General features: G+C 46.2%; 4 protein-coding genes across 5 annotated transcripts in view; 2 read left to right on the top strand and 2 right to left on the bottom strand.

The window, feature by feature from the left end:
• The window catches only part of LOC135906251 (sodium-dependent nutrient amino acid transporter 1-like), a 32287-nt gene extending 14811 nt beyond the window's left edge, over positions 1 to 17476 (bottom strand). Inside the window, exons 1-5 of the mRNA XM_065437553.2 lie at positions 16603 to 17476; positions 7145 to 7210; positions 6013 to 6160; positions 3758 to 3889; positions 1875 to 2038 (exon numbers count right to left, since the gene is read on the bottom strand). Of these exons, the coding sequence (XP_065293625.1) occupies positions 1875 to 2038; positions 3758 to 3889; positions 6013 to 6160; positions 7145 to 7210; positions 16603 to 16626 (534 nt within the window). The 5' untranslated portion in view covers positions 16627 to 17476. The remainder of the gene's footprint in view (positions 1 to 1874; positions 2039 to 3757; positions 3890 to 6012; positions 6161 to 7144; positions 7211 to 16602) is intronic.
• An 8545-nt stretch (positions 17477 to 26021) lies between these two features.
• On the top strand, positions 26022 to 28064 carry LOC135906331 (uncharacterized). Its single transcript, XM_065437673.2, has 2 exons — positions 26022 to 26262; positions 27378 to 28064. Exons 1-2 carry the CDS (start codon positions 26136 to 26138, stop codon positions 27806 to 27808), a joined length of 558 nt encoding a protein of 185 aa, XP_065293745.1. The 5' UTR covers positions 26022 to 26135; the 3' UTR covers positions 27809 to 28064.
• A 4086-nt stretch (positions 28065 to 32150) lies between these two features.
• Positions 32151 to 69564, bottom strand: LOC135906252 (sodium-dependent nutrient amino acid transporter 1-like). 2 transcript variants are annotated; one of them, XM_065437554.2, is made up of 15 exons: positions 69329 to 69564; positions 54082 to 54223; positions 53157 to 53288; positions 52075 to 52238; positions 51067 to 51125; positions 48781 to 48913; positions 47630 to 47764; positions 44748 to 44851; positions 43790 to 43923; positions 41863 to 41978; positions 40984 to 41112; positions 35006 to 35105; positions 34437 to 34537; positions 33820 to 33978; positions 32151 to 32856 (listed from the first exon to the last, which is right to left on the bottom strand). In XM_065437554.2, exons 1-15 carry the CDS (start codon positions 69377 to 69379, stop codon positions 32695 to 32697), a joined length of 1821 nt encoding a protein of 606 aa, XP_065293626.1. In that variant the 5' UTR covers positions 69380 to 69564; the 3' UTR covers positions 32151 to 32694. The 2 variants fall into 2 exon arrangements, with proteins under 2 accessions (XP_065293626.1, XP_070395247.1); XM_070539146.1 differs by lacking the exon at positions 69329 to 69564 and adding an exon at positions 67344 to 67476.
• On the top strand, positions 56798 to 59485 carry LOC135906332 (uncharacterized). The gene is made up of 2 exons (XM_065437675.2): positions 56798 to 57021; positions 58510 to 59485. Exons 1-2 carry the CDS (start codon positions 56895 to 56897, stop codon positions 59040 to 59042), a joined length of 660 nt encoding a protein of 219 aa, XP_065293747.1. The 5' UTR covers positions 56798 to 56894; the 3' UTR covers positions 59043 to 59485.
• Positions 69565 to 71399: the final 1835 nt, after the last annotated feature.

Below are 71399 nucleotides of genomic sequence, written 5' to 3'. Positions count from 1 at the left end.
TGCATTTGCACAGAAAGTTTCACAGCGCATATCTCGAAATCCGTGTGATCCTTAGAATTCCTTCTAAGTGGATATGCCTTCCCGACTGACCCGCTACGTTTCCTAACTGGTGATATGTGCCGTCAAGTAGTTAACTCAAAAATTAATTAGTCGATTTAAAAAAAACTTTCTCGGTTAAGTATCTCGATTTCTCTTGCAAGTAGCGTCTGCCACGTCGAGTAATCCAGCTCAAGGAACACAATTACGCGATCTGCCACAAGCGGTGCTTAAATATTCTTAATTATCCAAAAAAAGTCACCCAGTATAATGAGGACGCAAGTACTACGGGATGAACTCAATGTGACCATTTCCTAGCAGAACTTCAAGAAAGTTGTAGACACGGCGGGGTCATGAGTAGCGTAGAATGAACTACTGGTGGTCTTCTAGACGCAGCAAAGCAGCGCCAGTTACTGAAAAACGTGATCAGGGGTACGAATCGAGTCAGGTTTCAGTTAATGAGTTATATGTGACGTTATAGGAGACGTCGCTGACACCATATTGAATAAACATTTACTTTAGGAGGAAGTTTTGGTGCGGGTGCTCCTATCTAAATAGACGTAAAAAAAGAATTCGTTTTTCTCGGCAACCACTGCACCAGATGTGGCGACGTTTGTTGCATTTAAAAGAACTTAAAACCTAGTGACTGTTGGTTTCGAATTTTTTATCTGATTTTTATTGTATCTGAAGATCGGCAAAAATGGAAAATTTTCAGAAAACGGAATTACCAACTTTACACCTCTGTAACTCAGGAATGAAAAACGATACCACAATTCTGTGAATTGCATTTAATAGTACATCTAAAGCGGACAAAGTTGATATGCTACATATTAATCTCAAAAATTTAGTAATGTTGAAATACAGCTTTTGCAGAACCCTTCTACCCAACGTAACAAATTCACGTAAGATATAAAATGACCTATGGAATTTGTCCTCTTTCAGTGATTCAATGAATGCCGTTTACAGAACCAGAATATCTGTTCTTGATGCGGAGCTATTATTCTTTTTTATCTTCATGTTTCTATTTATTTTTTTCAAACTTTTGCGAAAATTCTTGTAAATGAATTCAGTCCCTAAATCGAAATTCCGCTTACAACAGTCACTAGAATTTAACTTTCTCTCTCAAATTCAACAAATGTAAATAAAATCCGTCCAAATCGATATCTCAGAGAAAGGTTTTTGCGTTTTACATATATTTGTATAGGCCGCGTCGGAGTTGGGCCCGAGCCACGGAGGCCCGAGCCAGAGCTTCCTCTTAAACCTCAACCTCAACTTATTTCCTTAAAAAATACTTAACTGGGCAAACGAGAAATGCTTAAGAATTCGTTTTCTACATAATCTAACCCACGCTCACTCCAAGATTGCAACAGCTATAAAACGCTTAACTTACTGAGGGAAACACAGTGCTTTCGTTTAGTTACGCAACCAGTCATGCACCGCTCGAAGCACCTCCTCGTCTGATCGGAACTTCATTGAACAGAGCGATGAATTTAGTTAGTGCAAGTTATCCATATCGCAAGCACTGTTGTCGCATATCTAGGTCACTTTCTCCCTATCTTATTAGGACACTGTCCCTTCCTGCAGAATAAGTAACTAAAAAGAAAAGTTATAAATGCATTAGGAACGACACAAGCACTGCAGTGAACTTAGCTGCCAGATCCTCATAACAATGACATTTCAATCAAGAGTACAACGTTTCCTTTCTTTCTTTCTTTCTTTCTTTCTTTCTTTCTTTCTTTTCTTTCTTTCTTTCTTTCTTTCTTTCTTTCTTTCTTTCTTTCTTTCTTTCTTTCTTTCTTTCTTTCTTTCTTTCTTTCTTTCTCTTTTTGCACACTCACCTTGAATGAGTCCACGCACGTGGCGTCGCTCCAGTCGCCATCGCAGCGAGACCAAGGCAAGTAACTTTGGAACGACGCGAACAGATAGAAGAGGCACAGGGCCATGATGTAGTTGTACGACACGGTGACGTAGAACGTGGAGAACAGCTGCGCAACACCGATGCCTGTGCGGGGGAGAGAGAGAGAGAAGCGAGAATGAGGCGGCACTCAGTTCCTTCGCCACCGAGTGCGGTTGATAAAATGCGTGCGCAGGCCACCGGCAACAGGAATGGTGTCGTGCTCTACACAGAGGATGGCGTTCTTGCACTACGGAGGCCCCTGGCAGGTGTCAAGGGCTACACAACCTTTGATCCTCAGAGCGATGGTCTTTATATTATGCAACGCATATGCACAGCAGCCGTCTGATGTAACCTGAACAATAGAGACACACACCTAGCAGCCTGATTCTGAGAAACATAGGTTTCAAGGGGACAAACAGCGAAAGCCTTTCAGTGAAGGCAGATTGAGTTAGCAGTTTCTGAACATGCCAACCGGAAATCTCAAGCAACATCCGCAGAGAAGTAATAAACAACTTAAAAGGTGCTTAAGGTGTGTCCTATTTACGACATCCTACCTTATATGACGTTTTCTCTCGTATCCAAACTATCGGTTTGGGAGGAAAAGCGCCGTAATTAAACTTTCCGAACCAGTACGTAATGCGACAACTACACACTCGCGAACAAGGACCGTTGGCGGAAACCGCGATTTAATGTGCTCACTCGTTCCACACACAGTGCAAACAAAAAGAAAAAAAAACGAGAGTGCGTTTTCCCATTTGTGCAGTCGTTCAAGAGCCATACAAAACGCAAGCGGATGGACATGCTTAGTACTTATATCGGTATTCTTTATTAAATATATATAGCTGTGTATGTTTTCTGAAGGAATACTTCCACCAAGCAATGCATTTTATTTTTTTTTCACATGCATATCTTTGGCTAAAGTTTCTCATCAATGTAGGTAACCGAACTCGGTACCAAAGTTGTGGACTCAGGAGTGTATGCTTTCTCACACATGTTTAAAATGAAAATGATTTTATCAAATTGAGTTTGGTTGCTCTTCCAGTTATATACATCTGCGAAAAACAAGTGAAACAATTCTAGAGCAGAAACATTTGTATACGCGGGGACAACTTTCTGTGGCAATGAAGAGAAAGCTACAGAGGCGAAGTGCACATGTTGACAGCGCTCGTGATAGTAATACCTAAGTCTCGTTCGTGTTTGTTTAGGCTGAGGAACAAAAACAGCAATGTCTTATTTACTACAGCACTTGTAATAATACAAGGCATAAAATATATCTCTCATTGTTAAATTTGACATTTTTTCCCTCTGCGCTGTTCCACGTTTTGGCAAATGCGAAACCGTAGAAAATACCAAACAATCGAAGTTTAGGTCGCCCACAGGCACAGAAAAGGGAGTCCGGTCAATCCCTTCCGGCTATATAGTTGGCGTGCTAATCGATAAAAGCATGAACCAACTAGCACAGCAACAAATAGTAATACCAAACAAGCTACGCTGATTAAACATCTGCTATCAGAAACAGAAACAAAAAGCGCTGTGAAATTTTGCCGGTTTGCCTGGCGCAGTAACAAAAGTGCAGAAGCTCCGCCCCTGTAATTTTTTCTCTTCACTGCCACAGAACGTTCTCGCCAAGCATAGAGATGTCAGCACGTCTCAAAACCAGCGTCCTTGCATCGCCCACTTCATATGATGCTTCGAACGATGCTTTTTACAGTTCGTTTACTCGTCACTAAATTACATGTATCATGTGTCATCCTTAATGAGGAGTGAGACGGTGTGTATATGCTACCTTTGTCACAGAGACAAGAAACGTCAAGCTTCACTAACCTTTAAGCCCCGGTACGCATTTCCAGACTTTGACGTGACTTTTCCCCACGAATTGGCCGATGGCGAGCTCCATGAAGTAAACGGGCTTGCCGATTAGGAACAAGACGATGAAGTAAGGTATCAGGAAGGCGCCTGAAATACAAGCAACACTCAGTGAAACAATGAATTCTACAAGTCGCTCTTGCAGTAGATTAATCTGAATGAAACGTGCCTCCATGCTTACATTTAAGTACGATATTATGCTGCGTGGCAACACCCAGGCGAATAATTAAAAAAGAAGAAAGTTCATTGGAAACAGTCAGCAAAAGTTTTCCTACTTTCAACTCGTGTGTATATTTTTCCTTCTATCCTAGACCGAGTTCATCATATCTATCGCACAGTTCTTGCACTAGGTTAGTAAAAGTCCAGTTTGAGAGTTCGTGGTAAATCGTAATAATATAGCCAGAGTAACAGCGGTTGCTTTTCGGCCGTGGTGAGATCTGCATGAGCACGACTTAGCTTACAAATCAACAGTTGAAAAACTGGGGTCTCAGAAGAACGCAAGCATAAGGAGGTCTCGGGGGATTCGCGTGCTCTCTTTAACTACAAATCACTGAAAAAAAATGACTGATGTCGACAAGAAGACATAATAAATGAAACTGGTGCGGGACAAATATATTAAGGCGCCTTCCAAGGAAGCGCGCTCCCTCCGCTTCCGTAGAAACTAACGGTTAAACTTTAGTTGTAAGTGAGCGCTTCTTCCGTCCACATCGTTTTCTTCCGCTCATATTCCACTCAACGACACAACGTGATGCACTAACTGGCTCAAAAGTCTACGATTCTGAAATATATTAGCCTACAGTATCATTCCTTGTAAATTTATACTGCGTGGGCGCTTACAAAAATACACTTGCTAAAATCGTAGCACCCTTCGCGTTCAACACGTGTCTGGCCCATGGATGTTCCGCTTCAGTTCACGTGCATTACGCGCGCATGCGCATATGGAAAGGAAACGCGAACAACGTACAAAGCGTGAAGCAGAACGCGCACCCTTTCGGTACTTATGTGCTTACCAATGCATGCAAACGGCGCCATCCGTGTTCAGGCGTGAATGGCAATGCCTGATGCATACGCTTTCAGCAACTGCATTGATATCAGGTCGTGCAATGGACTAACAACACTGCAGTAAATGCTATATTTCTCTTCATATGCCTTCCTTTCCGACCCAGTAGCACATTTCGGGTGTAGTCTTGTGCTGATGGCGCCATCTTGCGGCTCTGATTTCACTGCGCGTTGCGTGCATGATGGTGATATTGCTCCCGTTTTTAACGAACGGGACTTCAACCGGAAGCTTTTCTCTCGAATCTTTTTTCTCTCATGTGCAGCGCATCTTGGCTAAAGGGGCGCTGCTTCATATACGGTAACCGTGGCCTCCGAGATTACGCGGCAGGGCCGATGTGCGCCGCTCCATCTCGAGGGACATGCAGTAATGCTCCTCAGCGATTACCACACGCAGGAGTTAGTTGAAACGCACTCCTCCAGGCCACTGCATTTGAACAGACGCGAAGTGTGCGTGCGTGCCTGCGAAGTGTCTGCCTGGCGAGTCGTATATCGTCGAGGAACGTTATCGAAGCACCGCAGTGACTGCAGTGATAAGCATTTCCCAATTCCCTCCTCCTCATCGTCGTCCATCACTTCTCTTGTTCCCCTTCCCTGGTGCAGAGAACGCATGTTCTCGGGTAAATAAAGACACGTTCTCCGGTAAATAAGGTATCTCTCATTTGTATTGGTCCAGCAACTTCTGCAACCTGCGCAACTACGTTCGTAGAAATGTTTTGATACAATGATAATAAATATATTGATTGATTGATTGATTGATTGATTGATTGATTGATTGATTGATTGATTGATTGATTGATTGATTGATTGATTGATTGAAATGTGTGAGATCGCTGGCAGTAAGAATAAAGCAATAATAATAATAATAATCATGTGGTTTTACGTGCCAAAACCACTTTCTGATTATGAGGCACGCCGTAGTGGAGGACTCCGGAAATTTGGACCACCTGGGGTTCTTTAACGTGCACCCAAATCTAAGTACACGGGTGTTTTCGCATTTCGCCCCCATCGAAATGCGGCCGCCGTGGCCGGGATTCGATCCCGCGACCTCGTGCTTAGCAGCCCAACACCATAGCCACTAAGCAACCACGGCGGGTAAGAATAAAGCAAAAGGGGATGAAACAAACACACAAGAGAGATAAAAGCGCGACCTTTACCTCCTCCGTTCTGATAGGCCAGCGTCGGGAACCTCCAGACGTTGCCCAAGCCGATGGAAATGGACAGGCAGGACAGGAAAAACTGCATGCCTTTGTTCCATTGTTTGCGGCCGGGCACGGCGTCCGGCGTGGCCTCCACATCTGCGGCCTGTCGAGGTGAACGTACTCTTTCAAAAACACGGAAAGCGAGAAAGCACTCGGTAGCAAGTGGAAGGGGGGAAAAGGCAAGCGTGTTCTAAGTGCTGTTGATTCTACCAACTGGAGTAACTCCGTGCAGCCAGTTGAAGTTATCACCCAGCAAAGATAGTAGCCTAGAGGGAGGATGTTTCAAATGTGTCGGGAGCTTTCCACAAATATCTAAGCCGTCATATCTCCTTCCTTGTCAGGTCTGGTCATCCACAACTACACCGTATCCACTCCTGTTGCGCGCCAGTTGTAACAACTGCGAGTCCATTTCCCGACATGCAAAAGCGAAGTGTCCAAGCAGGTTAAAGTAATTTTAGTCTAGTGGCGTCCACTCCATTACCATCGCCCGCAGACTTTCCAAAACTGAAAGAGGAGAGAGGGTGAAACTGGTTGATCGGCAATTTGCGAAACCTCAGCGTGAAAATATTTAATTGGGCGTTTGTGCTTATCTCTGTTTTGCGGTACGATAAGCGTTTATTCCCGCGTTTAAATACATGATTTTTGCACTAACAACATTGACACCTAAAAAGGCCGCATTGAAGCCGGAACTATCTGAGGACTATAACAGTTGGGCGACGGAAAAGCTTTCGGAGACACTGCTTCAAGATGCGGAGCTGCACGCTTTTTATAACTTATTCGATTTTACTCTCTCATTACGTCTTGCGGCAAAGCATACAAATTAAATAAAGAAAAGCATTGCACTTCCATGCTGATTATGCAATTTTTACCACCTCTGAGAGATTTCGCAGACGTTTACGAAAAGCCTTCTCGCGGCTCGCTGAAGAGAAGGTGCAACTATTTCCCTTTGTTCAGCGGAATATGATATGTATGACACGAAAATTTTAGCTTATTATTTCTGTTAGTTCTACTTACATGGCCCGCGGGGAATTTTGGTGGCGTCCTGTTGCACCTTCATATCTCGAGACAAAGAGGAGAGTTCGCTTACCGTTGAATGCAACCCGAGAACGAGTCCATTTTCGCTTGTCTTTTCCTTGTAGGGAGGTGGAAGCTCCTGCGTTCAAAGATTGTCCCAGCAGTGAGCGTCAGTTTACCTGGCCGCCAAAAAGGTTCTTATTTCTCACGCTAAGGCACCTTCGCCCCAAAAGATAAAAGAAAACTTGCAACGAATTGGAAAGAAAGTATCGGCTGCCCGTTTATATTAAGCCTCCGAAAGACCGAACAGCATTGCGCAAGTTGCGGTTGCCTTATGTCAACCGGGAACCGAATACGAAAAACGTTCGTACGTACGAACGTTTTATAATCCGATTATTTTTTTTCGGCGGAAGAAAAACGTTTTGGTTTCACTTACACATACTTTCATGTGAGGGTAAAACATCCAAAATTAAAATTTGCGGTACCGTTACGAAAACAATGAAATGGGGATCGAAGACATAAGAAAGCCGTTATAACCACACGTTTGCATGACATCGTGGGTTCGTCTCCTACCTCCTGCGGCCGCATTCCAGTGCAACACGCCGCGGTCGATCCCTAAAGCTGTTGAAATAAACGAGCGATTATACAAAATAAATGTCGCACATTTCACATTTGATTCCTGCTGGGTTTCAGTAGTCACTCTCGTATGTTCCTACAGTCCCCGGGTACAAAAAAACGACGCGGTAACTTCATTAGACGAGTACCTTCATTTATGAAGCACACAGCCAACTTGCAAAATCTCTTAATGGGTCAAGTTCTTTTCTCTTCTTTCCTTCTTTTTTTCTTTTTTATTTATTTATTAGGCCACACGTAAGCAGTTTCACACGAGGTTGTATCGTTAATAAAAAATGTTCGGGGACATGCTTCTTCTGACTCATTAAACAGGGTCTTCAAGGCATGTGGCCTTCAACGCCTTGCCATCCCTCTCCAGAGGACCTCTGTGAGTAACAAGATCTCGCAAAAGGACAATTCCGAGTGCCTGAATTGACAACGACATTGCCACAGCAGCACTACACCACGAATAGATAAAAATACACACTAATTGTTTCCGGAATACCTGGATGTGCCTTAAGTGTTATGCAATATTCGTTGATTCTTGTAAAACCAAGCAGCCTCGTGTAGACGGGCTTGCTGCTCGACAATCCATAGAGAGATTGCTGCCCTTCCAGGAGGCCAACGCTCGGCATTTCCATAGAATGTGCTACGAATGTGGTGCCGTTTTTAACAGATGTACACATGGGGCACTTCGGCCGTTCTATCACTGGTGGCGGCGTCGGCGGCGTGTCAGGATCAGCCGTGGTGGCGCTTTGCACTTGTCGCCATCGATAATTGACCGCTGGGGTTGTTGCTGCCCCAGTTATTATCCTTGTGAGCCCGCAGAACTCCCGTTCTGTAAGGCCTGGAGCTAGACAGGATGTTACACGCCGTTTCTTTGTCTGCCTGCACTTCTTTCTTCGCTTCCTTAGTTAGAGCCGGTATTCCGTTGTTGTTCTCATACAATCTGGCTCACACCAACTGCAGGCGATTGGCCACGATTCTGGTGGATAATGCCTAATTAATACACAAGTTAAATTTCACTTGCAATTTTACGAGAACTGGAAAAATTAATGTGATAGATGCAACACGATAAATGACGTAGACTGGATTTAAATGCACTAAAACTAATAATAAGGAAGGAAGGAGATTTAACTTGACTCATCGCTCGGAATCAATAATATATTCCTGGACGGCGGCGCAAACATCCGCGTGAAGTGTATACCATACCGTTCAGTTGGTAGCGAGATCCTAAGCTTCTTCCGCTCCTTCGATTACTAATGCGTGCCGCAGCATAAAGCAAAAACTAAACGAAAGAGAAAATTGCCATTCACCTGAGAGTACCACGAAACCACAAAGGAAACCGAAGGTGTAACCTTGCGTTTTTCAAGGTGCCTCCCTGTAGCTGGCAGATTTCCGCCGGAGCGCTTTACCATATTCAGTGCCCTATACGCTCCTAGTTGCCGATTACTTATAAGCGTAGCTCTACTATCAGCTAGACTGGTTAGCTCAGGTTGTACACGGTAACCGCCCCGGAAAGGCGTTGTTCCCGGGTTCGATCGCCGAACCGGAACGAATGTTATTTTTTTGTTTTTTTTTTAAACCGCGTGGCGTTCTGTCTGAGAAACTCGTTTGGGCTGCTTTCATAGCTACGTGGTGCCTCTCAGGCAGATTACAATTTTTACATGTCATGAAACCTCCTTCGCCACTAGCGCATTTCCGTAGAACCACTTCGCCAGGGCACAAAAAAAAAAGATTAAACACCGACACGGTGAGGTACGCTAAAGGACTGTGTCACTGTCTTACTTAGGCTGCCTTACTTATAAAAACAGGCCTTTCAATATTTGTTGACTAGTGACTAGTATTGGCTAGTGATTAGTGTTGACTCGTTCCGGCGTTGTGCGTCAGTGCGAATTAAAACCAACTAGCCCCGATCTGTGATCATCTATTAGACGAGCTGGCTTGCCATATAGCCTTGCTTCTAACCTTGTAATGCCCTAACACAGTTTTACATCAGGGAAAATTAGAAGAACTTGTTGAGGTTCCTTTCTCGCCATAGAGTCTAGCACATTTGTTGGAAAAAAAATTAAATGTCTGCACAGCGCAAATGTCTGCACAGCGCAAAAGACGAAGGCAGAAGAAAGGCCACAACAGTGGCGCCGTTATTTGTTATTATTAAATGTTATCTGATCGTTGAAATTAATCCATTAGTAATTTGGTTTACTGAACTTCGCACAAGTAGAATTTATCTGCTGTCTATCAGAAGCGCTACTATATAGGCCATGCGATCCGTTTCCTGTGCTTAAAACACGTTCTTGGGGTATTAAACTCAACGGTAGCATATACCAGATGTTCTATTTTTGTATTTTGGTTAAACCAAGATTTTAAAGATTGCCTGCGGCAAATAGCACAATTCTAAGATTTGAGCTGAATTACTCAATTAGGCGGTCATCACTTCTACGAGAAATCAAAATGCTTAATTGAATAACTGCCTTGGACGCACTAATTAACTTTTTACTTAATTACATTACGGCACATATTTCAATCTGCGAATTATAGCCGCTGAGTTCGCAAGGCATATCCGCTTGGAACGAATTACGAAGACTACACCAGTTTGAAGATATTAATTTTCAAAGTGTCCGACGGAAGGCAATGGCGTTCCGCTCACTTTTGTGCTTCAATGCATAAAACAGCATTTTCATTAAGTAAGTGGAACAACAGTGCATTTTTACGGCAAGTTTGACGGCGCATTGTCGAAACCGGTGGCATCCTCCGAATTCGTTCCAAGTCGACATGACTTGCAAACTCACTAGCTACAATGACTACATTGGGATATGCACCGTAACGTGATGGTTAAAGATGACTTGGTGTAATTATGTTAATTAGTCCATTAAGTATTTGATATCCCGTAAATTTAACGGCCACCTCGTCAGAATTGTGCTATTTGCCAAAGCCAATTTATAAAAATTTGGTGCAGCAAAAAACAAACACCTTATACTATACGTTGGATTGCTTATGATGCGTTACAGGTTTGCTAGAGCCCTCTGCTTGGCCTTTCAGCCGGAAAATAAATAACGTTATAAATCAACCAGTTGATGTGAGAGCGCGCAGGAACGCGCGAACCTCAGCACTCGGCTTGCGTTGAAAACAGTCTGACAACTTGATACGTACGCACTAAGGAAGCGAACAAACAAAGCCATCGGGTCTCGCTACAGCAGGGCTTGGCGCGAACAAAGTCCACTGTTTTCGCGGCTCTTCTCGTGGGCAGCGAGGCGGCGAGCGCCGGACGTGTGTTCATTGCCGACGCGGAATTTTCACTTCTCCCCGGCGTTTATTTCCTTCCCGCTTCCCGCGCCTGAGTTGGCGCGTCATAAAGGCAAACGGGTTTTCCGGATGTTGCTGACCGGGCGACGCAGACACTCCTCCCGGTATCGTACGGGCACGAGCGACCTTGACTTGCGCACGGCGAGCGCAAGGAGTTACTGCTCGGGCTCCTCCCTCAATAGCGCGCAGCGCTGAGTAGGGCACATGGCGTACATTTCGCGCTAGCACGAAGGCAAAGACTCAAGCCGGGGCTTTTGAAAAAAAAAAAGCTGCCTTACTTATATAAAACGGGCCTTTCAATGTTTGTTGGCTAGCGACTAGTGTTGACTAATCACTTTTTAAATAGTTGGTCGAACAACTTTTCTTGCAGATGCGATAGGTGACAACCTCAGTCAACGATGTTTGCTACATAGTTATACGGAAAAAACTTGCTCGTGGAACCCTCGTTTGCTGCGCCTCGATGAATCACTCGATAAGCGGGACTGCGGCTAATCGCGAATCACGAGGTCGCAAGTTCGACTCCTGGCCGCGGCAGCCACATTCCGAAGAGGGTGGAATGCAAAAAAAAAAAGAAAGAACTCGTGTATTGCGCTCTAGTTGCACGTTAAAGGGATACTAACGAGGAAAACTAAATCAGTTTAGGCTGGTAAAGTGTCATTTCAGAACTCTCTTACCGTTTTTCTGGCGTATTACGCCTCCTGTGACGGCCGGAGTTCTTTTTTTGGGGGGCATTGCAGAAACGCAATTTACTTCTCTATAATGTCCTTCTAGCAAAAAACCTCAGTTGTAGAAATTATTGCGAGATTAGCTGCACCGTGTCTCTTGCGGTCCGTGTCTTCCTCTGGTATGTGAAACCGTAAATCATTCTTTTTATTTAACTTTATTTTAAATGGTTAAAGGAACAAGGGCAATTACTCTAACCTCTCGGCTGTTCCCTTTCGTGTACAGCCGACCACAAACGTTTAAGGAAGACGGGTCGTATGACGAAGATGAACTTTATGCTCTGGTAAGGCATAGTGCTTCTAATTTAATGGATAACTGAGTAGGCCTCTATGTGCACTAGATATTGGAACTTTGAATTATGAGCAATGTGTGCAGGCTTCGCGTTAATTCAGATTTTTCGCCTATCCAATGTTCTATGAACATTTGTGACCGACTGTATTTGATGGAGATAAGAGTGTGGGATGAGTAAAACACGGTAGACAGAAAAAGAAAAGAAGTAAAGAAGGCATATTCGACATGTTTATCGGTTCGATTCAAGGGAAGAGAAAAAAAGAACTTCCGCTGTTACCAAGAAAGAAAAGTAACGAGAGGAAAGGCATGGAGGTCCACGAGATAACCCTCTGGTTTATTACCCTACAATGGCGGTGAATGAAAGGAGAACAGAACGACACTCTTCCCAACTTGCTCAAATATCCATTGAAGAAGTACGCAGTGGGTTACCAGTGTTTACAAGCCTGCTCTGTGCCTCCGCTGAATGCCACCCGCTGCAGCATCCCGTAACACTGCATAGTACTAGCGACGATGGTATAACGTACACGCATCACCGCGCGCGGGTAAAACCCGCCTCACGGCCCACTCCGCCGTCTCGGCAAACGCCCGTCCGCCGGTGCCCTGCAATTACGCAAGCTAACGCTCCCACTGATGAATGGCGCATCTTATTACCGGTACGTCCGCTTCTGAATGGGGGCGCTGTGTACGAAAATAGACAAGGAGGGAACACGGCGGCACGAAGATAGCCGACTGACAGGGACAGCGTGGCACCGGGCTCTCGGGGCCATTTCGAGAGACCGCCGAATGTATGCATTACAGTATTGGATACCGAGACTTAGAATACATTCGCGTTGCGAATGATGCCTAAGCACTGATAACTTCGAAGAAATATGCGTCGATAGGATACGGAGGGCTATCATTACACTGGCGCAGTCGAGGTATGCGCCGTTCCCACTCGCCTGGTAGGGTAGAAGGAACATTCGCTTAGCAAACCCCGTGAGACACAGTGAAGGCGAAACAGACTTCCAGCTTGAGTCGCTGGGAACTCCAATAGAGTTTTTACTGTCTTTCAACGGGTTAACGCCTAAGTGTGAATGCACTCCCTGGGAGAAAAAAGTTCTTTATTTAAGCAAAACGACAGACGCTAGCAACAGTAACAACGTCAACGATTTGGTCGACATGTGCGTGAAATGACAGCTGACCTCTCCGTTTCTTTTTTTTTTTTTTGCTGCCTTTTATTTCAGAGGTGGTTATATTGCTGCACACTAAGAGCATCAAATATTATGTTTGTTCTTTATTGGATGAATCATCGGTGGATTTGTAAAGCATCCGGAAAGTGCACCAGTCTACGAACCACACTAATGAAATTTAGTAACAGCGTTTCTTTGAATGTTATCATAATATTAAGGGCCGCCGGCGAGAGAAAGAGAGACTGCGCTGTGCACAACAGAGAGTCTCAGGACTATTTCTTGTCGGGCCAGTTTGGTGAATCTATTAGAAGAGTGCCACACATTGACTCGCACTCGTAGAGAGGGACGGGCACTACGAGCGTTCGTCTTGTCTGTCCTTCTCTTTGTGCACATGTGTCAATTTGCGTCCCTGTTCTAACAGAATGTAGAGAGTGGGTTGATTATCATACATTCCGCAAATAAGCCACTCGAGACTCAATAGTTGTGCAGAGTACGGGGAGAATCATGAGTCAGTAGTGCGTGCGAAGATATAAAGCTCGAAAACCAAACGTTAACTCTACGCACAGTACTTATAGCTCCTTCCCGCAGGCTGCGCGAATGTTGAGTCACGGGTTCATGCTATTTAGGAGAGCACGTCAGGGCAGTCGGAAGGACAGCAGACGGCAGGACAGGGACGAAGATTAAGTGTGTTAGTTCTTCGTACATTCTTATTATTTATGTAATTTAGCGCAGACGGCAACCTGCCAGAAGATCTATGATGCCACTTTTGGAATACCTAAAACCAATACACATACCCTTCTTATTCGGTCTCTCAGTGGTGGATCAGTCACTATATTCCGTTGCACACATAGCAGTCAACGCTGTGTAGGCTTGAGCGACTTCTTGCAATGGCTTCGTTCGCACTTGAATGTAGTTCGACGCTTTCTGACCGCAACTGTGGCCGACTGTTGTTCATATATAGGCTCGGTATTGAATGAAACAAGTTTTAATCCTTAAAACACACTGTGGTATACGGCTGCTAATGCGTTGTTTTAGTTCATTTTGCATTTTATCTCGTTCTTTTCGTGTTTCTTTATTTGCGACCCGTCGCCGGGAGCGTCACGTGCATGCTCGCGCGAGCGAACGCTGTTGGCTCGCAGCGAAGCGTAGACGGAACGCGCGGAGTGACAACTTTTCTTGACCGAACTACTTGCGTAGCTTCCACAGCGTTGACTGCTATGTATGGAACGGAGGATAGTTGAGCGATTGGGGCCGGTAGCGTTTCAACGAACCCACGAGATAATGGCGACGATGCTCAATGCAAAAATACGCTTGACGTGAAGTGTCTCCGAAACTCGGTTGCCGGATCCCCTTAGTTTGCGCCGATCGCTACAGCGCCTAAAGTCAGACTTGATCCACACTCATCGCATAGACAGCAACGACTTTACTGCCTAACGAGTGGATGGTGGGATTCGACGACCCAAAGCGATACGGGGGCTATGAAACGCGCCTCAGTAGAAGTAGGTAAAGGCAAGGCGCAGAAGACCAGGGCTTAGGAAGAAGAACACAAACGACAAGACGGGCGTTTGTGTTCTTCTTCCTAAGTCCTGGTCTTCTGCGCCTTGCCTCTACCTACTTTAAACATGAACCAACTAGCCCAAGCAAGAGTTTTACTTCAGTAGAAGGGCCCCCGAATTAATACTGAGCGCGTGAGTTTCATTAAAGAAACAATAAAAGGGAATATTAGGCTACACAGTATTAGTAAATTATGCTTCTGCGATAGAAAAGCGGCCACTGTTACCGCGAAAGTAAGCCTGTTAAGCCAGGATAGACGCATAGCCTCAAAAACTAAACACTTGGCGCCGCGGCCGCTATGTTTTTTTGCACCAGCTCGTCGTGCCCGTTCTTCGAGTCAAAGATACTCGGACCGTGGCCACGCCCGTCACTGACATGAAAATCGATTCGTGCACTAGTACAGTACTTGAAGTGCACCGGCTTGAGAGACCGTTTATAGTGTCCCTGTGCATCCTCCCACACGCACTCAGTGCTCACTATCTCCCTTTCTTCCTGTCTATTCCCCTTTCCCCCAGTGAAGGGTAGCAAACAGGGTGCTCGTCTGGTTGACCTCCCTGCCTTTCCTGTCCTTGCTCTCTCTCTCTCTCTCTCGTCATGACGTCATGGATTTTCGCAACGTGTGCTGAGGTCTAATTGTTCAGCTGTAAAGAAGGACAGCATCACATGGGAAAAAGAAAAAAAGAAGAATCAGCCTAGCAAACTTACACAGCTCTTCCTGTGCCAAAACGGATCAAGTCCGAGAAAATACCTTAAGATCCATGACGCTACACTGACATGCCGGTGGTGAAGTTCAGGCCAGTCTGACTTCGTTTTCTCCACGAGTAGCCAACGGTATTTGGCCAAACTACTCAAAATGGAATTTTGAAAGAACACTTTAACAGTGCGAGCGGATTTGGTGTAGCTACGCTGCAGTGTCTCTTGCGTGCAAGGAATAAAAGTTAATTCTGAGGTTTACGTTCCAGCTCCGTTGTATGATTATGAGGCATGCTCTAGTGGGTACCCTCCGGATAAATTTCGACCCCCCTTAGATTCTGTAACGTGTACCTAAATCTAAGTCTATACGCTATACGCGGCCGCCGCGGCTCCCGTACTCCGCCATCGTCGGCACAGTACGATACGGCCACCGCCGTCGGGATTCGAACCCGATACATCATGCCCAGCAGCAGAATGCGATAGCGATGATGTATCGACAACGAAATAAGAGGACTTGTGCAGCCAGTTGGTGCCTTTCTGCAACGCAGCAATGTATGATATTAAAAAAAAGAATGGAAACGCATTATTGCCTATAAGTAACACTAATCATTTCAAAATGCAATTTCGTTTTACACACAACCGTAATTGCCACGAGTTCCACATGTGTGTCATTGGCGAAGAACCACGTGCTTTTTCGAAAAGGCAAGCAGTGCATCAGAGGTCCGCTCATTTATAATAAGGTATACCTCTACATCCTAATTGTTTGTTACTCTGTTTATGTTGACTCGGGAAGTGAACCGTTTGACGCCTAAACTGAATCACGCCTAATAAAAACACTTCGATTTGTCAAGCTTGTGATTTGGGCACGTGAATACATGAAGCCACGCGTAGATATTTTTTTTAATGTGGAGTTCAGCAGGATTAAAACATGCTCGTGTAGAACCTGCTTCTTCGAATGTGGTGCGGTGAAACACTAATACGCTGCTGTCGGAGAAGTAACGACGCGTGATATCTTAATTTAAGTGTTGCTCATTACGTTATCTCGTCCCCAGGAAAAAAAGGTTCAAAAGCGGCACGTGTCAGAACTCCCCCCATCAAGATAGACAACTCAAAATAGACGAAAGATCAGAACTTCTGGCGTATGTTTCAGAAGGAGATCTGAGAAAGATCCAATTTCACTCACCTGAAGTTCCCACTTGTTCCGCATGCTGACGCCGCGTGTACTTGAGTTGTCTTCAATCACCGATTGCCTGGGACGTGCCGTACGCACTGCCGTTGCCCAGATCTCTCCGAAGCACCCTCCGTAATATATGCTCAGCGCCGGCTGCTATTTAGCTTTCCATCTTCTGGTGTATTACCACACCGATATGGAATCCATTGTCCGGTTGGCGTCCGCACCGGCCTTGCGGCGATAACGGCTATCTCGGCTCAGTGTTCCTGTTCTTCTCGTCACCCGCAGCGACGATCCCGGTTGAATTGCGCCGCCACACTTTCACCAAGACAACAAGGGCGCGAGTAAAGCTGCTGACATATGAAGCCGCCCGCGGAGAACGCGTCCGAGAACTATCGAAAGAGAAACTGCGAGAAGCCGAGCCGACGAATTCCAATAACGTATGCAGGCAGAGAGCGCCGCGTCGCACGGCGGGACGCTTTGGCTGCTTTTTTCCCAAAGGCCTCGCGTGCCGCTGCTCGTTGGCTTTCGGACAGGTTTCTGGGCCTTCTTTCTTTCAGCTCGCGACGCGCGCGCGCTCGGATCAACGAAGAAGGCGAGAGCGCCAGTAGCGAGGGTCTGCCGCGACGGGGCACGTGATCGTTACGAGCGTGAAAGTAAAGTGACACGAGCCTATTAGCGGGCTTACGCTCGCCGATCGGCCAGTATGCCCCGTCCGCCAACTCGCGTATTTGCGCTCTCGTCCCCGAGATGGCTGATCGGCTGTTTGTTCGCAAACAACGGGACTCTGTTCCCTCCCCCGTTTCGCTCGTTCGTCTCTTCACTTCGTGGCAGACTCTGCCTACAACCGCCGGCCTTCCCTCTCTCTCTCTCGTGTGCAGGTTAATGTAGGTCGCCGCGCTGTGTCAGCTTTCCGTGAGAGCGTCGACGCAGCCGGCGTGCAATGCATCTTTTCTAGCGCCCGCGCGCTCGCAAGGAGTGACGTTTTCACCCGCGCCTTTTCTGGCTTTCAGCGCGCGCTTCTCTTTCTCATCACACTCTCTGTCTCCTACGTTTTCCCCCTCGCCACACACATGCGCACGCCGCACCCGAAAGTAGATTACGGGATTCGGCCTCGTTTCCTTTTCTGCGTGCTCTTTCCGCCCTTGCGGTTCTTTCGTGACGCCCGAAGCCGCAGTTACCGCTTGTACTCGAGACTTGCTTTGGCTTCGCAGTTTGTGGAAGTGCTGCAGGAAATGCCTGAGAACGTGCGTGATACCCTATAGGAAAAAGGGGTGACAGAACGTGTGTTTGCCGCGTGGACGCCAGACGATTACGGTTCTCGCAAAGCTACGCGGGACGCGGTTTCTATTTGCGTGACCGTTGAAAGTTCGAACCGGCATGGGTTCCTTCCTCCTTTGTTTATCGAGGCGGGGGGGGGGGGGGGGCTGGGTCATTTGCTTTCCGTTCTCGTGGTGCAGCGACAAATAGAAATGCGTATCTCGCTCCTCGCGTGCGTTAATTCTAGATAAAGTGCGTGTATTGATTGGGTTTGGTGTGGTGAGCTTCTCGAAGAAAACACGATGGAGTTATGCTCAAGCCCCTTGTGGTGTATATTGTGAACCGACTACCGGTGAAGCCGTGATTACGTGCAGTTGTACTTCGAGACTGTGTGCGGAGTGCATATTTAGCCGCTGGATGAACTGGGCCTGGAAGCTATGGGTACACGGTACATATGCTGAACTTCCTAGCAGAAAGCGTCTATGAAATCTCTCCTAGAAAGGTAGCACACACACACACAAAACAAATGTAAGAGAATACCTACTTTACCTCGCATAAAGAGGCCTCTAGGCCTCGTCCATATAACAGCAATGGAAGTAAAACAAATATAGGCCCAATGTGGGATTATATTGGCCTTACGCATGCGTCAATTAGATTTCTATTGGCTTAGATTCTAGTGCTACTCATCTATCGCTTTTTGTTAGACCAGGAGTTAAGTTGATCACGGTGACCACGCATGTAGGATATACGTGCTTCCATTCGTGGTGCTACAATGTTAAAACACCGTAGGTGCAAACTGAACGTCCTGCACCTTTAATGCAGACCCAAAATTGGCAAGACAACGAGCGAAGTAACAAATGACGGTATTGTTGAAGCCGGCTGCTTCGCAATGCATCATATGTAGCAAGCATATGAAGTTACCCCTTAGACTGCCGGGTTGAGTTCATTTCAATACACCTAAATACTAAGAAATCTTACGGCCCAAGGTTGATTCTAGTGGCGACCGTGATAAAGCCAATAGAGTCTGGTGACATCTTAGGTTGCAGCTCCACTGAGTCGGCGTCCGCGTTTAAGAAATCTTGTAACTGCCTTAAGAGCTGCTTCTTTAGCTCGGGACCAAATCCGACGCGGCCTATTCAAGTACATGTAAAACGCAAAGCTTCCCTAAAAAACATGAAAAGATTCCTCTAAAGAGGAAACTTCAGCTCGGACCCAACTCCGACGCGGCCTATTCAAATACATGTAAAACGCGAAAACGTTTTTCTGAGATATACCCTGGACCGATTTTGATTACATTTATTGCATTTTAGAAAGAAAGCTAAATTCTAGTGACTGTTGGAAGCGTAATTTCGATTTAGGGCCTAAATTTTGTTAAAAGGTCTCGAAAATTCGCAAGTTCGAAAAATATATGACCACGAAGTTTACAAATTAATCGCTCTGCATCAAGAACGGATATCGCAGTTCTGTAAACGGCATCCATTAGACCATTCAAAGCGGAAAATTCAATATGTCAATTTATATCTTACGTGAATTCGTTACGTTGTGTACAAGAGTTCTGCAAAAGCTAAATTTTCATATTACTATTTTTTTAGATTCATGTGTAACAAATCAATTTTGTCCGCTTTAGATGTACTATCAGGTGCAATTAACATAATTGTGATATAATTTTTATTGCTGAGTTACAGAGTTGGAAACTTGATAGTTTCGTTTTCTGAAACTTTGCGATTTTCGCTGATTTTTAAGAAAAAATGTACGCCCTCCAGCTCCCATTTCTTTTTTTTTTTCATTCAAGGAAATCGTTTTATATGCTTTCTTTTTCGGTGTTTGGTGCGTTTGCTCTGTCCACTTCTTGTCGACTAAGGTGGGCTGGGCCTAGAAATAGAGCACCAGTAAACGGTGACGAACCCCGAAATGGCGTGATCTAATTTGGCCGATCCCGGAGGCAATGTATTCAGCGGTTGCACGAATCACATGGGTTCATTGCGTGGCGGGTTCTTCCGCGTCTTTCTGACCAGCCAGGCAGGCACGTAATCGCTGTGCTCCAAAAAGAGTCGCATAAGATGGACGGTTTTGCACCATATTTAGTTAACCGCTTCATGAACTTTGCGCCTCACATATTTCAAAATGTGCGTGAAATGCACTTTTTTTTCTTTACCATGATATTTAGTTATTATTCGTTGCATCTAACTCAGTTTAATTTCAGTATTTTCAGATATTAATATTGCGTCAATTTATTGTCCTCAACTCTTCCTCTCTCTTTTCTTTCTTGAAAGCTCGCGCCGCTCGACTAGGCCATGCAATCCACCAGAGTGGGTAGCATCATTTCGCTAACGAAGAACCAACCAAATTGGACAGGCTAATGACAATCGATAAAGTCCCCTCCCCCGACCCCCCAATGGAGTAGAAGGAAAACCAAACCAAACCAAAGCAAACTATAACCCATTTCTCGAGGGAACAGCAGGTTCCCGCGCAGGTCGTCTATTCCAATCAACAGCGTGATGGATGTGACCATTCCTGTGGGTTGGCGGCTGGGGGACGCTGTTTGCACAACCTACTGCAGTGCGTTACAGCGAAACCAAGCGTAAACGCAGACAGCAGCGGCAGCGCCTTGACACCTTGGCGGTGCTCCCCGGCTACGACACAGATGCGAGGATCGAGGAAGCTGAATGGCGCAAAATCGGAAGAAAGAAACAAAACAAGAGACCGGTGCGCTTGGCTGGTCTCACTGCGGGAAGCTGCCGCGCGTGGTGTCCCATAAATTGTAGCCGAGGACGACGACGTTGCGTCACAGGGTGCATAAAGACGCGCGCGCAATACTGGTGGGGTCCTTGGCAAGAGCACGTATACCTGTTGTGAAGGTGTATGGCCTGTAGGGATCAGCCTCCACATGAACCTAGCTGTCCTCCGGTGACGATCAGTCGCTTAATTTAGTCAATGCAGAGTCTTCACTTAATGATCCATCATCCGCTTCACCGAAAAATGCATCATTTACGCAAATGATACGAACATGTTTATAACTGCTAGACCCGAAAATGATTTGTACGACAAAGCTGCAACAGCATTTAAAGAAAGTTAACGCTCTGGTTACACGCAAATAAACCTTTTGCTAACGCAGCTAAAAGTAACTAGGTTATCTTTTCTCCCTAAGAACACTCATTTAGCGTCTACTAACTCTCTTGTAATGAATAGCATACCATTAGGAGTTCGCCATGCAAGATTTCTCGTATCTGTATCGATGAACTACTTTCGTGGCACGCACCCAATGTGCATATAACATCACTTAAAGTTCACTGTAAAATATGTCTTTTTTTACAGGTCACGTTGCCTTTTAGCGTTAAACGAACTGCTAAAGTTATGCTATAACAGTTTCATACATTCTCACATTACATATATATGCCACAGAAATTTACGGCTTCACCTTCCAAAAAACGTTGAAGCCCCTTACAGTTGCACTGAACACAGTGCCACTGGCTTTTCTCCTTGTACAAAAAACAGGCCCACTCACTTAAGGCTATAAATTACTAAGTAAACAGCCTCTCACAGTTGGTATCAAATATAATGTTTTACTACTTGCTTCCAAACATTTACGTAACGCTATTTAGTGCCCTTCAATCAAACTAGCATATCAAAAGCCCCATTTATTTAGTACAATATATCTCATACGGACCAACTATACGCATCAAACGTAAGACTAACAATTGAATATTTTTTAAATTTTATTACGTTGCAGCAAAACTTTGGGACATTTTATCACGCAAACATCACATCATATACATCACTCCATCTGCATAACCAGCTTGTTCATATTCACCCTTATTAACTTATATATAACTCCTATGTTAGCAAAAAAAAGCTTCTGCACGTTTTTCTTAATCTATTCTGTGCTCAACAGAAATTAATCCTAAAATGTATTGATTTTGTGTACCTTGCAGTTCATTCACAGTCCCATATGTTAACAAATAGACCCCTGCTACAAGTCTTGAAACAGGTTCTGGGGCTCTGCCGAAATAAAGAACGGATAAAAAAAGCGTGCAGGAAATTGTTATTAGTAAATGCGAAGCATTTCTTGGTGAACATTTGATAGTGCCTATCTATCTAGCCGCCTACGTCTTGCTGCTCTCATGATCGTTTCGTTAACTTGGTATGTACCGCAATTGGCATAGTATGACAAGAGTGTATGACGAACATGATTAGATTATAGGGTTTTACGTTCCAAAACCACTTTCTGATTATGAGACATGCCTTAGTGGGGGACTCTGGAAATTTGGACAACCTGGGGTTCTTTAACGTGCACCTAAATACACGGGTGGTTTCGCACCTCGCCCTCATCGAAATGTGGCCGCCGTGGCCGGAATTCGATCCCGCGACCTCGTGCTTAGCAGCTCAACACCATAGCCACTAAGCAACCACGGCGGGTTGTATGACGAACATAAACCATCAATCATGACATGAGCGTCATGTAGGTCATGAAACAGCCGCCTACGTATTGGTGCTCTCATGGTGGTTTCGTTAACGTGGAAGGCTCCCTGCACTATGCTTCGCCAACTTCGCACAGGGCGTGAGATCTTCGCACAAGGCGTGAGATTTTCACACAGGACGTGAGGTCTGCCGGCTTTTTATTATCATTATTTTATATTAATATGATTATGACTGTAATTATAATATTACTAGTAGTAGTAGTAGTAGTAGTAGTAGCGGATTCTGCACCTGTTCTTGAATTGACCTACAAATGAAGCCAGACCGCGGCTCGGCCCGCCATTGCACGATCTTCAGGATTTGTTTCTAAACGCGGGCACGATTGTGCGTAAAGTAGCCCTTAACACATTATCTTTCTAAAAAAAGTATGTAATCAATCTTTAAATTGTTTCTGGTCCCGTTTCTTCTACTGTGGCTACCAATGATGACAATTTTCGCCCGTTCCATCTCTTTTCTCTTCTCCTTACCCTTGCAATCTTCTTGTCACCTAAACCTAATCATGCGCCTGAATCTCAACTTTTATCCGCACTTGTCCATCTCAGCCCAAGGCGGATAAGACCAGCCAAGCACGTGAACAAGCTTGCGAAATGGCGTGTCCATCACTGACAACACGCGCTCCCCGCTCTTTTCCCGTGGCCTGCCTGAAGTGCGACAGCGCATATGCATCCAGGCTCTCCGTGTAGACGCGGTGCACACCATTTGTACCCGGCGCCACTCGCAGCCTCGTCAACCTGACAAACTTGTTCGTCCCTTTCGCCATCACGCAGACACGACTCGGACTACCTAACAGTACACGGGATAGCAGTCCACGCGGCGACCAACTCGTGACCACTAGGTGCGTCAGTTTCCATAACGCAGCGGCCGCCTACCCAGCGCTCTTGGGGAACGCTTCTTCGTCCTGTGGCTTTCTCGCTATATAGGGTCCCTATGGCACGCCGGCAAATATTTGATGCGAAGGCGTCAAATGGTCCATTGGGCGAAAAAGCGCGCCGTCTGTCGTCTGTAGCAGCGAAACGGCACCCAAACTGTCATTGCCATCGGCTGCGACGCCAGGTCACGAGCGCGCCTCGACGGAACAGAGCGGGTGAAAGGTGTCCTTGAAGTGACCTTAAAGAGAATGGAAGAGATAAGTGCAGTGCCGTAACTGTCTCTCACAGGAGGACACCTCAACAGCACTGCACGGGGATAGGGGTGTGGGGAGAAAAAGGTGAAAAGAGGAAAGAAGGTGGGAAAAAAAATGCGAGGCTCAGAGCCGCGCTCTTAGTTGTGTCGCACTGCAAAAGTCAAGTAGTGCCGCAAGCGCACTCTTGACGATAGGCGAGTGGGCTACAATTGAAAAAGCAGCGCGTTGGTGCTGCTGCAATAGCGCGCCAGGTGTTGCGTGTTGCATCGCCACGACGCCGCATCACCCTCGCTCGCGGCGCGAGCGCTCCTCGACGGAGCAGCGTCGACGCCTCCTAGATAGCAGACCAGTGCAATCTGCTTTATGACGTCATTCTACTTGGAGCAACATTTCCATTGGCAAGCCCGGCGTGAAAAAAGCGGTTACGTCGAAATAATCCTATAGATAGCGCACCAGATGTTGCGTGAGGGGAGAGGGCGTCGCCGCGTCGGTGGAATGCGGCGTTGGCACCGCAGGCTGCTGCTGCTGCTTGCTGGTTCGGGCCGCACGCAAAGCTACGGTATATTACTCGCAACGCAAAACTCGAAGGACTGCTCAGCGCTGTTCAATTGGACAATATTGCTTTCTCATTCACAACTCATGCTTAGATGTCCACGGACTTCCTTTTAAACCTCCTTGGCAGGCATCGACATAATGAGCAAGACGAAGTTGCGCCTCCGCATGCTTCCCGCGTTCTAGCCAAGGGCCACGCGAGGAGAACATTCGGGCCAAGGAGATTAGGGCACGAGGGGGGCTAATGTGCAAGTGTCTACATAATGGATGGATGGATGGATGGATGGATGGATGGATGGATGGATGGATGGATGGATGGATGGATGGATGGATGGATGGATGGATGGATGGATGGATGGATGGATGGATGGATGGATGGATGGATGGATGGATGGATGGATGGATGGATGGATGGATGGATGGAATAACTTTACTGGAAGGTCCTGCGAGCTACGGGGTGCAAGGCCACATAGAGCGGGCTACGCCCACGTTGGGACCGGGAGTTTTAACTCCCTGGCCGCATCGTGGGCTCGCTGGACGGCCCAGAGCTGGTCCACCGCTGGTCCGCGCTGCGTAATGCTTCTTGTAGCCTGGCGGAGTCTTGATTCTTGTTTGCGTGGGTCTGACCACACGGCCAGAGCTAGTGATGTACGTCTAATGTGCTAAGCTCCTTATGACGCATGCCCCAGCTCGGCCTATCAGAACTCCAGCAGCAGACGAAATGGACATGTCCACTAGGTGGACACTTGCACAATACCTCCCTCTCCACCTGACCATCAACGCACCAGTTTGTGGTCGCCTACGTTCGAGCGACGACTCAAAGTTGTGGAAAATATATCACCTCACACCTTCCCACAATGATGATGATGATGATATATGGGTTTTATTGCTGCAAAGGTATTGATTATGATGATAACGGCAGAGAAAAAGCTAAAAGGTTATTCAACCTGTTATTGACGTCGATGAAACGTCTTTCCAGTGGAGTTGTCACTATAAATTATGTGGTTCATACACCACGTTCTCCCGCATGTACCCCGATGCATACTCACCCCTCTGCAAAGCGTGCAAAGCCTGCGCCGACCTCAATCATATTATTTGGCAATGCCCCAAAGCCTCACCCACCAACACCTCCCGCACTAACACACGCATCATTAGTACGGCCGAACAGTGGGAGACGTTGCTGCTCAGCTTGGACCCAGAGGAACAGCTCTGGGCCGTCCGGATGGCCGAAGACGCCTCCAGAAAGCAAGAACTGGCCGCCGTCTGAGGAAGGGGGGATTGGGGGTTAGTCTCCCAACCCCCGCCACCCCTGAACCCCATCAAGGACACGATAAAGTTTTATCTCTCTCTCCCGCAGCTCGCAAGTGAGAAGTCACTAATTTAACAGTATTTCCGCATATTCCTGCATTTGCCCAGTAGTGCAGTATTCAAACATTTCCATTCGAGTCATTGTTTGCTTTCTAAGACAGCGTAATTCTCTTTTATTATTATGTGATAAACGGTTTACTATTTGAGAGGAGCCGCTGCTAGAGGCTATACCATCGCATGCGTCAAAGGGAGGTGGTGCGAGTACTTAGCGCAGCTGTCAGGTTTCTTTTTTTCATGTCTTTTTGTCTGTTCTGCTTTGCCAAGCCTCACGGTCAGCCTCAAGACCGCACTATTTGCAGTTTAAGAAGGGTGATGTAGCAGTCTAAACCATGTTACTGCTTCTATTTAGCTTCATTTATTTTACAGATATGTTCATTTAATATTTAATAAGGTCCACCACAATTACCTCTGCCGTCCTGTTCTTGACCGATTTCCCACAATGACTCCACCAATAATCATCATCCGATGAGAACTGAACAAGTACAGGAGTACAAATTCAATTTGCAACTTCGCAGCTACCGTCGTTGTCGTTGCTCTACAGATTTTTTTAATACCGTTTCCGCGTTACACGGGTAGTTGGTTACACGTTCCCTCCTGCCCACCAGTACTCAGCCGTCAGCGTAGCAGGAACGTGTTAATTGTTGAGGATCATCATCCTAAAGGAGGAGAAAGAAGAAGAAGCAGGAAGTGCGCGGCTGGGCCGTTGTTTCAGCCGTGTGCTGAGCAACATCATTGTCCCGGGCGTCCCACCAAACAGGCGCGGTCCATGGCCGAACCGGTTACATCGCGCTATCTGGCAACACGCACACAGTCACGAGGTTCCCGACTATGGCGAAGGGTCCTCGGCACCGTCGTGGGCCTCGTCATCGGCTCCTGCCTGCTGGTGCTCATAGGTGCGTATCCCACACGAATAGTCTATAGCGTGTCGGTTCGACGAGTCTCGCGCGAGTGAATGGCGGCACGACGTAGGAGCACGTTTTCGTACGTCGCTCATGGCGGGATTAAGCCATCATCGTGCTATTGCGGGTTGCTCATTTCAGTTAAACATCGAAACGTGTAATAGGGAGTTGGTATTTTTCCGGCAGCCAGCGAAGCAGGCATGGACAACTGTATCTGAACACATTAAAAGATCGTGACAGTTGCTGTGGCGGCGCGACGCCTTCTCTCTCTTCTTTTTTTTTTTGTCAGGTCGAACCGATTCGCCAGACGTTCGATTATGAGTACTTACCACACAACCGCAAGCACACTATAAACGGTCGCTATCATTAAACGCCATGGGTAGCACATTTTGATGCAGGAACAAATACAGAAGAATGTGCGCGATTACTTGCGTAAAATTGTAGAAGCATGCGCGGCATCGAGCCACTGTACTACCTTCATGATGCAGGCCGATACCACAATGTGCTGCGAATGGGAACGGAAAGCGGAATTTTAATTATGTTGTTGCGTATGAGTGTGCAGGACAAAGTGGCTTGGATAGTGTCGTCGGGACTACCTTGTCAGCTGTCCGGAAAATGTCCTTAAGAATCGTTTAAAATATTAAAACGTCCTTCCATGACGATGGCAACATATTAACGCATCAAATATGAAATACGTGGTGTTCAAGAAAATGATTAAGACGAGTTTCACGGCTGACCATTTCAAATTTGCTTTAAAGTGACCTATCTTGTGCTCGCAGTTCTCGACCTTAGTTATTGCTTCGTGACAATACGTTCTGTTTGTTTATTGCTCTTCTGCTGCTGCATTACGTCCACGGCTTTATTACGGAAGCTGAAAGAAAGCTTGGGAAGTTGAGGACGAGTTGGCGACATTTTGATCCTGTCATGTCTTCACACTACGAGAGTGTGAAGACGCGACCCGCTTACAAATGTCGAAATTTTCCTCATCGCTGTACTCTCCAGAACAGTCATGACCATTGCTTTATTGTGCGATAAGGTATACGTAGAGACCAGAAAGCCACCGTCCGCAATTCGCTTCACTCCATCACCTCTCCGGCTCTCGCCCGCAGGCATGATCGCCAGCATGGATGTCTTCATGCCTAGCAACGGCGTCTACCGCAACGTCAGCCACACCAACATGGGCGTCCTCGAGACCGTGATCACGGTCGCGATGAAGAACATCGCCGATCGCTACTGGCGTTCCGACAAACGCGCCGACGTCCCCGCTACCCACACCACCGACAGCAGGGACTCCTCCCTGTTGCTCATCCAGAACCGGTCGCTGGCGTTCCACGAGGAACTGCGCGGACAGCTGTCCCTGGGCGCGCGCCCTCCCGACGTTGGCGACGGCACAGCTTATGGCTCGACAGAGTTAGCTGTGCGGGCCGCTGAAGTGCCCGGCGTCAGACTGGCAGCGAGTAGGGGCTTCGGGAGACGCGATCCTTCGTTAACAGTGGCGCGAAATTTCCGGAGGAAACGTGGGACCCGATTACATCGGTAGATCGCCGACTTGTGGAGAATGGCGAGGTGCTGCAGATGATAGAGTAAATGCGTCAGAAGAAACTGGAAAAGCGGAGGCTTTTTTTTTCGTTTCTCACGTGAGTGTCAAAACGTCGTGACGCAGAAGATGGTCACACGAGAGCAGTACATTGTGACGCTTCGGCACTCGCTCCAGTCGTCTGCAGTGCTGCTACACCGCGTCCCGCAACGACCAGCGGTATTGTAGACGAGCAAGCGGGACTGCGCAAGTGCCAAAATATCCTGCTCCGACGTGACCATTTTTCTACGTCACGACGTGATGACACTCACCCCCTGCGAAAAGCGAAACCAAAACTGGTTCGTAGGGAAGCTAGTACAGTAAATTAATTGGCGCGCTCTGTGGACCTTTGACGACCACTGAAACCAAGGGCCGCCACGAGGTGCAGTGGCTGAATCGAACAAATTCACGCAAGCCATTCACTATGGAGAACTCAGATTTCAACGGTCACTTGTTCCAACGGTTGATGAAAGCAGGCATGTAGCACACACGTTCTTAGGGGTAAACCCGGAGAGGACAGGATGGGCCGGAACACACATGCCCCGAAACTAACAGATCATGCTGTAAGTCATCATCATTATCAGCCTGGGTACGCCCACTGCATGGCAAATGCCTCTCCCATACTCCTCCAACAACCCCGGTCATGTACTACTTTGTGGCCCTGTCGTCCCTGCAAACTTCTTAATCTCATCCGCACACCTAACTTTCTGCCGCCCCCTGCTACGTTTCCCTTCCCTTGGAATCCAGTCCGTAACCCTTAATGACCATCGGTTATCTTCCCTCCTCATTACATGCCTTGCCCATGTCCATTTCTTTTTCTTGATTTCAACTAAGATGTCATTAACTCGCGTTTGTTCCCTCACCCAATCAGCTCTTTTCTTATCCCTTAAGGTTACCGCATCATTCTTCTTTCCATTGCTCGTTGCGTCGTCCTCAATTTAAGTAGAACCCTTTGCGTAAGCCTCCATGTTTCTACCCCGTAGGTGAGTACTGGTAAGACACAGCTATTATACAGTTTTCTCTTGAGGGATAATGGCAACCTGCTGTTCATGATCTGGGAATGTCTGCCAAAGGCACCCCAGCCCATGCTTATTCTTCTGATTATTTCCGTCTCATGATCCGGATCCGGGGTCACTACCTGCCCTAAGTAGATGTATTCCCTTACCACTTCCAGTGCCTCGCTACCTATTGTAAATTGCTGTTCTCTTCCGAGACTGTTAAACATTACTTTAGTTTTCTGCAGATTAATTTTAGACCCACTCTTCCGCTTTGCCTCTCCAGATCAGTGAGCATGCATTGCAATTGGTCCACCGAGTTACTAAGCAAGCCATTATCATCAGCGAATCACAAGTTACTAAGGTATTCTCCATTAACTTTTATCCCCAATTCTTCCCAATCCAGGTCTCTGAATACCTCCTGTAAACACGCTGTGAATAGCATGGGAGAGATCGTATCTCCCTGCCTGACGCCTTTCTTTATTGGGATTTTGTTGCTTTCTTTTTGGAGGACTGCGGTGGCTGTGGAGCCGCTATAGATATCTTTCAGTATTTTTACATACGGCTCCTCTACACCTTGATTCCGTAATGCCTCCATGACTACTGAGGTTTCGACAGAATCAAACGCTTTCTCGAATCAATGAAAGCTATATATAAGGGTTGGTTATATTCCGCACATTTATCTATCACCTGATTGATAGTGTGAATATGGTCTATTGTTGAGTAGCCTTTACGGAATCCTGCCTGGTCCTTTGGTTGACAGAAGTCTAAGGTGTTCCTGATTCTATTTGCGATTACCTTGGTAAATAGTTTGTAGGCAACTGACAGTAAGCTGATCGGTCTATAATTTTTCAAGTCTTTGGCGTCCCCTTTCTTATGGATTAGGATTATGTTAGCGTTCTTCCAAGATTCCGGTACGCTCGAGGTCATGAGGCATTGCGTATACAGGGTGGCCAGTTTCTCGAGAACAATCTGCCCACCATCCTTCAACAAATCTGCTGTTACCTGATCCTCCCCAGCTGCCTTCCCCCTCTGCATAGCTCCCAAGGCTTTCTTTACTTCTTGCGGCGTTACTTGTGGGATTTCGAATTCCTCTACACTATTCTCTCTTCCATTATCGTCGTGGGTGGTACTGGTACTGTATAAACCTCTATAGAACTCCTCAGCCACTTGAACTATCTCATCCATATTAGTAATGATATTGCCGGCTTTGTCTCTTAACGCATACAGTTGATTGTTGCCAATTCCTAGTTTCTTCTTCACTGATTTTAGGCTTCCTCCGTTCCTGAGAGCATGTTCAATTCTATCCATATTATACTTCCTTTTGTCAGCTGTCTTACGCTTGTTGATTAACTTGGAAAATTCTGCCAGTTCTATTCTAGCTGTAGGGTTAGAGGCTTTCATACATTGGTGTTTACTGATCAGATCTTTCGTCTCCTGCGATAGCTTACTGGTATCCTGTCTAACGGAGTTACCACCGACTTCTATTGCACACTCCTTAATGATGCTCACAGGACTGTCGTTCATTGCTTCAACACTAAGCTCGTCTTCCTGAGTTAAAGCCGAATACTTGTTCTGTAGCTTGATATGGAATTCCTCTATTTTCCCTCTTACCGCTAACTCATTGATCGGCTTCTTATGTACCAGTTTCTTCCGTTCCTTCCTCAGGTCTAGGCTAATTCGTGTAAATGCCGTAAGTAAAAGCTGTATATTCTGAGCATATAACTGAGCATATAACTAGGGAGGTTGGGATAATGTTGCGATGGTGTAAGCTATCATCATCAGCCACGTTTAAGTCCACTGCAGGACGAAGGCCTCTCCCTGCGATCTCCAATTACCCTGTCCGCCGCGAACAGATTCCAACTTGTGCCTGTGAATTTCTTAATTTCATCACCCCAACTAGTCATCTGCCGTCCTCCACTGCGTTTCCCTTCTCTTGGCACCCATACTGTAACCCTAATGATCCATCGGTTATCTAACCTACGCATTACGTGACCTGCCCAGCTTCATTTCTTTCTCTTAATGTCAATTAGCGTATCGGCTATCCCCGTTTGCTCTCTGATTAATACTGCTCTCTTCCCGTCTCTTAACGTTACACCTATCATTCTTTGTTCCAACGCCCTTTGTGCGATTCTTAACTCATTTTCGAGCTTCTTTGTCAGTCTCCAAGTTTCTGTCCCATATGTTAACACCGGTAGAATGCGCTGTTTGTATACCTTTCTTTTTAGTGATAGTGGTAAGCTTCCAGTCAGGATCTGATAATGTCTGCCGTATGCATTCCAACCCATTTTCATTCTTCTGTAAATTTCCTTCTCATGATCAGGGTCCCCGGTGAGTCATTGACCAAGGTAGACGTATTCCTTCGCAGGCTCTAAAGGCTGACTGGCGATCCTAAACTCTTGTTCCCTTGCCAGGCTATCGATCATTATCTTTGTTTTCTGCATATTAATCTTAACCCCACATTTACACTCTCTCTGTTAAGGCCCTCAATCATTTCTTGTAACTCATCCCCAGTGTTGCTGAACGGGACAAAATCATCTGCAAACCGACAGTTGCTGAGATATTCGCCGTCGAACCTTACTCTTAAGTCGTCCCAATTTAATAGCTTGAATACTACTTCCAAGCATGCAGTAAACAACATTGGAGAGATTGTGTCTCCTTGCCTGACCCCTTTTTTTATAGGTATCTTTCTCCTTTTCTTGTGAAGGATTAAGGTAGCTGTGGAGTCTTTGTAGATATTTTCCAAGATATTTACGTAAGCCTCGCATCTACACTAAATTCATTGCAGAGCTGATAAATGATAGCTGACAGCCATACACGATCACACAGTTGAGCACAGAATTAATGTTGACACCAAGGTTACACCCTTGTCTCACCGTCAATGGTGTTTTTCTTCCGCGTTCTTTACAAACGCTTCGGGGATTTCTACATTACTGCGCAGCCCACGAAGATCATCACGAAAACAGAAATGTGTTTGACTCTAAGCCGGGCCTTTTCGGGCTACAAATAATTCTGTCTATTAAAGGTTTACTTTAGCCACGTTTCTTGCACGTTCAGAATCATGAAAAGTGCAGAGCTGCATTACGGATTGGGACTTTTCAATTCTCAGGCGACTTTTGTCAGATTTACAGATTGTATAACGCATGTAATGACTCTCCAGCTGAGCCGTAACTATTTCATGTCTAACATACTTGGAAATATCGATCCAGCGACTTGAATAATACGCCTGATGTAAACATTGTGAAAATCAAAGAATCGATAAAACCCGCTACGTGACGACATACCTACCGACCCAAAGAGTAAGCACTCAGTTTCCTGTCTTGCAACTGGTTTTACTAAAACTATTCACATGTATTTAGAGTTTCAGCAGGTAATAGCAATCAGAATCAGTTCAATATGCGCGCGACACGTTTTAAATGCTATTTCCATCGTTGCTTTTCTTTTCGATGCCCTATATTGACCAGCTAAACAAAACAAAGATTATGGTGAGTAATGATTCGCTTTCATGGAATTAAATAAAACATACTAACAATTATAATAAACTACTCCTCCCTCCCCCATTCTCAGGTAAAAGAGTAGTTCGACTATGTACGTAGGGGGCGGTCTCGTCGGCGATGGTATCCCTTGGAGGACATTTCCGTCGTTGAAACCGTAATCTTGCAAAAGTATACAAAGTCGAACCTATCCCTGTGACAAGGCGGGTGCCATGTGACAGCTGCCTTGTGCGCGAACCGCAGTTGTACGGCGACGATCCCGCGCACACTTTGTTTCTTTATGCACCACCTACACCGTCAGTTCAGCTGTAGGTGCTATCGCAGCGTCGACAGTGGACCGATGCTTTACAATCAGTGCGCCTTAGTCGAGTGTAAATGCAGGGTTGACGTGTTCACTAGCACTTTTAGACGTGGGATCCAGCGAGGAATCTTGCGTGCTCGCCTTCCACGACAACCACTCTCTTTTCACGTCAGGATCCCTGGGTCCAAACTTTTCGGACGCTGTGAACGTGGTCTCGAATTTCTGGAAGGAAGAAAAAAAAAACTCCTGTTGGCATCTACGTAAATCAAATCGACGCCTTCTTGGTGTGGTTGGCTCATGGACCACGTGTGTGTGCGCGCGCGCGCGTGTGTGAGTGTGTTTGCGAGTGCGTGTGCGTGTGCGAGTGCGTGTGCGTGTGCGTGCGTGCGTGTGTGCGTGTGCGTGCGTGTGTGCGTGTGTGTTTGCGTGCGTGCGTGCGCATGTGTGCGCGTGCGCGTGTGTGCGCGTGGTTTTCGAAATATAAATATTAGCATCAAAGAGCAGCAAGTTTGTTTATTATGCTTCATCTGCCTTAATGGGCCTAAATTTCAAAGCCATCTATACGTTACACATAGTCGTTTCGCTACTGAATGCAGCGGTAGCGCCTCTCGGAGTGGCGAAATCGAAACGCGCTGGCTTGCCCACGATACAGGATGTTCAACGCCGCTTGCGATAAGCATGCGTCCGCGGCATAATGGTGTCGCTATCAGGCTTGCGTGCTATAAAGGCCCTGCGCTCAAGTCCTGCCACCGGACAATTTTACTAATGTTTATTTAATTAATCAAACGCCGTACTGCTGAGTTTGCACAGTCGAAAAGCCATTTTTAAGCCAAAAGGACGAAGTTTAGGCAAATCGATACACTAACCATCATTCCCATGGTAGCTGAATCGCCCCGCTTGCAGCTTCCGTAGACGCTGGCGCCACAGCTCGTTCTAGTAATTATCATCTCTTCAAATCTCTCCCTTAGAACAGTCGCGCGACACCTCAAAAATTGCCTGCGGCGAGTCGTGGGACTCTGCCGCCACCTATTGAGCGTGTACGAAAACAAACACTTGCACCGTTTCAGCGCCAGATAGCGACAGTTGTCGTTCGAGTGCAGTGCAAGAGAAAGGCGTAAATTCTGGCCTCAGATGATTGGCTCAATACTCGTTCAAAATTGTGTTCAGGTTAAGTTTGTGCATTACCTTGAACACGTCCGGCCCTGGCGCTCTCACGAAAACCACGGCCATCCACAGCACGATCTGGCCGACCGCCACGGCGGCCAGGATCCAGCCTATGGCCTGACCAATCGGAGGCAGTGCGGAAGAAGACTTCTCTGTCACTGATCCATATATGAAGATGGCCTTGAAAGATGAGAGAGAATCAGTAGCACATTCTTCTTTTGCGCAGATGTTATGACATATAGCAAAAGAGAAAAAGCGTCAAATTATTATTATTATTATTATTATTATTATTATTATTATTATTATTATTATTATTATTATTATTATTATTATTATTATTATTATTATTATTATCGTCTTCTTTACGATTCTTACTGGTTGCTTTGATAAGAGGATGAAGATAATGTACCAGCGGATGAGAAAGAGAAGTGATAAGTGAATCACTAGCACTCAGCATTATCATCGTACAGTCTACTGCGGCTTTCCGTGTCGGAGTTACGTCGTTAGTTATTACGAATTACTTAGCTCCTCTGAAGTGAAACTTGCTATGTATATGTATGTTCGAGTGTCTTTTACGAAACCGGGAGCAACCACTAAGGCCTATAAAACAATAGCAGTAACCAACACAATGCACTCACAATTAATGAGACCGGCGTGAGGATGCCCCACGTTATCTTCCAGTACCAAGATATTGGTTTGCCAAGCATGTAGCCGATGTCGCCGCAGATGTTCTTCCAACCTGAGTGATGGAAGTAGGAAAGGAACGAACGGCTCACAACTAGGCACGTATAAATGAACCGATGCTTCGGTACTCAGGTAAACGAGGTGCCGCCACATGTAAGAAAGCAAAGCATTCACTGCTCTCAGCGATTGATCACCAATTAAGGCAGTGTGAACGCCGCAAGCCCGAGGCATAAAGGGGGAGGGCAACAGCAAACCACCGTTTCGTGCTCACCGAAAAGCATTGCAAGGCCGGTACCATCGGTCTACAAGCTAAGCTAACAGAGCTTAGCATGTGGCAACGCGCGGCTACACAAATCGGCGACTGGTGATATTTGGTGACATAAAGGTTTATGGGACTCCCTGCTGGGATTTCGAAAGGAATTGCGTACCGCCGTTTATTTCCCTCGAGATAACGGCCTCGTGCCGTGCAAAACCACGAAAGTACGTCTTTTTCGCTCGAAGCGCCGCACTATTAAGGACTCACCGTAGACCCAAACCAGGCCAACCACTTCGAAGATGGCGTACAGGAACAGAGCTCTTCCAACGCCGTAATTGTCGAAAAGAAGCCGCATCGTGTTTCCCGTCTGCAAACAATTGTAGAGATTGGCATTAAAAAAAAAGAGAGTGCGTTGCGCAGATTTAATGACCCGCGCAAACACAGAAAACATGTAGAGAGAGAGAGAGAGAGAATTTATTTACAAACGGCTGCTTGTCTAAGTCATCGACGCTGGTACCATGTCTTCATGTCTCCCGGCAGTTACTGAACTAAATGAGAGCGAGAGGGAGAGAGAGACGAAGGAAAGGTGTGGAAGGTAACGAAGGCCATGCTACACTTGGGGAAAGAAAAATTGCGAAAATATAAAAAGAAAAATGAAGTATAAAGAAAGAAAAATTCCAACAGATCCAACGAGTTGGAATCTACATACAGCGAAGCTTAGTGCGAGTGCACGAAGAGTCGCACCACGACTGCACGCAAGCGCACGCACACAAGCACGCACGCAAGCGCGGGCGCACACGAATTGTACCGAGCCCCTCGTTAAGCGGAGTTGCTGACTATTACGACGGACGCCTTGAATGCACCATGGTTTCAGAGGCAGCACGCGCATAGGCGCAGTCGAGTGCGAAAGTTTAAGGACCGTAGTTGTCGCTAAATTTCTTTTTTTTTTTTGTTCTCGGCCTAGGCATAGAGTGAACATTTTGTGTCAAGTGAACATATTTGTCATGTGAACATTTTTTTTTTGTCGTATGGGAGATGCAGTTAGGATTCCTTGCTTTGTTTTTTTCTTTTCTTGGTCAAATGAACATGTTTGTTGGTATTATACATAATTAATTAGATTGATTTGAATGTACAGTGTATGTATAGTGCTGTATGTGAATTGTTATAATCTTCCCGTAAAAAAAAAAAAATTGTACTTCGCAACTTTCCATGTCGAAACTGTGCCTGCGTGAATTCAGAGTGTCTTGGGCCTAGTCAGGTGACCACGTGTGTCACCTTTAGCCCTCTTCACCCGGACAACTGTATATTGTCTAAATTTCAATAAAGTCAAAGGCTGAAATAAAGTGTACTGCCCACATGCGCCTGCTTAACTAGCGCCGTGCTTCTATACCATTTCACGCTTGCATGCACGGCTGTGCTAGAATAAATTTTATTATTATTATTATTATTATTATTATTATTATTATTATTATTATTATTATTATTATTATTATTATTATTATTATTATTATTATTATTATTATTATTATTATTATTATTATTATTCCGAGGTCTCGAGATTTTTGCACTCGAGTGTACGTAGCGCAATTCGAATGCATTCTACCTACAAGCAGCGTTTACTTCTTCCTTATATACTGTGCAAGGGCTTCAAGGAGGCCAGATGAGCCTAAACCGACAGCTGGGTCTGGGTCGATATCATCACATTCTAATAAAACATGTTCCATCAATTCCCTAGCTTCACCGCAGCAGCGTCTCTGGCTTTGCGTTTGACGTTCTTTGTTGCCGTGTTGCTTACTACACCGGTCGCATACCGGTAAGCTATACCGATAAGCTTCCTCATTCTTTTCCTCCAATTTGATTCAATGTTTTTCCTGTACAAATACCTGAACACTCTCGCAGCCCACTTACTTTCATCCATGTTCCTCAGTCCTTATCCAAAATCATTTTACTCTGAGCTTCCCTCACTTCAAAACTTGTCCAGCCCATATCTCCCTACGCAGCTTTATTTGTAGTCTTCTCTTGAGCGCTCAAAGCGAAGCGTCCCATTGACATTTGGTTGCCATCGAGTCCTGGTTGTACCCCTCACTTCAAGCGAACAACCGCATTTCCAAATTTAATCTTTCTGCTTGCTGCGCTATAACGTTATACGAAGGACAAAAAAGACAGACACACATCTGTGCAAACTTTCAGCTGCTTATTGTTCGCTATCGCACGTCAAATATATACACGGAGGGTAAATGTAAAATAAATAGACAACACAAAATGAAAGACGAAAAAGAAGCCAAAGTACGCACATCTGATTTAACAATGACGAGTAAGGCTAGATCAAACATCCGTCTATGAATTTAAAAGCTGATTCTCCCAGTGCCACAGAAGGTGTACTGACGCGGTTTCCCCGAGTCATTTTTGAGCATGAAAAACGCTCCCGAAATTTCACGCACTTTTTTTTTAGATCTTCATCGTGCCAGAGCTTTAGTTTCCTTGAAGATTGGCTTGCCGCTGCATCGTGCGCAATGCGTCACCAAATGTTCAGGTGAATGGAGCATTTTTGTCGCATACCTATGCGCTCTTAACCTGATGTTAATAAATCTGCCTGTCTGGCCTATGTATGCTTTTTTCCGCACGTGAAAGGTATCTTGTACGCAAGGTTGTCCACACATTCCAAATGCTTGTTTTCTTTTGCATACTTTATTTCGCATTTGTTTTTGCCAGATTTCGATTCGTTATTTACTTTTTTGCAAAGCCTTTCATTTTAAGGGAGCTTAAGAAACCACTTTGCGCCGTGCCTTTCGCCAATCTATTTGAGGCCATGCGAAATTTTATGAATATGAGGTTTGACAATTACCTTCGTATCCTCGCCGTCCTTTGTGGCTACTTTCTTTTTGTTATTTAAGCCTCTCAAAACTTTTTCAGCGATGGACGATATAAATATTATGGGATAACCACTGTCCTTGAGTTTCGTGACCTGTCGCTGCATACTATCGTTGATGCTGTGGCCACACGATTTTTTATGGCTACGTCGCTGCATACTATCATTGATGCTGTGGCCACACGATTTTTTTATGGCTACGTTAATGCTCGAATTCACACTTGCTCTCTTTATTAACATAGACTGGCCTGAATGGAACGGGAGCAGACGTTTTTCGCTCCTTATTTTTCACTCCCACCATGTGTGAGTTGCACTGAATGTAAATTTTAAGTCTAAGAACTGAAGGCTATCATTATATAACATTTCTACCATAAACTGCAGGCGTTGGTGTGCCCGTGTGAACATTTGCAAACTTACTGTTTACTTACGTGCTGGTAATATGGAAAATAAAGAAGGAAATTATCAACGTAACGGAAACATCTGACTGCCCCAAGGCTATGTAACTTTTCTTGTAAGTTCTGGAACCATTACACCTTTCCACATACCCCTGAGCACCTCGTGTTTGCCCATAGGAATCTGTGTTTCAATAGGGCCACATTTCTCTGCCCCTTTTCTATTATTGTTTTTTTCCTGTTTCCATATATCTATTGCCTTCGATTATCCATATACGAAGGTATTTGTGTTCTTCTACCCGATGTATTTCCTGACTCTGTATTGACAGTGTCTGTTCACTGTTTTCATTTCATTTCTAACTTCATTTTTAACGATATATTTCAATCCTAAATCCACAGATATTAGCCAGACGATGCATATCACTTGGCTTGTTAGCAAGCAACTCAAAGTCGTTCGCATAAAACAAACCTGCAAGCTGCTGCTCTACTATTGTGCCGGCCTCTTTGTATGAGATATTAAACCAGACATTGATTCCTTCTAGCACCCTTTCCATTCCTACAATGTGCATCATAAATAGCAGCGAGCATAAAGGGCACCCCTGTGAGTCCCTTGGTGACATCAACTTTTCCCTCGCTCCTCATCCCTTCCCACTTAACGCAAACCGTATTTTCTAGGTAAATCTCCCTCAGAAGCTGTACACAGTCGTCGCCTAAGTCTTCCCCTTCCATAATAACACACAAAAATTGCGGTATATGTTGTCATACGCTCCAGTAATTTCTAAAAAACGCCACATATAGCAGGCTCCTGTCTCTCTTGATATTTCAATACACTGAGTAAGAACGAATAAGTTATTATCCAGACACCTACCGGTTCTGTAGCCATTCTGAAGTTCTCCGAATATTTCATTATGTTCTGCCCATGTTTGTAGCTTTAATTTTAATCGTCTTCATTGCCAAAATGTCTATATTACTGATGTAATGATCAACCGTCCATACGAATGAATTCTTTTTCCTCCTTACCTTCATAAATTAAATTAATTCTACTTGGTCGTCAACTGTGTGGTATTCGCCTATCTTGTAAGCTTTCTTTATTCTACTGCTTTCAAGAGAGCTTCCTTTCTTTTTAGTCCCAGCTCATTAATCAGCCTAACGGGAACCTCGTCTAACCCTGTGATGCGCGGAGGCGAGCGCCATCTTGTAGTACCACAAGGAATCCAGTGGCGCGCGTGTTCCGTTATGATAGGTTGGCCAAGGGAACAGCCGGGCTGCGCCTGCCACGGTCACGAAACCAGGCGAGGTTCGGAAAGCTTCGCTTTTTAAAACGCGCTCAGTGCGAATACACATGCCGAGCAGTGTCCACTGGCAGCGACAGTCTGTCGTACAATCCAGTCGGCTTCAAAAAGCGAAACAGGACTTTTGTGGTCTTGTGCACGAAAGAAAGTCTAGAACAAGGTCTTAGGATATTTCCCTCCGAAAGCGATCTGTCACCAGAGCGAGTGAATTTAGGAGCGGAGCACATCGCTGAGTGTCGAAGGATGCACGAGGAGGCATCCAGGGCACACGAAGCTCAGTTTTTTTCGGGTGAGGGTGGTCCAGCGCACCCGGGTATATTTTAGTGAGCGTCGCGATGAAGTGCAGACGAGCAGGATACGAAAGGAAGCTTTGGGCAAGTGACACGGCATGGAATAGTTGTCTTTGTCGTGAATTGTAAAGCACTTATGCCCCACCTACAGTGTACGACGAGCATGCACTTTTAAATGTGTGTGTGTTTGCTGCGGTGTTCTTGCTCACTCTCCCCTGTCATGTGACAGCACTGAGCGAAGGGTGGCCTTCAAGCCGCGTTGTGAAGTTTTTATGCTCCGAGTCCCGCTTCCCTGTTTGTACTGTGACAGCAATAAAGTTCAACGTGAACGGCAACTGCTGCGACAACCCTTTGTACAGGCGTGAAAGGCGTCAGAATTTTTTCTCCTTAATTTCTCTATTCTCAAGGTGTGAACAGTGTCAAACATTAGAAACCAATGTCTAACGCCTCCCTTGCATGTCTTCGAGGTATACATGCGCCAGTGGTCTCAAATGGAGCTGCCGTAAATGCTCGGTATGACTCTGCTCCCGTCCGCTGAAGGCGTAGTTGAGTTGCCTAAGTATTTAATGACTTATTAGACTGGTAATATGCTTTCCGGGCGTTAATTTAGGAGACATCCAATGCCTTTTTATTCTACATTGGGTTTTATTTTATTGATTTGCAATGAAAAAAAAACAGAAAAAAAACATTCGCTGCACTACTGTTTGGCAGAACTCCCATCTATCAAAGTGTGCCTAGCTGTGGTACAAACATATTTAAAGTAACATCCTAATAGAGAAACTTGTATAACGTATCATTCTTTAAAGAACCAACTATAGTATACAACAGCATACAAGTTATAGAGTGATATCGAACCAGAAAACATATTATCAAGACATAATTCAGCACGGAAAATTGCAAGTAATATAGCCAGAAGTGTGAAGTCCAGTTTGCCTACGTGAAAGAATGTTAAGCATAAAAGTTGGCCCACAGACCCAGCGAAGAAGAAAACGTTCTGACGTTTGGAATTCCCCTAAGCAACCCTTGATCAGAGTATTTTGAGCAAGGACTCCGTAGCAAACTTAAAACATGAGGACCTTGATTTTATTATTATTATTATTATTTCGTCAGTCACCCATTTTTTCCTCAGCATTCCAAGCTTTTTCTTGAGGCTGCCAGATCAAGCTGCTTGATGAATAAAGCATTTGACTAAACGTGTTAAGTACCTCTTGCGATAAATATTTTACCGTCTAGAACACACAATTTGTATGTGTTAGGTCAAAACATTTTCTTGATGCTGCCATATTAAAATATTTGATGAATAAAGCATTTAACTGAGCGCTGGGACAAATATTTTAGCGCTTGGAAGATGTAAATATTTCGTGGGTCATGTTATATCAAAATCCAAAAACGGTTCACTCACATCAGTGCACAGGACTAGACCCGTACCAAAGCACACGACGCATATGGCAAGAACTGTGCAGCCCTTGAGGTCCTGCAAACGGGGGTATTGGTCTTCAAGAACAGCCACCATGAGCTGAATGTTTGAAATCTGTAGAATGAAACAGCAGAAATTTTATATGAGTTCATTGGGGAGTGAATACCTTACTAAGCACAACAGTTTTGCTTATAGCGTACTCAATTCCAACAAAACTGCTAAATGGGAACGATTATTTTCAATTTATTCCAAACACTTCCTACAGTCGATAAGTACTACTGACGTGCAGTTACATTATAATTCATGAGGCCTTAGTATGCCTTGTTTGCTTGATTGAACGATGACGACGTGACCATAGGAATAACACCTTTTTTTTATCTGTCGCATGATCTTACAGTGCATGATCTAACGCCCGAAAGCTGCTTTCAGCTTTTCGTCCCATTTACTTGTGCAATGTACACCCCAGCATTATGCAAAGTAGCGTTTAAAATAAGATAAGACAACCCGATATATATTAAAATAACTAAATATACGGAGTCCCTTGAAGGTCACGTTCAATCGCCATTCATCAACAAATTTTAGCACGAATTCGCACGTATCGTTGTGATAATAAAAATGAGAAACTAACCAATCCATAGCAGCTGTCTGTTAATGAAGTCAACCGAGTGCATCAAAGACGAACCGTAATTCACAGACATTCTAATAAGTAAATTATAAGTAAAGCTAAACACAAGCATTGTCGCAGCAAGACATGGGTCGTCTTTTGCTCCAGAGACGGGCGATACCATTGCGAAGTGTTTCACGTAAATAACTAAAATTTTTAAGCCTCAGAATCAAACGAAGTTCCAAGTTTCTTTCACTTACGCAGCTTCCAAGTCCGAGAAGAAACAGCATGAAGAAGAATAACACCGACCACAATTGAGGCAGGAATGATATTCGGCTCAGGGCTTCCGGGTAAGTGACGAAGGCCAATCCCAAATCTGTGAAGAAAAGGCCGAAATGAGCGGCTTCATAAACGCAGTTTGAAAGAACTAGCCCTCCCGCGTTATTCTTTTTCACGGCACAGTAACCTCGGGCTGCAACTACACATGTAAATGATGAATATACAAAAACCTTAAAGTTCCTTCGTTTGCTTTGTACATCATTTATACTGATGCGAGTGCAGCAGCGAGAATTGGGTGCAGCGGTAAATATTGCCCTTCCGAGTGATTCGCGCAGCGCTTCAAAATGCACTTATAGGTATATAGGTATATAGCCATCGTTGCAAATGAACCGAAGAGGTCGCTGCACGGCTTGAAGCACATCGGGGTCTGACTTAGCGCGTCAACAAAGAAACGTGAAAATAACGTGTAGAAACGCTGAGTAAGGCAACTAGAGGGGCTCCCTTTACGCCATCCTGCACGGGGCAAGGGAATGACATGACGTCAAAGTAATCAATTTGATAGATGCAGGAAGAGTGAAGAACGCTTGTACAGGAAGGCTAACGTCTGGCAGAGTCGCACGGTATATTGCGCAAGCCCAAGAACTACAACGCGAAGTGGTAGGTACGCGCTGCTGCCACGCGTCTGATCATCGTCATAAGGCACTCTGCTTTGGTGATGCATGTTTTACAAACCTTTTCTTTTCTTTTTCAATATGCATTTACTAGCCCAAACTTATTTCTTACTCCGCTCTTTCAAACGACGCTGCAACGACACTCGCAATGCTATAACTTGTAGATATAATAAAGCGATTTACTGTCAAGCTGAATCTGCATATGACGCAAGAAAATTTGTGTGCCATCATTCCGTATCTTGCGGATGCATGCATCTTTTGCAGATGATTGGCGATATAAATTTGACGCGTGCTGGTGATCACCATGGCGTTTTGAGCTTGCGTTTTTCACGCTACCAGATATTGCATAATATCATCTCTTCCCTATTTGTCTCTGTACAACGTTTAGATCATTTTTATTATATCTAATGTTTTCCCATATTACTTCTATTTTATACATGGCACTTACACCTGACCTTTTCCATCTTCCACTGTGTAATGCCCTAACGGGCCCTTAGGATACTCAAATAAAGAACTAAATAACTAAATAAATTTGTAATATGATGAGTCTGTAATTGATCATATGTTTTATGTGTTATGATTATTATGAGGAGTGGCAAGTACAAGTAGCACATATCCAGTGAACCAAGTCCGCGTCAAAGGAAAACAGTTAACTACGGTCATAGATAGATATGGGAACTATGCGTAATGTTCCCCAAGAATTAGGGGGCGGGGGGGCTAATTCCATTAAAAATCTTATGCCCCGAACATCGACATCCAGTAATCTGATACTAATGTGTAATAAGATCCTGTATAAAAACCTGCGTGTTTCCGTGTACAATGTAGAACTATGGAATATGGTAGTTCATGAATCGTACGGTTTCAATGCGGTTAGCATTCTCATGATACCTTGCGCGCTTTCCCGTATCTGTCCATCGATGCCTGTACCGAACCGTTTTCTTTTCACGCCAACCTAAGTCGCCCGGTATGTGCCACTGGGTATGTTGCCGCTCCTCATAACAATCATCATTGCGTAGTAAAACACATCATTGCCACTTACACACCCATCATAATATAGATTGCTAATCATATTAAGGTCGCCAAAGAGCTCCAAAGGATGGATGGACCACCAAAATATTTAAAGTACGGTAGTAAAGAAATATGAAGTTTGAAGCGTAGCATCGTTTCTTCATTTTGTGACAGCCACGGAAGCTGCTGCACCTACCATGTATTTGCGAAGTGTGCCACACTTACTTACCCGAAGTTCCTTTCAAGGCCTGGGAGATATCTTGCACTCCGAGTTGATGCGCTAGTGAGCCAAGTGTGGAGAAAACGACCGATCCAGCTAAGAAGCTTGTAGCTGTATCGGCGATTGTAATGATGAAGGCGTCCCTGAAATGCAGCAATTCAGAGACGTCCTGCATTAAAACTTTAAGAATCTCTTAGCTCCACAAATCGTGCATTTTAACGGGCGGTGATTTATTGCCACAAGCTCCATAACCATAAGCAATTAAGGCACGTCACTGCAGCATGAAAGTATTAAAATTTAAGAAAAACATGAGGATACATACTTCCCGTTAGGTTTGCACCCAAGACAAGATTACTGCTGGAAATCTCACTCACTAATAAAATATGCTAATTGAACAACCAGTTCAGCGTTGCAAGATCAGTATATGGCTGCCGCACTATTTACCTTGAACATAATTTTTGGAGAGAACAAAATAACGAAGCGAGTATGTACTAGGTTGCAATTCTTTATTATGTCGGAATCAACAAGCATTTATAAAAAACCTTCCGAAGACGTCACAAAACATACGCGCGCTCATTATGCAAGGCGCAATGAATTTGCACCAAAAAACTACCAAGAACCGCGACTCGAAAGTTAAAACAGTGGAACACGTTTGACCAGGATCTAACTCTCCCAGCTTGTGGATATATTATAATAGAGAGTACGATGTGTGTGTGTTTCTTTCTCTTTCCTTTTTTTTGTTTTGTAAAGTAAACAGCCTAATTGTTCACAGGCTTCCTTTTGCTTGAGCCTTATGAGAACAAACGCTTTTTTACACTGTTCGGCCAAAAGTATGGCATCCATTGGGCTTTCTTCTGCCGTCAAGGTACACTGAATTAGCCCAGAGCATTTCTACAAAAATTATTTCTTATCCTTACTGCACAAGTCAAATGTTACTCTTTTAAAGAGGATCTAAATGTCACAGTACCTTGAAATTCTATGCTTGAAGTCACTGTAACTGGAGTACATCGTCAATACTCCCATGCCGATGCCAAGAGAAAAGAAGGACTGCTCGCACGCGTTGAACCATACCTGAGGAGAGGACAGCAATTATGAAGCAATGCTGCCAAGTCAGCGTTTTCATTCTCACTAGTGATGGCTCCGAGCCTGTTGGGTGCAGCATTCGTCGTATAATTTGCCTCGAATCTGCATTAGAAAACTTAGCTGTTCCACTGAGATGGCGTCCGTGCAAATTGTTCCTTTCGCGTGCATGACCAAGCTCGTCTTTTTTTTTTACTTAATTAAATATTCACTGGTTTAAGAGCTCCGCGATGGATATGCGCGGAATCTCTAGCTAAATTTATTTCCAGAGCTCGTCAACTGCTCGGGAACGTTAGACCTTATAACGTATTTATCATCATTATTATTAGCCTGAGTTTCAACGAGACATAATGTGGGAATGAAATTACATGGAGGCCCGTTTCATAGAGATACTGCAACAGCGACTTATTAGATGTGCTGTCCGCGAGCCGTCGCTCTTAGACTTCAGTTCGGTCAGCGCCTAACTCCATATACTTAAAGGGACACTAAAGGTTACCAGAAAGTCAAGTTAAAGTGGTAGAGCAATGTTCTAGAACGTCTAAGGCGTCAATATAATCGCGAACAGAGCTTTAGTAACCGAGAAATTGAGGTAAATGCATGACACGATTTGAGACCCCCCAGCGACATTCCGGTACTAAACCGATGATGAAAGGTCTCCCCGTAATTTATGTTACTAATACTCAACTACTCGTATTAAAAATATCATTTCATTCGATTATAAGACGGAAGAAAATGCTACTTGTCTAAGTCTACTCGATTCTAACAAAAAATAAGATTTTGACGTTACCCTTCAGTAGTATGGGTGGTCGAAAGGTTTCGTTTTCGCTCGACTCTGCGCGCACGACTCTGCGCCGCGCACGCTTTGGAGTTTCAGTACTTTCGTTATCGCGTCGTGCTGTGAGGGTTCTGCTGACTCGCGAAACTTTCATTTGGAACAAGCAGCGAGAATGCCACGTCCATGTGATGTCGTGGGAAGCCCTCGTTGCTTTCCCGCTCCGGAAAGCCGGTGTCGAGGCCGCCGTCGTAGTACGCAACGACGCCGGCAGTGCGAGCCCTCAGCAGCAGGTCGCGCTCGTCGGTGCTCAAATCGCTGAAGTTGAGCCCACCATCGCGAGCCAATCTGTCGGTGTCAGGATCCATTGCGACGAGCGTCGAAGTTTGCGTCATAGAATGAAGTACCAGCTTATGGGCGTCTTGCGCTGGAGCTTGAGGTATAGTAGCGGCGCCTGGTGGCGGTGCGGGAAACGACTTCTGGGTCGGCTGTGGCGAAGCACGTTTCCAGGCCGAGTTTTGCGTCGATTCGCACTTTTTTATGCCCTGTTGCGAGTGCGGAAAGGCTCGTCACTTCTCACAGACCACGCCGACCACGCTGCGAGCTCGCCGCAGCCTATAGTTTAACGAAAACGGACTTTCCGTGTGCCGTGGGACGTAATGTGGGACGTAATTAGTTTCTCCTTCCGCTAGCCACCATACTCCCGCTTTCGCTCTGCTGTCGGCTCTGTCTTGGCTCTGTTTCTGGCCGTAGCCGTAGCGCCGTCTGCGGACGCCGTTCTACTCACCGATGGCGCAACGTCACTATGAGACCATGATGTCAGTTCTCCTCGATCGGAGGGCGGGCGATTTGAACTGCGCTAGAGGTACGCGGACGCTTCAGAACGCATTTTCTCTTAAAATAAGTCTCTCCTTGCCACGAAACAAGCGTTTCGAGGTTTCTGTGATGGTATTTCAACAGTCCACGTTGACTTAATAGTAACCTTTAGTGTCCCTTTAAATACGTTTTTCTGGAGTGTCTAAAGCGCGTCCAGAATATACGGACATCCGCTGCAGACGCAGCAACAGATCACTTTGGATAATGGACACTGTCTCTATAAGGTTGGCCCTATAGGCGCAAGTGATGGCTTGTGTATAAAGTTAAGGTTCCTGCGGTCTACGGGGCTTCACGATAGACATTAACAAAGCCGGCCCCTACTGCTCTATAGTGTACGCGGTGTGTTCGTGCTCATCTTTCTTTTTCTCTTTCTCCCCCTTCCACTCTCTTTCTCTTTTTATCCCCCTTAACCTTTCCTCCGTGCAGGATAGCCAACCGGATAACCTCTGGTTAGCCTGCCTGCCTTTCTATGCATCCTTTTCTCTCTATTTTGTATAAAGAGCTCCCCGGCCCGAAATCTCCGGAGTGAGATTTCCTCCACACTGCAAAATAATGTAACCCTTGAAAGTGAATAAGGGCGTAAATCTGTCTGTAACTCACAACCTTACACCCAAAAGGGTGTAAGAGAGGGATCTAATACACGCTTACGCCCTTATTCACTTTTAAAGTTGTACATTATTTTACAGTGCATCCGAGAAAGAATATGGAGAAGAGAGCAGACACGCATGTCTCACCGAAGGATAGATTTTCGGGCAATGAAAAGGGGGGGGGGGGGTGAGGGGGAAAGGAAGTCTAAGGAGATTCGGGTGGTGCGAAAGAGTGAGCGCGTTACTGTTAGCGAGGTCGTTCTTGTGTTAACTTGCTTGATGTCAACGAAGCCCGCAACCATACTGACAGCCTCAACGCATTTAGGAAGCTCAAAAAACGTGGCGAGAACACTGCGTATTTGTGAACAGACTGATCGACTTCGCAAGCCTTAACGTGTAAACATCTCCGACCACTGGGTGCAGACACGTGGTCATGGCCACCGGAACAGTAATGTCAATTTGCGCATCGATGCCCTTGAAGCGTTCCTTGTGGCATGTTTCTCCTACAGTGTTATTTCACCATGGCTTGCTTACCTGTATTTCGAGTATCTTGCTCCACTGGGGGAAAAAAAAGGCGGTCAGGCCTTTTCCAGCTCCTTCCTGGAGCAGCGTGACAACGAGAAGCGAGAAGAGCACCACGTACGGGAACGTTGATGTCAGGTACGCCACCTGCGAGGTGACACAGCGTTGCTCTTTACGGTGAAGATACAGCGTGAAGTTATGCAGATAATGGAGCCGAATTTCGTTGTATACACGGACAACCAAAGATTACGATCCGGCTGAACGGAAGGATACAAGCGCGCGCGCACATGCATTGTCCGCGAGGAACTAAATAAAACGTGTCAATAAACTTCGAACATCTGCGAAAAGATCCTTTAACGTGCTCAAACCAAACGAAGGCCGTATATTCCCAACATGTGCCACAGTGCAACGCGCATGACTGGCTGCACTAGTCGCGTACTTCTCGCTTCCCTTATTCGACTGCTTGACTCTTACGAATGGAACTCATTTCGTACATGTATACGCGTGCTTTAAAATTTGCAACCGGGATTCAACAGCCGCACAGCTTCAATAAAAGCTACCACGCTTTCTATTTCAGCGACAAGTACGTAGAGCGAAATGTGGTCGAAAGTGGCACGCAGTAACACCGGATATTCTTATGTAACGTACAAAACATTAAAATGAAAACAAAGAACAAGCACTGTCGCGTAAAACTACTACAACCAACCGAAATTCCGTGGCGGCGTATACGACGAAAACGAAGCATGCTATACGGCGTAGACGCAGACGCTCCGGCAAGTGGTCCAACTTTACACGTCACTCAGGCTGTGGTGGCAGGGGCCACATTTGATAACGCATTCGGTGTCGCACACCTCACTCCGTGGTCACTCGTCCACATGTTTACGCAGAAGAGCACATCCATGCAGGCGTTTGTTCTAAGACACGAAATATTGAAATTTACATGCCTATAGCTCACTAAATTCAGTATTTGCAGTGTAACAACCACCAGATCGTTCAATTGCGTCGCAGCGTCTATTCTATTCTACTTTATCTTATTTTACTTTTTATTTCAATGTCCTGCACGCGGATAATTCGATCAAAAAACCACCAGCATATGCGCCTTGCCAGTGCAAGGCAAAACAAGCCAATGTTTCGTAGCGTTGTTCCGCAAGGTGTGCACGTACCTTGCCAATTGAGTGAACACCCTTGATAGTGGACACTGCTTGGACAACCCACGAGAGCAACAGACACAGTGCCATTCTCCAGTCGAAGGCCGAGGGAAGCTTGAATTCTCCGGAGTCTTTTAACGCGTAATTCCTTTGTGAACAAGAAAGGGTGGAATAAAACATTATCAGTAAAATTGAAACTGGCATGGCTTTTTTGCTTTCTTTAATTTTTTCGAGGACGATTGCTTTGACCATACGCTGGCTCTCTCGTCTCAAACTTCAATATTCAAGACGAAGCTTATGCTCGTGGCCAACTGCGACTTATTCTCGGCGCCCTATTCAAATACATGCAAAACATAGAAATGTTATTGCGAGACAACTGCTCGACGGATTTGAATAAAATTTGTTGCATTTGAGAAAGTTATATTCCAGAAACTATAGAAAGCATAATGTTGGTCTAAACCTCACCGCTGAAAGCGAAAAGGTGCTCAAGCTTCGGCAGCGTTGACTGCTATGTATGAAAGTGAGTATGTAGGCTTTATAACGCGTTAACTTTAACACCTGAACTTTTCGCCCTCACTTCCGCAGCACAACACGGCGCATACACGGTTTGCGCATGCGCCGTCAATACAGAGACAGAACGGCAGCGACGCGGATGGCATAAAATTCGCCTCGAGTGTCCGTACCAAATTGGGCAGACTTTGTTGCTTCATCGCGTGATTGCACAGAGCACCGAGTTGCTAACCAGCACATTTGTAGCGGCGGCATCAACATCAGCCGCCGAGGCTCTGCTCCGTTCATTCGGCAGGGACAGAAACCCGCGCTTTGTCGACGCAGCCGAATATGCGAACGGCCAAATATACGCCGCCGTAGTCATAGACGCAGAATCAAAAATCGGAACCACATGCAGTGTATACACCAAACACTCGGAAATAGCGGAGGAAGTAGCGATTGCGCTGGCCCTCACAGAACAGGAATGCGAAGTCGTACTAAGTGACTCGCAAACGGCAGTAACGAATTATGCCAAAGGTCGAATTTCCAAGGAAGCCATGTCCATTCTGGCCAAAGCGGGCAGATCCAAAACCGCGAGCTCGAGGATCATATGATTCCCCGCGCACGTCACCACGGAAGGCGACGCGCTCCCGAACCTAAACGAGACGGCGCACCGGACGGCGCGAGACATGACCCGCCGCGCCGAACAGGGCAACGCCTCTCGCACGATAGCGAACGTTTCTCGAGCAGAACGGGACAGGCTCACAAGATACAACGACATCACCAGTGCATATTTGAACGCCAGAAGGATATACCCACCGCCGAGTCCCAAATTGAACAGGAGGCAGGCCGTCGCCTGGCGATAACTCCAGACAAACACGTTCCCTAATCAATTCCGTCTCAAACGTATCTTCCCAGATAAGCATCAGGACGACACGTGTAAATTGTGCCAGGAAGGACCAGCAACACTCAAACACATGCTGTGGGAGTGCAATGTAGTTATAGGAGGGATGGCAGTTACTCCGGAGACCCTGTCGTCGAGGTGGGCCGCCACTCTGCGCAGCTCAGACCTCGGAATCCAGACGTGGGCAGTCCAGCAAGCCCGTGAGGCGGCGTTCAGGCAGGGCCTTGACGTTCCTCCGTGGGAGACCTGAGCCCGGGTCGCGTTAAACCTTGCCGGACGTACAAGAAAGTTGTATCCATCCATCCATCCATTCGTCTTATGTGCGCTGCCTCCAGCAACGCGACAGCCGGCGTGGAAGGCGACAGCGGTCCTCCTCTTCTGCAGCCGGAGCCGACTCCCGCAGCCGCCAATGGGGAAAAGGGCGGCGGGGGAGGAGGAGGGCTGTCCCTTCCAGGGGCTCCATCACAGCAAAGCCTTCAGTCGTCCCAAAGCTTTCGAGTGGCAAGAGGCTCTCAAAAGTTGGCATTCGGCAATGACCGCGCCTCGCAACTTCGTTGCTTGAAACCACGTACCATTTGAATTTGAATTCGATACCTTTGTATCGGCCGGTGAAATTCCCACCACTGCCAACCACGAAAGAAAGGGAGTGACAGAGCCAAGGAAGGCCATTCGTTGTGAAACAAACGTTCTGCATTATGGGCCCAGGGATAATGATCACAGTGTACGACGAGGGCCAGACAGAATCGTCTGCTATGACTTTATCTGCGTAGGGAAACTTGAATCAAGCTTGTCTTTAACATGACCAAGGAAGCTTTCCTGCCTTCAGCGGTTATCTTCTACGCGCGCACTTAAGAAGAAGAAAAACTTGTTTTCTATGTTTGAATTGTTATTTTATTCGTTTATCTTACCTGAAGAACTGTTCTGACGAGGAGGAAGCGTTCTCGGTGACGTCGGCAGTGGTGTTCAACTGTGTTGTTAAGACAAAGGGACACAAAAGTAAAGCACTTAAGTATGTTGCCGAGAGCAGTGGGCTGCGTCAAAATAACACAGGAAAAAAATATATTGCTCACGAAACAGCAGAGTAGAAGTCATGTCTCGTTGCTCGAAGATTCGTGCGACTTGTCTTTTTCAGACAGCACGGCGCCAAACAGTGTCAGAACTTTAAGCAAGGACACTTGATACAACGTCGGGAAATCGGCAGGCAATGGTATTTGGCCCTACCACAAGAAACGCGTTTGAATGGGATTTTCGGCATCAGGCGGCGTCGACCGGCGTCGTTAAGAACGACGCGACGCTGAGGGCGACGCCCACTCGACGCCGAAGTCTGCACATGCCAGACCACAGCGAAGAAGGCGGAAGTGGCTCGAAAATCACAAAACCGGCAGACGTCGGCCAACGCCGCGTCACGCCGCGCCGGGCCGACGCCGAAAATCCGTCGGAAAACTGCTCGTTGTGGTTAGGCCTTAAGAAAGCCCTTGTTCATGCCTTCGTCCATTTCTCCTAATTACAGACTAAAACTTGTCAGCTGAGGTCACCTTGACTAACGTGAAGGATGCAACAATCAAGATTAAGAAAAAAACAAAAGAAAAAATGGAAACTCGTTTTCTCTCAGATCGTCTGGATGTGGGCGTTAAAGTCTGACCTCAGCCTTTTGACCTAATGGATTGCCTTGCAGCACTTAAGCACCCATTCGCACCCTTAAGAAAGAAAAACTTCGTCAATAATCGTAAAACTTCAAAGCCCTGCGGCTCAGTCTGAGGGAGGAATAGCCAAATGACAAGGCGCGGTGGCAGAAACTCGTCGAAAACTGAAACCTTCCTGAAACGGGGCATAGCTGATAAAAGAAGTTATCTCACCAGCTTGATTTCCCAACCCTGTTTCTTTTCTTGCGAGTTGTTTTCGGAGTAAATACTTGCCAAGTTGCTGTCGAAGCAGTTGCCGTCGCTCCACTGGGGGTCGCACTGGGTCCAAGGAAGAGGGCTTTGCATGGACGCGAACAGGTAGAACAGACAGAGGGCCATGATGTAATTGTAGGCGACCAGGATATAGAAGCTGGTCACAAACTGAGCGACGCTTATGCCTGCGACAGTAGATGAGCCAACATTCACTGAAGTTATTCTTAAATTAAATGTACACAGTGGGCTCTCCACGGAAGGAGCGATATGTACGCTTTTTCCATTTTGAAAACGAAAGTCAGGAAAACTTTGTTCACCGTGTCAGATATGCTGGAATAAATTTTATACAATACCCGACTTCATGAAAGCGAGTACACCTCTTGTACATTATGACGAAACATCGCAGACGACGGGACGTGTGAAAAACATACAGGACAACGCAACGTAGTAATATAATAATGCAAGGGACAAAATGTAAGTGACTAGCCCGGCCGCCACGGAAAAGCAGTAAAGAATCAACGGGCAAGTCATATATCAAATGCTACACACGACTTGACAGGCGTAAAACTCAGAACAGCGCTAAAGGTCAACGATTAAACCAACAAGCCCAGCTAAGAACCCACGTACAACCGTGGTTTCTCACTAATAGTGAGAAACTCTATGATGCTAGCTGGCGCGGCAAAGTAAATCTAATGCGCCACGTCTCACGGGGTAGTGCCAGCAAAAAATAAAAAGGAATATATATTTCCAGTTTTCGACACAGTCTCAATATTTCGTCCCTGGAAATCTTGCGCGCCTTTCTATTCCACGACATGCACCAATCGCGAAATGCACGTAAATTAAGGGCGCACAAACAAAGTGTGTTAAGCCATATAACGATGCATCGCTGAAAAGGCGTCCCAGCTCGAAAAATACGCTAGCGCCCGCGGCTCTGTTCTAATGTAAATAAACACCGAGTTGAAAATTCCTTAATACTGCAAGGATAGGGGAAAGTGGCCGATGTTTTGGCGCTGCAAAAAAAATACATAGCATGACAAGAAATAGTGAATCCCTCGATGGGTTCTTTCTATGACGGAGTTTCCGGAGTGGCGAAGTGCGTATACCTTTAAAACCTGGCACGCACTCCCACGTTTGGACCCCGCCTCTTCCGGAAAACTGACCAATGGCGAGCTCCAGAAAGTACACCGGCTTGCCAACAATGATCAGAAGAATGATGTACGGTATGAGAAACGCCCCTGGAATGAAAGAAAAAATGTCTAGAACTAAAAAAATACACGGGGAAAGGTACATTCCCAATAACAACGAGCATTATTTATTTTTTTTTCTTCAAGGTCGAAGCATTGAAAAGAGGGGTAGGCAGATTATGCTAGTCAACAATAGTAAAAATAAAATGTTACAATGAAGCAAATAGTGAAATTTAAATACTGAGGAGAGAGTCCCCTTATTTATTTTCTGACGAAATAGGCGAAAATACGCTGGCTAATCACAGATCCCTTTCAATACAGAACTTTCTCTAACTCTCTCTAAACGTTCTATACTAAAGGTAGAAGGAAAGGGGCAAGTTACGACCAATCACAAGCTATGTTTTGAAGAAAAACATCAGTACGGTAGACGTTTGGGGCCGTTCGTACATCGTTAAAAAGTCACAATGAAGCGAATCACACAGGCCTCAAAGAATACAACAGTACGTCATCACCATAATCATCATCGTCTGCCTATTTAATGACCACTGCAGGATGAAGGTGTCTCCCTGCGATCTCCAATTACCCCCGTACAACAGTACTCACGACAGCAAACTTACGACTGACCATTGCCGTGTGGTATTTTATCGTTACGGACCTTGACAGCATTGGGAAGGACTTTAGCGAGCTTTGCGCATGCGCCATGGTCCACCGGGGTTGAAGCTTCTGTTGTTGGTTGGCTCTTGCGTATTTCGTTCTATTATTTCAGTCATGTGTGTTTCGCGCGACTCTCGCTTTTTATCCGAACAACCAATTTTAGCCGCTTAAACTCGCCTCGCATACGTACCTCCTCCATTCTGGTAGGCTAGCGTGGGGAATCGCCACACATTTCCTAGTCCGATGGAGATGGACAGGCAGGACAGGAGGAACTGGAAACCCTTGTTCCACTGGGGCCGATCACGAGGTTGTTGGTCGTTGGGCGCAGCATCCTGTCAATGTAATGCGCGTGGTACCTTATTCAGCTTGGTTCACTAGGGAGCAAGAAACACTCAGCATTCGGCTGCGAATTTGATGCTATGAGACACCTTGATTCCCCGTAATGCCTTATACCAACACCTCGAACATAAGCCGAGCCTCGTCATGACGACGTCACAAAACTCAAGAATACCTTCGGTGTATCTAATATGTACCATAGGCGTAATCGTTACGTGCAGGTGTCGGCCAGAAAAATTTCATGTTACTTCGTTACATACGATATTTCGCTCGACCGTTTTATCTGTGTTCGTTGTATCGAGGTTCATCGTCAATCATAGTAAACATGTGCGCGTTGAGCTAAGATTTCACGCTGTGGGCCAGCACTTCATAACTTTGCCACGGAGGACGGTGACACCGTTTAGCACGACGATCCTTTTTTTTAATATATGTTTTTAAGGCTTGATTTCCAGTGGGAACGCCGGCCTTCATACCACACACAGCGCGCGCAAGCCTTCAGCTGCTGTGTCCGCGCCAGATTCGTTTGTGCCCCGGTCTTTGGAGAAGCGGGTCAACCGGTCAGCTCCCATGTGACTTGAACGTTTGTAAGTGACAGATCCCATTGCATCTGGTCGCAGGTGTCATCATCGTGCCTGTCATCGTCATGTTTACAATCATTACGTCTTCCTGCAATAAATAGTCGCCAGAAAATAACATTTCGTCCCCGGGAAGGGTTAGGTCCCGGTTGCGTTGCCTGCGAGCAACGTCGTGCCTTGTCGCCACATTTGTCGTTGTTGCCACTGGGCCACGCGGCGCTGTATTGCCTGGCACTACCCTCGAGCCTCTCTCCGCAATACTATTTTGCAGGTTGCTTGCAGGAAGTCGTCTCATTCAACGTCCGGCGTACGTTTGTACGCTGTTGTGCCATTACCACAAGCCCGGATTCCGAATCTGCAAGATGCAGAATTAATCCTGCGAGCGCCCAAATTCTCCGGCGTACGTTTGTACGCTGTTGTGCCATTACCACAAGCCCGGATTCCGAATCTGCAAGATGCAGAATTAATCCTGCGAGCGCCCAAATTCTCCCTTGAAAAGTCAAGATGCTGAGCCGTCAGGCAGAGGTGTCCTGCGAGAGAAGCCTCGGCGGGCAACTTGTTCAGACATGTCACCAAGTGCCAGACAGCCCGGCGCCGCACCTCCTTTTGCCTAGAGGTCACCGCGCGCGCGAACTTTGAACCGTGTGGCCAGCGCGGTCGCTGGTTGGACCTCTCGGACGACCGCCGAGTGCTGACTTTGTATTGGGCCGTTTGAGTGACAATGGTTCCTCGGGTATTATAAAAGCAGCGACGCGCCGCCTGAAAAACCGGATCCGCCGACCCTCCGAGAGCACAGTGCCGCTCTCGACTGGGGCGAGATGTGTCACGCGTTTTCGCCGTACGTCGCCGTGCGAGAACAGTCGCGTTTGTGTGAGCTCTCGGCCCCAGTGCCGACCCGTTCATGTCCGGTATATATATATAGTATATAGTGTATAAAGTCCCTTTTGTTATTCTCATCGACGCCTGGCTCGGAGTCTTCGCTACCAACGCTCTGTCACGAAACGGGTGACGAGCGCTACGGGACCACATAGTCGTAATAGTGGTGCAGCGGTGCAAAGTCGTAACAACGCCGCACAATGCACGGCTACTCTGAGCATAGTTACCCTTTCGGCCTCATAAATGGAGATCTGGCTAGCGCATGCGTGGGCGTAATCCGTGACAACGTTCTTTCCGAGGGGAATGAGTACATGAGAAAAGACAATAAGTATTCGCATGAGAACTCAGTCCGCGGACAAGTCAGAATGTTATACGCTAGTGCATATAGGAATTTAATGTGCGATTTACTCTGCGTTAACGTTCACTCCACGCAGACGACATTGGCATTTCGTTAAGGCGGTGGCACGGGCGATGTGCGCGAGATAGAGGGCAGAGGATTTACAGGTTTGAGGCTACTTGGAGATACGTCATATCAGAACAGCGCCTATGAGGCGGCATGCAGATGATTTTTTGTATTTCCCCGTTATTTCTTTATGATGAAGCTCAGCAAATTTGTAGTTCCGTCATAACGAATGAATTAATTCTTTTATTCAGAAAGGGGAGGACAGAAGGTCGTTGGTGCAGGGGTAACAAAGTGAATCGCGTTCCTTCCTGAAAACGTAAATTTAATGCACTTTCATTAATTTGTTTCGATATTATCGATTCGCTCCAGTATTACAACCATCCCACAATGAACGCCGCGCATAGAATAACGCGTTTCCCCCCAGTAAGACAGTTTTTAATCTTCTGAACTACTTTTACTGTCATAAAAACTGTTTACAGCGCAAACACATGCAACCACAAAGTATAAGAGACAGGACACAAGCGCTGATCTCTTATACTTTGTGGTTGCATGTGTTTGCGCTGTAAACAGTTTTTATGTCAAGTATGCACCAACTCGCCCAGAAAGAAGTTTTAATGAAGTACTTTTACTGTATTTGTGCAAACCACACAATTGCCGAGCGACGCCCCAAAGTGGGTCTGTGCCACTTGTGCCACTTGCCACTTGGAAACAGCAGCAGCAGAACAACAACGAAGGTAAGAACAAAAGGGACGAAGAGGAAGAAGAAGTAGACGGTGGTCTAGCGGCTGGTACGTTAGTCCTTGACGCCCGTCCATGGCTGAAGCACAGGCCGTCCCCACACCAGCGGTGCGCATGCGATCCCCAAAAAGGAAGCTCTGGCAAGACATTCTCAGTGCCACGGTGGGCTTCTGCATTGGGGCCGCTTTCTTGGTGTTCGTAGGTACGTTCCTTGAGGTCGTCTCGGGGCAAGCGAACGCATGCAAGCGATAGGGTCGGAGACCATCTACGGCCAGGTGGAAAAAAACAAAAAAATATTAGGCCCATCCCAAGCACTATTCTTGGCAATCGGCGGGCGCTAAACTTTTTTTTATGTAGATGCTTGCATGCTCACGTAACGTGATGTTACATTAAGTTAGGTATTACGTTACTTTGTGTAGATGTCCTGCCTCCTTTGCGCGGATCCCTTTTTTCCTTCCCCACTCTTTGTCCCCTTTCCACCTTCACCATGCGTAGTAGCAGACCAGAAAATGCTATAGGTCAGGCCGATAGCACAACCTTTCCCATAAGTATCTCTTTCTCTCTGAGTGCCACGTTTACGTTACGATGTAGATATTGATTTTAGGTGTGCGATTACATCGCTTCTGTTAAGGCAACGTGCGTATGGTATAAGTTGACACTTTTTATTCCTTGAACGAAGATAATCTTCACATTCGAACTTATCCGTATCCCCGACAACTTCAGTCAGACGCTGTTGGTCTCGCGGCTCAGTTGCAAATGGAGCTGTGTATACTGAGAAGTACCAAAAGTTACATCATGATGTTTAACGAATTTGCACTTCTTCTAAAAACACGGTCAATTGCACCTCCCGATTAAAACGTTAGGCAATGTCCTTTGCGGTCGAGCTGAACTATGCGAGTGCCACTTTTAACACACCGAGCACCGCCACAACGCAAGTGCTTCCTCTCCGCTGTACGGAAGGGCAGCCGTATACGAACAGGTACGCAAGCAGAACGCGAAGGAAAACGCCGGCGATGAATATCTACAAACTTGCTCGACTTCCAGTCGTCCTGAGCTTCCTCCTCCACCCCATTGATGTGGGAACAGGGCTGAAAACACGGATAATCGTGAAGGCAGATATAAAACGATGCGTTTTCTACATGCGTCCACTTTTGTCCGTGTTCCCGGCGTCTGTTCCTGCCCGAATATGAATAGCCGATGACTTCATGTTGATATGCTCCACGCCAACGTCACAGGTGTTTTTCCTGTATGGCCCTGATCAGCTGCATTAGAGATCCCCGCTACGCCCACTCGGCGAAACACGGACGCCAAGCTCGGAGAAAGAGACAAATCAGCTAAGTCCAAATTCACGCTATAGCTTGAAGACTGTAATGCGGTAGCGTTATCTTGGATCGTCAAAATGGATCGCACTGCATCCGGGGTCGGCTTTCTGTTACAAACCACACCAAAATAATTGTGACGACTCATATTGCGCACTAGTGATAGGATCGGCCCACCAGGCCGCCACTTTCGATTACACAACATCCGAGAGAGGCTGCAGTTTCGATTACATCGTCTCCGGCATCGGTCGACTCTGCTTCCTTGGCGAGAACCACGACGACCCGCCACACGCCGTGCAAATCGGCAAAGAACGCTTCGATTTGAGGTAACCGAAGCTTTCTGAATTCATTGTCTTCTTCTTCTTCCGCAGGCGCCATCGTCAGCATGGATGTTCTTATGCCGGGCCACGCCTTCAACCGCAACATCAATCGGACGAAGGTGACCTTCCTCGAGACCATGATCTCGGGCCTCTTCAGCAAGATCGTCGCGGTCTTCGCGGGCGCCGACACCCAAGGCGGGGGAGCCGCTGCCGGAAACCTCCGCCAGGTTCGCAACGGCACCCAAGGCGCGTCGCTGCTGCTCATCCACAACATGTCCGCGCCACTGCACGCGGATCTGCTGGAGCAGTTCCACCTTCCCGTGGTCGATTACCGGTCTGACGCTATCAACAACGACACGGCGACGATGGCCTCTGACACCACCGACCGCGCAAGGGCTTCGGCGTCGGAGGCCGCGGACTCGACTATTCAAGGGACCGAGCTGACCTCAAAGGCGCAGGCGGTGGTCAATGCCAGCGATGTCGGGATGGCGTCGAGTCCCACCTTCAACCAGAGCCCTTTAAAGAAAGCGCACGAATCGTCCTTTCTCGGTCTCAGGAACGATTCTAGCCGAGCGGATCACTGACCTGAACACGGCAAAGTGCAGCAACAAAACAATATATCCGGCTGAGGACAACTGTTCAGTTAGTGTGAGTTTACTGTTTGTTTTACTGGCAGCAGCGATTAATAGCTGGGTCTCCCGTCACTAAGTCTTCCAGTACCTGGATGGAACGAAAATACGTCACAATCTGACATGGCGGCACCTCCGTAGTCTGCATGCCAGCTTATCTAATCCACATGCGGACAACTCCATATGTAATTGAAAGGAAGTCTGCGGAGGCAAAGCACGCACAAGAAAGAATGCTGCTGAAAAACATTCCACATTCTCAAACCACGCTAGTTTGAGGTAGTAGGCCAGATTCAAAGGTCAATATCTTTTTCACAAAATTGATTTTTTGTTTTTATTTCATTTTATGTATGCCCAAACATTCAGCAACATGTTGCAAAAATATAATCTTCCTATCGTTATTAGTATGGGAGTTAGTGTCCCGACCCAAACACTCGTTTCGCGAAGCCGAAAATCTGTGCTATTTATGTTATATAAATATTATTCAAAATACTTGTTTGTTTTTTATGTTCTCGGCGAGCAGCCACACGAACAAAAGGAGACTCTAGTGCATCTCGTGGGGGCCCCAGCTATGAAGCTGGCGCATTTTAGTCATCTGTGTAGTTTTGACATCTTTCACATGGTTTGAAAATTTGTTTACGTTGTTCTCAAAAGATTTTGCTCCAGCTCACGTTACGCAAACTTTGATAACTTCTTTTCAAATAAGCATTTTGATATGAAATTGTTCACACTCATTCCTCACATACAGGCGTTCAACGAACCAGAACAAAAAAAAATGACGCAATATTTTTGCATTTACAGCTCATTTTGCAAATGAACTTAGTCAAAATTGGCAATTTCTCCCGTTTCCTTAGTTTTTCTAATGTTACTCTCTCAATATTTATCGCATTGCATTTATCCTAGTTCATTGCACAGGTATCCCACTTATCTACGTAAATGCCAAAGCTTTACTCAATTCAGCAATTCATTAGTTACTTATCACTGCTGGGGCGACTAGCATTTTTACCACCTTTCACGAGAAAAAATTACCTGACAGAAAAAAAAAATGAACCGTTTTCTGCACTTTAGATGGTTGAATAAGCTAAATAAGACACGCTTTAGTGGGGAAAAAACGTTATTTGAATCCTGGCTCCTGATTTAAAGAAAAAATTGTGGAACGGACCATCTTAAGCGGAGAAAGAGAAAAATATTTTATATACAACACAGCAAAACACAGTCATGTCTTCTTTTTTTTTTAGGCGACAAAACACAACAATAAAACCACACTACTTAGTGATAAAAAAAGTGACTTCTCATTGCGATAGCAGTTGTATGGACACTCGCGTTCACGCTGTCGGCGCGGCAGCCACCTCTCCAGCTGCCGCCGCCATGTTTCTCACGGTATAACCGGCACACGTGCGGCCCGAGCGTGAAGGGCTAGCTCATCGATGGTTGGACGGTCTCCAGAGAGACGCGATCGAGAGACGAGCGGAGCGTTTGACTGCGAAAACGATGAGGCCAAGTGGATGGACCCTCGCGCATTTCTTTTTTCTATCTGTCTTTATTTCGAAAGTTTTGCCCAACGGCATAAACAACACGCAGGCCGGTTTTGGCGATCTACATCAATAGTGCTGAATGGCTGGTCCCATAGAGCCAAGAATCATAGTGTGGTGGTACCGTGGGATGAAGGCCCACAGTTCGCAGGTAGCGCAGTCGGATCTGGTTTAGACCAGGATATGTCCGCAACAGATGTTCGATTGTAGCCGCGGACCCTCGAGCTGAGCAATATGGGCAGGTATCCACAATTGGTCCACGGAGATGTCGTGGCCAGGCATAGGTGACCGATGGGGTAAGTGCCACCCCCACCTCCGACGACGACTACGCGACTGTCCTGAGTCAGAAACCATGGCGGCGGGTGCTCAGGGCCTCTGTGGACACATCTACTATGAGGACTCCGCATCGCAGAGTTCATCGAAGTACCTCATCCTCTTCTTACCAGCGCTACCCTCCGACATGAGGCTCCTCAACAAGCAAGCTGCATCTGTTGAACTCGAGGGACTGTAGCCAAATGGTATTGAGGACGCCAGAGTCAACTCTCGAAAAAGGTTGTTGCGGTAGACGTCGCTCAAGCGTCTGCGTTTTACTCTCTACGAGCTGTCACTGTCCTCGGTGGCATGAACGTTCGTAGCATGATCCCGCTGGGAAAAGAGGCTACTACAGGCGTCATATATTACATTGATGTGGCCATCTCAGGCGACGGTTTACCACTTTTGATTAAGCCTGCCAATCATGTGAACCAAATAATACTGCAGGTGGCCCGTCTCGGAAACACCAGCTGTGTAAAAATATTCTTTAAAGGTGACTGCCTTCCGTCGCATGTGGACGTAGGTAATTTCCGACGTGCTTTGTTCCCAAGCCACTTCAGTGGACGAAATGCCATAAATTTGGTCACATGAGCACCATCTGTGGAAAGTTGGCGATATGTTCCCTCTGGTGCAGCACAACACTCTGCAGACTACTCCCAGCTGGGCTAAAACTTATAAGTACCCAAACTATCGGGGGCCCCACGACACCTCATCCAAGGAATTTCAAAGAATTAGGAGGGAAGAATATGGTGAGGGACCGTTCGACTCATCAGTAAGCAGCTGCTGGCGTCAGGCGACGTCGTTCTCGTCGCAGACGTTCATCAAGGAATTCTGCTCTCCGTATACAGAAAACACGTGCCGCAAAGCGTTTTGCTGTTGAATCCGCTCCACCACCACTGCAGAACGCGTCCAAACCGTGTATTGACAATGGATCAGCTGAAAAGAAGGCCGTGGATGAAGCATGGCCACCACTGCCAAGTTAAAGTCCTGTGAATAAACCACAACGAAGAGTAGCACCACAATGATCCACCCCTCGCCCAGATGAATTACAGAGCATGACCGCCAAAATTGTACCAATGCTCAAGCCTTTGATAAATGTGATTCGCACGCTTGTAGGCAACTCGAATATACCAACAGCTCGAAGCGCAGTGCAAGTATTGGATGCCCTGAGCCCAGTGCTTGCAAATCTTGCGTAAGCACAATGGCTCTTCCACTGCCTTCACTTCGCGATGAAGTGCGTAGTACGACGACTTTCCAATGGAATGCCAATGGACTTAAATCACGGATCTCATGTTTCCGCCCATACCTTGTTGCCAAACGATTTCCTATAGGGGTAAAATGTGAACCAAGCTTGTCAAAAGGGCTAACGCTCTCTGGGTACGAACCCTCTATGGCGTCGAAGTGCGGGGAATCCAGCAAGGTCATTGGTTACATCCGCACAGAACTAACATATACGTTCTCTACTCGATACAACCTCATGACGGAAACCAATACGTGTGTCTCCACATTACAAATAATAAAGTGACCTTCACTCTTATAGGCGCCTACATCTCCCCATATAGTCGGTTCGATGGCGACCGACTGCGAGACATCCTGACGGAGACTTCTGGACCCTGGTATTATAACTGGTGACTTTAATGGTCATCGTTTGGTTTGGCGAAGCTCCAGAATAGATTTCAGGGGCCGCAAACTTGCAGAATTTGCTTCGGACCACGAACTCAGCGTTATGAACGATGGCAGTCCGACGTACTTGCGTGGCTCGACTTATAGCAGTTGCTCAGATTGGACTTTGGTGTCACGGCATATGGGTCAAAAGTTTCGATGGTTCTCTGACTTCGAGACTCATGGCATTGACCATACTCCCCCCTACTTAAGAACCACGAGGTCTGGAAGCTTTTCCTTTTCTATTTCCCGACAAGTAAGTAGGTCAACATATAAGACAAAGGTTGAAGAGGCATACAAAGGACTTGCCTTCAAATACATGTAAAACGCAAAAATGTTTTACTGAGATAACCCCTGGAGCGATCTTGATGAAATTTCTTGCATTTGAGAGAGAAAGTTCAATTCTAGTGACTGTTGGAAGCGGAATTTCGATTTAGTGCCTGAATTTTGTTAAAACTATTTTTTTTAATCTTAGGTTTAAAATAACTAGAAGCACGAAGTTTACAAATAATAGCTCTGCATCACAAATAGATATCGCGGTTCTGTAAGCGGCATGTACTAGATCATTGAAGGCGGACAAATTTGATACGTCATTTTATATCTCACGTGAATCTTACGTTGTGTACAAGGGTTCTGCAAAAGCTGTATTTGCACATAATTTTTTTTTTAGTTTCGTGTGTAACATATCAATTTTGTCCGCTGCAATTCACAGAATTGTGATATCATTTTTCATTGCTGAGTTGGAGTTCTAAACTTGATAGTTTTGTTTTCTGAATATTTGAGATTTTTGCCAATTTTCAGTAAAAAATTGACGGCCTAAATCAAGAATTCGAAACCAACACTCATTAGATGTTAAGTTTTTCTTTTAAACGTAACCAACCTGGTCAAGTTCGGTGTAGTGGCTGCCGAGAAAAACTAATTCTCCTTTTACATGTATTTAGATAGGGGCACCCGAGCTAAAGCTTCCTCTTAAAGACAGATTGAAGAATGAGAAATGATTGATAGTGACAGTTAGTAAATGATAACTTTGTAATAGAGATTGTTAGAGCTTAGTAATGACAATTAATGACACTTATAATGACTAATAATGACTGAAATTACTTGTAATGACTATGAAATGACCAATATATCTAATGACAATTTGTAACGACTACAATCGATTAGAAATTACCAAAGATGCTTAGTAATGACCAGTAATGACTAATAATGACTGAAATGACTTGTAGTGACTACTAATGACTACGACATGACCAATGTCTAACGACCAATTGTAATGACCACAATTAATTAGAAATAACTAGAAATGTCTAGTAATTAGTAGTACTGACTAAAATGACTGCTAATTACTTGTAATGACTACTGATGACTACGGTATCACCAACATGTCCAACGACGGCTTGTAATGACCACAATTGATTACAAGTCACTGAAATGCTTAGTGGTGAGCAGTAATGACTAATAATGACCGAAATGACTTGCAAGAACTAGTAATGACTACGAAATCACCAATATGTCTAACGATGGCTTTTAATGACCACAATAGATTACAAATGACTAAACATGCTTACTAGTGAGAAGTAATGACTGAAATTACTTGTAACGACTATGAAATGACGAATATCTCTAATGACAATTTGTAACGACAACAATCCATTAAAAATGACTAAAAATGCTTAGTAACAACCAGTAATGACTAATAATTACTGAAATGACTTATAATGACTACTAATAACTATGATATCACCAACATGTCTAACGACGGCTTGCAATGACCACAGTTGATTAGATATGACTAAATATGCGTAGTAGTGAGCAGTAATGACTAATAGAAGAGAGAGAAAGAGAAGAGGCAAAGAGAAAGAGGCGAATGATAAGAGCAGGAAAAGTAGGCTTTCGCCGTTCACCTCTTAAAAGAGATCTTAAGCGGCCCTGTAATTTTTCTTTTCTTTTACCTTCTCTCTCTCTCTCTATTTCTCTCTCGCTCTCTCTCTCTCCTTATTTTTCTTTTATTAAATGTTGGCTTCGACGTGTTTCATTTTTGCTTCTTCTTTCAGTTCTTTTTTGTATCTATGACATCTATCTTTTTGTACATATAATTTCTATCTATAGCCAGGCAGATTTCTGCTTTAGCGGCGTTTCAGGATAATTCGGCATGGAACAGCCGTGAGAAAACGCTGCGTCATTGGCAAAAAGTTCAATGGACCGAGTTCAAGCGCACAATATGCGAAACAAAGAAATGCCACGACATTCAGCATACGGGGGTCATTGCCAGCCACGTGATTCAAAAATTAAATAACCCTAACTCTTGCCTCTCTCTCTCTCTCTGTGAGTGCGTGCGCGCATGTGTGGCTCAGGCGCCACGCAGATATCTATTTGCATATTCAGCTGCAACGCAAAGAGAAGGGAAAAATGTGGGACCTCAGCTCAGACCTCGGCATCCAGACGTGGGCAGTGCCCGTGAGGCGACGTTGAGGCAGGGCCTTGACGTTCCCCCGTGGGAGACCTGAGCCCGGGTCGCGTTAAAACTTGCCGGACTTACAATAAAGTTGCATCCATCCATCCGTTGCTGCCGGCATTCGCGAAGGCAGAAGGGCCGAGTTCGGCTTTGGAATGGAATGAGCTCGTCAGGGCCAAATTAATGCATACCCTGCAACCTCCCGTTCTCGGCGCGCTTCGGCGGATGTATTCGAAGTACTCGCGAAGATTTTCGCAAGTAACCATAGGAGTGACACGAAGAAAAAGCACCCGGGCAAAAAAAAAAGAAATGAGTGATAGCAAGACGAAACGAGTTAGATTACAACACAAACACGCAGAACGACCGAGATGAACGCGCACGGACAACTCCAAGCGATACATTAAGACCGAGCTTTAAAGTGAACCTTCCTTTGGCTCTTCTCCCAACTTTGCTTGGACGGCCGTCTGGCCGAGTGAACTGCGCCGATCACAAAGGCAGTGCAATCTAAGCTGGTGACGTGATGCGCTGGTCCTGATAGCTGCAGTGCACGATGTGTGTCCTCGGAAGGGTTTCAATGTGGTCCCTAACGTGGGTGGTCCTAGAGATAATGCGTCGCTACATACAAACCTACGCACCTCATATTATTCACCAATACAAAAAGAGAGAAAGAGTGATTGCGAAGAGGAAGATGCGCTATTTTCTGCATCCTTTTAGGAAACACGGCTCAGCATGATGAGCTAACCATTAGGCGTCCCCGGCAGCAGAAAAAGCAGGTATACCGGGAAGCTATTGCTTTACATTGACAATTATCCTCCGGTGGTTCCTGTTCGTTATTTCGTTGGTATCATTTTTAGTATCATCTACACTGGACGACCTTCTAGAACCAACACCAGAGTGAGAGGAATGCTAGCAGCATAACAGGAAGGAAAAAATATAAGATAGCGACAAAAACACCTTGTATGCCGGCTTTCGGCCGCAAGTAAAGACGACAAACCGTGGACATGCGCCAAGCGATGTACCGTTCGAGAATCAGGTTCGCCACATCAGGGTACGCTGTAATAGATATATCTTTGTGATAGCAAATTCTACGTCAGTGGAAAGCGATTTGCGTTCGTACTTAATTCCTACTCTAGGCACTGCGTTGATTGATTCGTCCATGGAGTTTAACGTCCCAAGGCAACACTGGTGCTATGTGAGACACGTCATAGTGAAAGGCTCCGGATTAATTGTTTTTTACCACGTAAGGTTCCTTAATATGCATCTACATTTAAGTGCACCGGAGTTTTGGCATTTCGCCTCCACCCAAATGCGGCGCCAGTGACCGGATATCAAACCCGCAAACCTTTGCTCAACAACCGACCGTCGTAGTCATTGAGCCACTGCGGCGGGTTTCTGCACTGCACCTACGCCACTGTGGTTTCGCCTATACGTTTCGTCACTTTCGCCACTAGTTTCGCCACTTTCAATTCATTTTTGGCAACACGCCGCGAAAAGCCGCGGCTGCGGAATTCTGCTACTGTGGTCGCCATGGCAACGCGATTAAAGGCGAGTGCGGGGAGGTCAACGTCATAAACGCCGTTTTTCCATGTCAGTGAAATGTTGAGTATTCCTTAACAAAGCTCTAGCTTGTTTAATGAAATTTTGTTCACTCCGCTAGATAATAGCGAGGACAGGCTTCAGGTTGCTGACTTGCTCAATCAGTAATTAAAGATGTCATTAACGTCGTTAATCACGCACACGACAGCGCCACTTTAGCTAGAGGCTGCCAATCTGGACATTCGAACGATGAAATTAACGCCACCCTGATTTATACTTCTCTAGTTTTCAAATTTTGGTGCACTTCAAAAAAGAAAGAAAGCACCCGGTATAGGAGCCACAGAATAAGCGCACCAAGCTTATGCAAATGTTTGCTGGGGCGGTCGTTTGAAGCCATCCACCCACGAGGTCTTTAATTAACCCACATTACGGTATGTTCTCGGCACCTTTCGCCAGTAAGACTAATTATGCAGACGAGTCGGACGATCGACGCAAGTGTCCCAAGCGTGAAATGCTCCTTTAACAAACATTTTATAGTTTGAGCTGGTGGGATTGATATAGCGAATGCGAAGCGGACATGAGCGCCGGTTTGTGAGACAATCCATGACATTTCATGACTCGCGACATTTCAGATTGCGCGCTGGAGGTCTTCACAAAATCTGATTTAAAAAGAGGTGAAATGGGACGGACTACCTTCTTTTTTTTCTCTTTAACGTTCGCTCTACGTGAATGTGTAATTATTTAACCTAAATGTTTACTCACGGTGTCTTCTGCCATGCTGCTTCTCGCTGTTCACGTATGCACAGGTATGTTCCCACGTTAATATCATTGCATAAATACTATTCTCCCGAGTTTCGCTGAGCGCATCTGAACGTGCGTCGCGCAGAGATTGCCAGCTGCCTTCTTCTCCAAAGGTGACCTCCCCCCTTTTCTTTTTTCTCTAACCGCGTTTTCTCAGGTTGCCTCGTGATGACGCAGTCAACATCGGTGACGTCATCAGCGTTGCACAAAGTGCGACCGCACACTCGCGCCATGCACCTCGTAGGCTCTCATCAGCACTGAACGCCAAACATGTGTCGCTAACAAGATGCCCGAAACACGCGTTGACGCACGCGCGAGAGGCGGCAATCGTCAGCGTTGTTCGCAAGGTATGCCTGAGATCAGATGCGCAGAAGGGAATGAATTTCTTGCGTGGCGCCAATTGCCAAGCAATGCCTCGTCACACCCCGAACTCGGGGACAGGACACACGTGGTGTTCCAGTAACGAGACCCACAGAAGCCTAGAGAGAAGGGAGGCGCTGGAGGCACTGGCCACTGACAAATGTATATTGTGTTCTCTAAAAAATCTGTTTGCATATACGCAAGCTGGTTGCCCTGACTGCATAATGTCGCCGAACAACCACGAACATGGGACAGCACCGGAGCGCTACACTCACAAATGAACTATTTCCTTCGCTGGAAGACCGGAAAATACGTGCAAAATGTTGCCCATGCATACGATTTGTTACGACAGAAGAAAGCGCACATAAGTGAAAAACTACATTTTCCTTCCGAGCAGAGGTACAGCGTTACCTTTGATTCAATCCACACCATGTTTTCATGTAGAGATGGCCGGTTGATCGATTGATCTTTCGATTACTGACTTAAAGCTTTAATCGTGGCTGCGTTTTTGTTTGTTTTGTTTTTCGATGGCGATTAATTGGTTAAGCTCGCATGACCAAAATCACGCAAGCGCCGGCATAGCAGCCAAGGAAGCGACAAAGTTCCGACTGTGCCCGCGCATGCGCGATGCATTGGTGTCAAAATCTGTACAGGCCTTTAACTTTCCTATTCCCCTTTGTGGTGCGGTAGGACGTGCGTGTGGAACATTATTTTTTAGAAAAAAAAACACGGGAGATAACCAGACGCACCTTACTTTCTGTCGGCGCCTGAACGAAGAAGGAAGCGCAGCGCAGAACGAAAATAGATGCCACCCCCTTTGACAGTTTCGACAGAGTTGACGACTTGACGTACTAAACGCACAGGTAAAAAAAAAAACGAGCCTGGGCTAGACGCGACGTTTGTAATATCCCTGCGTTCCTGTGTTGTTTCTAGTAAGGCGGTATGCCCTAATGAGTACATGAGTACAGAGTAATCTCGCAGCAAGAATAAATACAACTGTCGATTCAAATAGCACGGTTTCTTTCTTTCTTTCTTTCTTTCTTTCTTTCTTTCTTTCTTTCTTTCTTTCTTTCTTTCTTTCTTTCTTTCAAGTCCGTGTATCGTGTCAAGTCACCGGCTTTGACTTTCTTTTTCTCTCGCTTAGTAACGAAAATATATTAAATCTATTAATTAATCTATTAAAAAGTACCGATTGATCGGGTTAAAATTTCTAATCGACGCTAATTTCAAATCCTGAGGTGCGAAATGTCAGCGAAAGCTCGTTTGAAGCTCATCCTTCGCTTCCACCGGGAATCGCATAACCTAACGAAGCCTATAAGCTCACACTTACGAGAGGTGCAACACGCAGGAAATTCTGCATTTCATTCATTCTTAGCAGAAAGCCGACGCTCCCGTCCTGGGTCGTCGGCGTTACAGACTTGCCCACAAAACAGCCGGTATTAGACAAGTGACATCACTTGCGTATTTCACATATAACACCCGATGTTCTTCTTCGGGCAACCGTGCTTTCTGTCAGCGCAATAAAATGCGGGTCCACGGACCATCGAGTTTGCGCGGTGCTAAAAGAAACCACCAGAATACCGTACCATGCCTGCCATCTCGTTGCCGTCGTGAGACATCTTGTGGACGTAGGGCATCACCGTGGGGTCCGAGGTCCACTTGAGTTGGAACGATCGACCAACGCATGCGTGCTTGTCGCGGCCATCGAAGCGGAAAGAGTACTTTTGCTTCCACAGCCGCAGGCACACACACCCACACTCACGGCAGTTCGGCGTCTAATCTCGTGCCCCCTGCTGCACTGCCTGGCCACTTGGATAGCGTCGCAGCCACGTGACAATATTGCAGTGTCTCATACTGCGCCACTGATAAATGTTGTGTCAGGCACTCGATATTACTCTAATAAAAAATTGGAGGACGCTTAAGCTTCGCCTTCAAGAGTGGAACGCGATAGCGTTCCCGTCGACCCGCCAATGGGTGTAAGACAATGGGCTACAGGGCAGCCATCACTTACGAGGCGCCCCGCATCAGACGCGGTGAGCGTCGAGCCATATGGTCGAGCAACGCGGCGTTCGGCGCAGCAACGAAACGTGCGCCTGAGCAAGCGGAGCGAACCAAAGAACTCGGTATCCCGGAGGGGGAAATGATGCACGCCAGCCAAACGCCGTGATCGGCACGGGCAGAGAGATAGAGAGATAGTGATCTAAAGAAAGGAAGGACGCTTGATTCTACAGAGGGAGCAAGGCGAAGCGTTGTCAGGGGAGAGAGTCCGAGCCGCGACAGCTCCAATGCGCGCGTGGCGCGCCATCTGTCGGGGCAGCGCCGTACATGGAGAGGAGGGGGTCTTCTGTGTTTGCCGCAAGATGGCTCTCCGTGTGCGGAAAGCGCAGAAGAAATGCAGCGAAACGCACTTCGCTACTCGTGTAATTGCGACTTCTGTAAGTTACATGTTCATAATTACCGATATACACCACAATATAACTTTCCACGGCTCGTTTCGAAGGCAACACCGCATTCACTAGAGGCGCGTTTGTACCTTTTGGAAGCATCGAAATCGTGGCTGAGTGGTAGCGTCTCCGTCTCACACTCCGGAGACCCTGGTTCGATTCCCACCCAGCCCATCTTGGAAGTTGCTTTTTATTTATGGAGTGCCTGCCGTGATTTATCGCTCACGGTCAACGCCGCAAAACGCCGACACCGACACCGACGCCGACGACACTGGCTTTTCTGCGACACGAGCTCCTTAACGCTATCGCGTTAAAACAGGATAGCCCTCGCTGCAGGAACGCCTGTCGCCTCTCCTGTCCTCCATCTCTGCGTCCACCCGGGAATTCACACTCGCTCTCCGCGTCTGGATTAAATGCGCAAGCATTTATGCGCCTACTCACTGAGCGAATACGTCGCTGACGCGTGGCGCTTTCACTGCGTGAAGAAAATGATGTATTAATAAAAGCACCAATCAACGAAAGAAATCGGATGGTTGCAAACGTAAATCAGCGACAACTAGCTTTGCACTTGCGACTTCTCGATTCAAAGTCAGGCTTCTCAGTCACTGCGCTGCCCATACGGTTCCGCACGGCGGTGCAAAACCACACGCCTACCTAAGGCCTCTCAATGAAAAAACAATCTCGCATGCTGCCACTTGTTGTATGCGGCTTCGTTAGTTTTTCGCTCTCTGAAGCGTCGCATGTTCGCGCTGCGTTTATTTGCAACTTTCGTGGTCGACTTCAACCATGTCGTCTTCAAACGCACGCGCTTTTTGTTGACTCAGTCATACATACCATGGCATTGTCTTTGTTTGGCCCCAATGTATGCGAACAGCACCTTTTGAGTCTATCGCCGTACGTTACGAAGCGGTGACGGTACGTGTAGGCAAACGGGTGCGTTGATGGCGTTCCCATCCTTCTATAAGCCGTTATCGCTCGCTCTTTAGCGCCTTATCCATCCGCGTTTATTTTATTTAGGGGCATTACACCTACCGTATTTCGCAATCGTAGCAACGTGACCGCGAAGGTGGCGCGATTTCGCAACCGTGGCAGACATGCAGAGCGTAGGTGGCAGCAGAGAGCTCAAGACAGAAACAACCTCAAGGAGGCGCCTGGGATGAGCGGGGAACAACAAGAGTTAACGGACGATGACGGCGACTGAAAGCTACAGCAA

Source organism: Dermacentor albipictus, chromosome 5 (assembly GCF_038994185.2).
Source record: "Dermacentor albipictus isolate Rhodes 1998 colony chromosome 5, USDA_Dalb.pri_finalv2, whole genome shotgun sequence".
Lineage (NCBI taxonomy): Eukaryota > Metazoa > Arthropoda > Arachnida > Ixodida > Ixodidae > Dermacentor > Dermacentor albipictus.
The sequence above is the reverse complement of the archived record's forward strand: the minus strand, read 5'-3'. Positions and strand labels throughout refer to the sequence as shown.

Excerpts from the sequence above, each read along its gene's own strand:
- LOC135906331 (XM_065437673.2), top strand. The coding sequence starts at position 26,136 with ATGGCCGAACCGGTTACATCGCGCTATCTGGCAACACGCACACAGTCA. Across the intron at positions 26,263-27,377 it reads CTGCCTGCTGGTGCTCATAG|GCATGATCGCCAGCATGGAT; the intron begins GTGCGTATCCCA and ends TCTCGCCCGCAG.
- LOC135906332 (XM_065437675.2), top strand. The coding sequence starts at position 56,895 with ATGGCTGAAGCACAGGCCGTCCCCACACCAGCGGTGCGCATGCGATCC. Across the intron at positions 57,022-58,509 it reads CGCTTTCTTGGTGTTCGTAG|GCGCCATCGTCAGCATGGAT; the intron begins GTACGTTCCTTG and ends CTTCTTCCGCAG.
- LOC135906252 (XM_065437554.2), bottom strand. The coding sequence starts at position 69,379 with ATGCCCTACGTCCACAAGATGTCTCACGACGGCAACGAGATGGCAGGC. Across the intron at positions 44,852-47,629 it reads GCAAGATACTCGAAATACAG|GTATGGTTCAACGCGTGCGA; the intron begins GTAAGCAAGCCA and ends TCCTCTCCTCAG. Across the intron at positions 32,857-33,819 it reads CAGGGCCGGACGTGTTCAAG|AAATTCGAGACCACGTTCAC; the intron begins GTAATGCACAAA and ends TCTTCCTTCCAG.